Raw genomic sequence first — 72,089 nt, forward strand, 5'->3', positions numbered from 1 at the left:
TTGACACAATGTCAGTCGAGAAAGTTCCAGAGGGGAAGTGTATCCCAAATCCAAAGATAACCGCCGCATCAGTCATGGTAGCGTATGAAATGCTGAAGAATGGTTTTGTACCAGGAAAGAGTTTGGGGTCAGATCTGCAAGGCATCATACAGCCCGTGTCTCTTCCTGAAAACTTGGGAATATTTGGTATGGGATTCAAGCCCACAGCTGCAGACATAAAAAGAGCCAGGAAATTGAAACAGAGGACATGGGTTCTTCCAAAGCCGGTCCCACATTTTTCCAGATCATTTGTCAAGTCCGGTACAAGGAGTCACCCAGTGACAGCAATTCCTAGTTCTGTGATTGATCTAGACAAGGAGTTAATGGAAAGATTTGAGAAGTTGTTCGACAGTGTGAACATGGTGGAAATTGGAGAAGGTTCTAGCAACACGGAAGTGCAATTTGTCGGGCCAACAACAAAGCTTAATAATTGGAAGGCTACTCCTCTCCCTACTCGGAAGGAGTCTTGGTAGTTTGCTTTGATTTTCCTTTAAGTTTGTACGCATTATTCCAGGGTTGTAATCCGGATTTCATTTAGTCTGTTTGAGTGTGCAAACCTTGTTATCTTTTATCATTCAATAAAATACAATTTCCCTTTCTTCATCATTCCTGATGGTTTTCCTTTTTGCTTTCTTTTCTATACAGTTCTTTTTACGCTGGTTCTAATAACGTGGTATGCATAAGGAATCCTCAGCACAGTTTTAAAAATCAATCTGATTCCGAAATGTTAGTTGAAGAAGTAGATTGTGATTACGAATTAGAATACGATGATGAGGATGAAGCCTTCGAAGAAATTAGTAAGGAGTTAATTCACTTCGAAGAAAAACCCAGACCCAACCTGAATGACACAGAAGCCGTCAATTTAGGGGACACAGACAATGTCCGAGAAACTAAAATAAGTGTCTACCTCGAGCCAAAAATCCGGTAGGAGTTAATCAAAACACTCATCGAGTACAAAGATGTTTTTGCGTGGTCATATGACGACATGCCGGGTTTAAGCACTGATTTAGTGGTCCACAAATTGCCCACTGATCCAGCATTCCCTTCCGTCAAACAAAAGTTGAGGAAATTCAAAACTGATATGAGTGTGAAGATTAAAGAAGAAATTACCAAGCAGTTGGATGCAAAGGTTATTCGGGTCACTCGATATCCTGTTTGGTTGGCTAATGTCGTGTCTGTACCGAAGAAGGATGGCAAGATCAGAGTATGCGTCGATTACCGCAATCTCAACAAAGCAAGTCCGAAGGATAACTTCTCACTACCCAATATCCATATTTTGATTGATAATTGTGCCAAGCGTGAGATTGGATCTTTTGTGGATTGTTATGCCAGGTATCATCATATTCTAATGGATGAAGAAGATGCGGAAAAGACAACCTTCATCACGCCATGAGGAACTTATTGCTACCGGGTAATGGCATTTGGGTTGAAGAATGCTGGGGAAACTTATATGAGAGCAATGAATACTGTGTTTCATGATATGATACATCAGGAGATTGAGGTATATGTAGATGATGTGATCATAAAATCAAAACATCAGGCCGACCACATCAAGGATTTGAGGAAATTCTTCCAGAGGCTTCGCAGGTACAACCTCAAGCTTAACCCTGCCAAGTGTGCATTTGGTGTTTCGTCCGGAAAACTGTTGGGATTCATAGTCAGTTGGCGAGGCATCGAGTTGGACCCATCAAAGATCAAAGCGATACAAGATTTGCCCCCTCCGAGGAACAAGACTGAAGTGACGAGTCTGTTAGGAAGGTTGAACTATATCAGCAGATTTATTGCTCAGCTCATGACAACTTGTGAGCCTATTTTCAAGTTGCTGAAGAAGGACGCTGCGATCAAGTGGACTGATGAGTGTCAAGAAGCATTCAATGAGATAAAGGGATACTTGTCTAACCCGCCTGTGCTGGTACCGCCAGAACCAGGGAGACCTTTGATTCTTTACTTGACTGTCCTGGAAAATTCATTTGGCTGTGTACTGGGGCAGCATGACGTCACCGGCAGGAAAGAACATGCCATCTACTATCTTATCAAGAAGTTCATGACTTATGAGGTTAAGTACACTCACCTGGAAAGGACATGTTGCGCCCTAACTTGGGTGGCACAGAAATTGAAACATTATTTGTCATCCTACACTACTTACCTCATTTCACGCTTGGATCCATTGAAGTATATCTTTCAAAAGCCTATGCCGACAGGAAGACTTGCGAAGTGGCAGATTTTGCTCACAGAGTTTGACATCATCTATATGACTCGGACCGCGATGAAAACCCAAGCATTGGCTGACCATTTAGCCGAAAACCCGATCGATGAAGATTACGAGCCATTGAGAACTTATTTTCCCGATGAAGAAGTGATGCATGTCGATGAACTAGAACAGGCCAAAAAACTAGGTTGAAAACTTTTCTTTGATGGGGCTGCTAACATGAAAAGAGTGGGGATAGGAGCCGTGCTTATTTCTGAAGCAGGGCATCACTACCTGTTACAGCTCAACTTCGTTTCCATTGTACCAACAATATGGATGAGTACGAAGCATGCATTTTGGGTTTAAGGCTAGCTGCAGACATGGATGTCCAGGAAGTCTTGGTCTTGGGAGACTCGGATCTTCTGGTACACCAAATTCAAGGAGAATGGGAAACCCGAGATTTGAAGCTCATACCGTACCGACAATGTTTACATGATCTTTGTCAACTATTTCGATCAGTGGAGTTCAGGCATATTCCGAGGGTCCATAACGAGATCGCCGATGCTTTGGCTACCCTGGCGTCAATGTTGCACCATCCGTACAAAGCTTATGTCGATCCTCTGCATATTCAAGTACAAGATCAGCATGCTTACTACAACATGATTGAAGAAGAACTTGATGGAGAACTGTGGTTTCATGATATCCAGGAGTACATCAGAATGGGGATATATCCAATGCAAGCCACGGGGGATCAGAAGAGATCAATTCGACGGCTGGCAAGTGGATTCTTCTTAAGTGGAGGAGTTTTGTATAAAAGAACACCAGACCTTGGATTGTTAAGATGCATAGATGCTAGACAAGCTACGGCTGTCATGTCCGAAGTACATTTAGGAGTTTGCGGACCACATATGAGCGGGTATGTGTTGGCAAAGAAAATTCTCCGAGCAGGTTATTATTGGCTCACCATGGAGCGAGATTGTATTAGTTTTGTGCGCAAATGTCATCAATGCCAGATACACGGAGATTTGATTCATTCTCCACCATCGGAATTGCACACGATGTCGGCACCATGGCCCTTCATTGCTTGGGGCATGGATATCATTGGAACAATTGAGCCAACATCATCCAACGGGCAGATATTCATTCTGGTAGCCATTGATTATTTTACCAAGTGGGTTGAGGCCAAAACTTTCAAATCAGTGACCAAGAAAGCAGTGGTCGATTTTGTCCACTCAAATATCATCTGTCGATTCGGCATCCCAAAGGTGATCATCACGGATAATGGTGCAAATCTTAACAGTAAATTGATGGAAGAGGTATGCCAATAGTTTAAGATTACACATCGCAATTCTACCCCATATCGTCCCAAGGCGAATGGAGCAGTTGAGGCCGCCAACAAAAACATAAAGAAGATACTTCGGAAAATGGTAGAAAGTTCCAGGCAATGGCATGAAAAATTACCATTTACGTTGTTGGGCTATCGCACTACTATTCGTACTTCAGTAGGTGTGACTCCTTATTTGTTGGTATATGGAACTGAAGTAGTAATACCTGCGGAAGTTGAAATCCCGTCCCTTCGGATTGTCGCTGAGGCTAAAATCGATTATAATGAGTGGGTCAAAACCCCTTTGGAGCATTTGAATTTGACTGATGAAAAAAGATTAGCAGCAGTGTGTCATGGCTAGTTGTATCAAAAGAGAATGGCAACAACATACAACAAAAAGGTATGTCCTAAGAAGTTTGAAGTGGGCCAGCAGGTGCTAAAACGTATCCTTCCACACCAGGTTGAAGCGAAAGGCAAGTTCGCCCCAAATTGGCAAGGGCCATTCATTGTGACCAGAGTATTGTCCAATGGTGCTTTATGTTTAATGGATATCGAAGGAAAATGCATAGACATGGCTATCAATTCTGATGCAGTAAAAAGATATTATGTATGATTTATTTTGTTATAACTATTGATTGTTTGTATTTGGCATTATTTCAAAGATTGGAATGACGAAGGCAATTTGTTCTGCTATCTAAACACTTTATCATTCATTCCCCCTTTTTGAGCCTTATTTGTTTCTTTTATACCCCTCTTTTGGAATCAATAAAAAAAAAGAAAAGAAAAGAAGTGAAAAGAGAAAGTATAACAACAAGGAAATTCATGTGTGAACTACGTTTGACCTAATTCTTGTTAAAGGATACGTAGGCAGCCTCACGGCTCGGTCATAGTAAAATAAAATATCCAAAGATCCCCAAGCAAGAAACTGGGGCAGAAGTTGTACTTGTAATAAGAAATGTGATTCCAAGAGTTGTAATTTTAAACCCGTGTCGAAATTGCTTTGAGCCTTTGATACCCTTTCTTTCTAACCCCATCCAAAAGCCCACGTGACGGTCCAAAGAAAGACCTTCCGATCAGTATCTGAGAGATGCCAAGTCGAGCAATGTATAGAGAATTCATATCAGGGGCAACGCTCCAGTTGAAGTAAGAAAAATCAAAAAATGAGAGAGTCTTATTGGTGAAAACCCTCATGGGCACCATGAGGCGACGAAAGCTGAGAGAAAATAAAAATGAGAGAGTCTTATTGGTGAAAACCTTCACGGGCACCATCAGGTGACAAGTAATTGAGGAATCAACAAATGAGAGAGGTTTGTCGGTGAAAACCCTTCAGGGCACTGCAAGTCGAACGAGGTCCGTAAGTTGGCGGAAAGTAAAATTGGGTTGTGGAAATCTTGGATAACAAAGTAAAACAATTGGAAAGGAGATTGGTTAAATAGACTGAGCTGATTAATTTAAATGCATACCATGATCATTGGTGCCGGTGATTCCGCTCAGATAAGTTCCTTTTCCTGTCTCCAATAGTCATCCAAATTTGGATTCTTTTCTTTATTCTTAAAATCCTTGCATTTCATTGCTGTTAACTTTTCTTCTCTAAAGCTCTACCAAGTTTAGCCTTGTAAGAAGGAATTTCAAAGCTTACTACCAGTTTTGGAATTGCACAGAGCAAAGTGCAGCTAGAACATGCCAAAGATGATATGATGAAAAATGGGACCTATGGCGTAAGCAAAGGTTAAAGCTGTGGAATGGTTCAGTAATGTCGTAGGAGATATACGGTTTCAGGCAGAAAGGTCAGAAGGGGAGAATAGCAGTTGGGGATCTTGCAGTTAAGGATCAGTCAGAAGGTCAAAATAATCTTTTCGATCAATTCAAGGCAGTTGGACGAAGCAAAGAATGGCAAAGAGAAAACCACCTCCAGCAAGAATGCCACGATGAACCACCACGTTTTAAACTGACGAAATTTTCTTTGATTTGAAACGGGGGCAAAAATGGCATTTGTTTTGGGAAATCATCCATAGGAAGAGTAAGTACCAGGCAGAATTGATCGCGGAAATTCTCAGGACCCTCCTGGAAAATAGGACTTAGTTTAAAATTCAAAATAATCATGAGTAGCGGAATTTGGCATGAGTGCACCCTTGAAGATTATAAGTGGAACTTTGAAGTTTGTATGTTTGAGATACACTTTGGACATTACCCCATGAGAACAAAGATTCTGACTTCTCTTCTTTCCCAGATTAATGATTATGATTTTCTGTTTCCTCAACATTTTCCCCAATCAGAAACGCCATCTTTTTCCGCCTTTTCCAAATTTAGTCGGAAATTTTCAGGAGCCTCCTGTAAAATGGGACCTAGTTTAAAAAAAAATCAAAACAATCATAAGTAGCATGAATATACCCCAGGGAATATAAGTTGGTTTCAAAGTTTGCATGTCTAAGATAGGATGTAATTAGGAGTTTTCAGGACCTTCCTGGATAATGGGATAGCGTTAAGACCCTCTTAGATAACAAGATTTAGCGGAAGTCACACCTTTAGAAGATATAACTTAGATTTAAAATTATCATTTAGGTAAGAATTGTCAGGACCCCCCTGGATAATGGGACCTAGGTTTCGAATTCTTAGTAATATTTGGTAATATGATTCAGTTTAACACTCACATATGTGCCCAACCTCCAAACGGGGGCAGAAAGTTTTCTTTGTTTTATCTGTTTCATTGAAGTCAGGAGCCCGCCTGGAGAGCAGGGAATACTTTCAAGCGCAGCAGTCAGGAGCCCGCCTGGAGAGTAGGGAATACATTTCAAGTTAGCAGTCAGGAGCCCGCCTGGAGAGCAGGGAATACATTCAAGTTCAACAGTCAGGAGCCCGCCTGGAGAACAAGGGAGTACAATTCAAGTTTTAGTTTTCAAGTTCTTATTGATATTTGGTAATGTGATTCGTTTTACACTTACATATGTTCCAGATAACCAAACTGGGGCAGAAAAATTTCCTTTGTTTTCGTCTATTTTGGTTGAATTCAGGAGCCCGCCTGAAGAGCAGGGAATACATTTCAAGTTAGCAGTCAGGAGCCCGCCTGGAGAGCAAGGAATACATTTCAAGTCTAGCAATCAGGTACCCGCTTGGAGAACAGGGAGAAGCAGTTCAAGTTTAGCAGTTAGGAGCCCGCTTGGAGAGCAGGGAATACATTTCAGTCTTTACATTTTTCAAGTTTTGAAGTTGGGAGCCCGCCCATATAATAGAGGAATACATTGAAGTTTGAAGTCAGTAAAGCGGAGGGTTACAACAAAAATCCCCAGCAGAAATCAGAAGGAAGACCACAAGTCGAGCCAGAAGTAAAGAAACAGCGGAGGAAGCACAAAGCAACAAGGAAAAATCAGTCACAAGATCAAATTTGGAAATAAATCTTTGTAAATCATAGATTATAGCTTAGTCTAGCTTCTTCATTTTGTCATGGTGTAATAATTAGGTCAGTAGGCAGTATCAGCAGCAGCAACAACAGTAACAGTAAAACAACAGCTTCATGGTAGTCCGAGCTACCGAAACTTTCTGAACTACATGTGACCTGATTCCTTTATAGCCAAGGATATGTAGGCAGCTCAGATACCAGGGCTCGGTCACATTCTCCTTCCTCTTAGCTTTTTTGTCTCCTCAATAAAAGGGTCGGGTCAAAAAACATGTCTAGTCATTCTTTGTCTGAAAATACTTCGTATTTTCAGTCAAAGAGGGGCAGCTGTAGACATGTGAATTTTGACCTCACCCAAGATTTTTATATTTTAGCATGTAAATATTTAATGTAGGCCTAATATAGCTATTTCAACTATTTTTTACTTCTTTACTTATTTTCGTCATAAAAATGAAAGATTACAAAAAATATTTTAGCTTACGTATCTTTCATAAATTTAAATAAAAATATACAAAAATAGTACCTTATTTTTTATCTTTACATAATCTTGAAAATACAAAAAATATGTTGCATTCACATCTAGGATTTAATTTTTGCATTTTTAAATCAGTTAGTAATTTATCTACTTTACAAAATTGAAAAAATCACAAAACAAAAATGTATTTTGCATTTTTATTATTTAATTTCGAATTTTTGTAATTTTATTTTAATTTGGTATTTAATTAGGTGTGGTAATTATTATTCAGAGATAATTAAGTTAATTTGGTAGAATAATTTGGTTTAGGGGTTGTTCAATAAGGGTAATGTTTACCTAACTTTAGGAAGCTTCTACAATGGTAGGGTCTAGGAAATGCACTACTAAATTAAATAAAAGCACTAAGCTAGTGTAGATAATTGAAAAATGGGAATGGGTAATGGAAATGGCACTAACTTAATGCCCATTTAAGGGCTGAAAATCATGGTCAGAGGGGGAGAACATTCAAAGAGGGTAGAAGGCTAGGAAATTCGGAGAGGAAAAAAAAAAGAAGGGGGCGGAGAGAGCGGTATACACTCGATATACACTCTGGATACAATGGATATACAGGGTCAGAGAGCTAAGAAAACTTGGAAGGGATTCTAAGAGAGATATAGGAAGAGAGATACACAGAAATAGATACAGAAAAAAATCAAAAACGATTGCAGAATTTCAGAAAAATACACTGTTTCATTGAGTCATTTGGTATTTTCTGAAGTTTTCTTCTAGTATGGAAGCAATTCCTGGTTAGCTGATAATAAAAAGGGTTTAAGTCGAGTCTGGTTTGGGGTCTGCTGATTCACTAAGACTGATATTAGGGTCTGACTATCGTATCACATCCCTTGGTTTCAAAATTAGTCTGTTGGTTCATTTTCTGGTGTTGAATACTACTGCTGCTGTTGGTTACTGCTGATACCTCATTTTTCTGCTTCCTTCTTTCATTTCCAGGTGCACACTTGAACTCAAATTGATGTAGCTTTGAGATGAACATGAAATGAAAGTACTCAGACATTTGTTTACTGGATGATGCATGTTTGGACGACTATACATCTGTAGTTAAGTAGATATTAATGATATGTAACTGTGTAGTGTAGTCTAATTGGATTTATATTCACATGAAACTCGGACTGCATAATTTGTACCTAATTGGACTGTTTGGGACTGTTAATTTGTGGTTATCCAGTTGTAGCCTTAGTATAACTTAGAACTTGCTTTAGTTTAACGGTTTTGTTTTAAAAAAAAAATCAGAAATAGTTTGGGTGTTGTAATTGATTTTGAGATCAGCGTATGATATCCACATTAATTTTAATTTCAAGCTGAAGAGATGTCTCAAACAACTTTGTATTGCAGTAGCTAAGATCAGTAGATTAGTTACTCATATCAACATCTGCGTTTCATTAAGTAGTTTAGTTTAGTTGTATGATGATTAGATGTGAATAAAGTGTGAAGTTAGGCTATTAACCTGTTCGTGTTAGTGTAAGTAAAATCTCGTAATTAAGTTGCTTAGCCTGCTCATCTGAGGTTTATATTCATGTCTATTTTTTTTTAAATTCAATTCACGTTTCCTAGTTTGTTTTGCCTTTAGTAATATCCAGAAGTTCACTAGTAGGTAAATAGATAAGAAAAATCTGAATTTTAGAATATAAATCCAATCCAGTCGGTTTAGACGTCTAGCTGTTTTGAATTTTATTGAGATGAGCATATGAGTATGTCAAGTGTTGATTTGAATAAATGTGAAATAGCTCCATCATTTGCAAGTTAATAAGCCTGAATGTCAAGGTTGGGCCTGAATGAAGTCTGTCCGAAGCCCAACTTGAGTTTTGACTGTGTCTTGTTCTTACTAGGCTGAGCTTGAAGCCCAAGGGAATTACTAAAATTTTGAATAAAAGTCAAGGACGTAAGTATATTAGTTCTTGAACAATACTAATTAATTAGGGTTTTTTATTTTATTATTAGAGGCAAACTAAGTAGAAAATTGTAGTTTGCTTTAGGTTGGCATTTAAATAATAAATGAGGCGAGCCCTGCTAAACAAAATGCATAAATTGCGGGGTCCTCTTAAATGTCTATAATAAAATACTTAGAATTCGAGATGAGCCGTTTAGCGAATTTCACATCCCTCCCCAAAGATAATAACGCATTAGTCACTTTAAGTGCGCTTTTAATAATTTACCTTCTTAAACTCGGGTGTGCATTTCATGTGACCCAAATCAAATCCCAAATATGTTGAATAAAATTGTTCAGGATTGCGGGTGCATTTCATCTGACGTGATCCAAAGACACGTTTTAAACGACGTTCAACTTTCTCTAAAAATAATTGAATAAAAACGGTTGAAAGGTAAATTTGGCACATAGGTTCAACATGTATTAAAATCAGATAAATAAGCTGAATATGACAGTTGAGCGACCGTGTTAGAACCACGGAATCCGGGAATTTCTAACACCTTCTCCCGGGTTAACAGAATTCCTTACTCGGATTTCTGGTTCGCGGACTGTTAAACAGAGTCATATTTTCCTCGATTCGGGATTCAATCGGTGACTTGGGACACCATAAATCTCCCAAGTGGCGACTCTGAATTTCTTAAAATAAATTCCGTTTCGATTGTCCTTTAATTAGAAAAGCTCCCTTTACATATACCCTTTCCGGGGTGTAGGTGAAAAGGGAGGTGTGACAGCGATCGCATAGGTAAGTTCGCGATCGCATAGAGTAGTGTCAAAGGGGTCCTGTTTTGTGTACTGTGCGAACGCAGCCTTATGTGTGCGATCGCGAAGGCTCCTGTAGGCTGTACTATGCGAACGCATAACTCCCCCATACGAACGCATAGTGTAAAAATTGGCCTGGGAGAGGGGATCCCAGTACACTATGTGAACGCGTACCCTGCTCCGCGATCGCAATGCCCAGCCCCCTTATCCTATGTGAACACATCCAATTGTGTGCGAACGCATAAGTTCCCTGTCCAGTGATATAAATACTCTTTTAAAAACGGACAGACCTTCTTCTTCACCATATTTTCGAGGTTTACAGCCCTAAGAACGATTTTCTTCAACAATTATCATCCCCAAGTCATAGGTAATCAATTCTAAACTTTGTTCTTTCAATTCCTTACTGTTTTTCATCACTTTTAAAGCAAAAACTAAGAATTTATATTGTAGAAATTAGGAATTTGTGTAGGTTAGGGCTTTTTGAATAATTGAAATTTAGACCTCGTTTTGGGGTCGGATTTCGAAACTAATTGCATATTCGAGCTCGTGGGTGAATGAGAGATTGGGTTTTGGTTCGAACCTCGAGTTTCGACCAAGCGGGCCCGAGTTTTGAATTTTTGGAAAAAATGATAGAAAACCTATAATTAAGCATTGGGTATGAATTCTTTAGCATTTATTGATGTTGTTAAATCAATTTGGACTAGATACGAGTAATTTGAAGGAGAGTTCTAAAGGAAAAGCGGTGTTTGAGTCTTGAGTTGGCCGTGAAAGTTCGAGGTAAGTGTTTGGGCTAACCTTAGCTTGAGAGATTAGGAGTTGTGTCTTATTTGCTATGTATTAATTGTGGAGTGCGACGTATAGTCATGGTGACGAGTATCTATACGTCGGTGTCAAACATGCCCGTGAGTCTTGTATTATAATTGTTGTGACTCCGCTGTGGTTTATTTGTGCTTCATATGAGGATTATCATTATTGTACCTTTATCGGAATGTTGTTGTGATATTATTGTTCCCTTGCCGGGATGTTGTTGTCATATTATTGATCCCTTGCCGGGATGTTGTTGTTATATTATTGTTCCCTTGTCGGGATATTGTTGTTATATTATTGTTCCCTTGCCGGGATGTTGTTGTTATATTATTATTCCCTTGCCGGGATTCTTTTATAATTGGTGTTGATAAATGAAATGGGAGTGGGTTGCACACCTGCAACGGTACTATATGAAATGGGAGCGGGTTGCACGCCTGCAACAGTACTATATGAAATGGGAGCGGGTTGCATGCCTACAACGGTACTATATGAAATGGGAGCGGGTTGCAAGGCAGCACCAGTACTATATGAAATGGGAGCGGGTTGCATGCCTGCAATGGTACTATATGAAATGGGAGCGGGTTGCACGCCTGCAATGGTATTATATGAAATGGGATCGGGTTGCACGCCTGCAACGGTATTACATGTGTACTTGGTTCTTATTTTCTTATCTTTTGCTGGTATTTGATTTATGGCGTTCCTTACATTTCTCTACTATTATTCTGTTGTTACTAGTTACTCCCCGCAACATGTTTTCCCCCACCCAACTTTAGTTGTAATTATCTTCTTTTAGTTCCGCTGTATATGTTTTAACTGCACAGGTTTATTTGGTAGTCTGGTCCTAGCCTCGTTACTACTTCGCCGAAGTTAGGCTAGGCACTTACCAACACATGGGGTCAGTTGTGCTGATACTACACTCTGAACTATGTGCAGATATTGATACCGGAGCGTTTGGACCGCAGTAAGGGTGTTGTCTTCAGTCCATTCAGGCGGCCCGAGGTAGTCCTGCAGACGTCCGCGGGCCTTGGCGTCTCCTCCTATCTTTTCTCTTTCTGTTTTTACTTATTCAGAGACAGATTTGTGTATTTCTATTCAGACATTATTTGTAGTATTCTTAGATAGTTCATGACTTGTGACACCAAATTCTGGGTAGTATTATATTTCAGATTATGTAGCAAATGTTCGGTTAATGATCAAGTTTTTCGTCTTCCGTATTTCTGGTTATTTAGTTTATTCCGCTGCTTAAATCACTTTTTACTTTGAATTATTGAACATGCTTAAAAAAAAGGGTAATGAATTTATAATACTCGGCTTGACAAGCTTTCACAAGTAGGCGCCATCACGACTCTCGAGGGTGGAAAATCCGGGTCGTGACATAATCGACCGATTTCGATCATTTTTTAATATTAATTTTAATTTATCTTAAATGAAAAATCGACCAAAGTTGGTCGATTTCTTGAAAAATAAATTTCGCGGGACTCAAAAATAGTTTCCTGCATTTTTGCGCCAAAGAAAACCGATCAAAGTTGGTCGGTTTCGGAAAAAAATTAAAAATAAAATATTTTGAAAAACTCAATCGTGGTTGATTTTTTTTGAATTTCTAGTAGTGATAATTCTATCTAAAATGAGTTTTAGTAATTTTTTTGAGTGAGTGTACGATAAGAATGTGCCACTAAAATTTAAAGGTAAGTTCTATAGAGCAGTGGTCAGACCGATTATGTTATATGGGACGAAGCATTGGCCGGTCAAGACATGCCATTTCTAGAAGATGAAGGTGGCGGAGATGAGGATGTTGAGGTGGATGTGCGGGCATACCAGGTTAGATAAAATTAGCAATGAAGTTATTAGGGACAAGGTGGATGTGACCCCTGTGGAGGATAAGATGCAGGAGGCGAGACTTAGATGGTTCGGGCATGTGAAGAGGAGAGGCACTAATGCTCCGGTGAGGAGGTGTGAGAGGCTGGCATGAGAAGGTCAACGGAGAGGTAGAGGCAGGCCGAAGAAGATTGGGGAGAGGTGATTAGACAAGATATGGCGTTGCTCCAGCTCACTGAGGACATGACCATGGATATGAAGGTGTGTAGGTTGAGAATTAAGCTAAAGGGTTAGGTGGTCGAGTGTTTTCCTTATTTATAGTAGTAGCTTTGATACACCACTTGGTGCCTTTCGTGTCTTTTTTTTGTACCCCTAATCTTCTGTTACTACTTGTTGTTATCTTGTGTTTTAATTTTCTGATTGCATTACCTTTTGCTATGTTTGTCTTTTTTGCTTTGGTTGTCAGATCAGCTTGCTTGTTATTGCCCCTCCCCTCTACCCTTCCTAAGCCTAGGGTCTTTTGAAAATAACCTCTCTGTCTTTTAAAGGCAGAGGTAAGGTTTGCGTACACTCTACCCTCCCCAAACCCCACTTGTGGGAATACATTGGGTATGTTGTTATTGTTGTTGGGTGAAGTCGAATCATTTCAACACCTAGACAAGATTATATGCAAATTTTGAGGAAGATTGAGGTGATTTAGAATGTCTTTGTCAAAATTCAAAGATGAAATCAGCCTGGAAAACATTATGGCAACAATGTATATCACATAATGTATATCATGTATATATCACACACATACTTTCATAGTATACACAAACATATGACATACAAGAGATACAAGGGAATACATGGATATACAATGGATATATACGGATATGCAGTGAAAATGAAGTCATCTTTTATAACCTAAAATTTAGATCTAGGTTTTTATACAATTAGATTTATAGAGAAGAGGGTTAATCCGAGTCAATATTAATATCCAAGTAGCAGCTCTAGTATTTTTATGAAGGACATTAGACGTGTGCTGTAAGATAAGAATGTCTTATAGCAATAATGGAGCAATAATGGCTTAAGAACGTGAGAGATAACAATAAATAACAATAAATGACATTTAAGTAATAAATGGAACAAGGTTCATCCGACAAGGGTGGGATTTTCCACTGAGCTTTCTGACAATGATGGATGATGATAAGTAATTGAACATTTTGATTCTTTTTAGATCATAAGAGAAAGATGGGGAAAATGAGTATAAAGGTAAACTTTTTATGTACTCAATAAAGAGAGAATCTTCACAGAGAAATAGCCAGTCAAAACTGCCATAAACTTGGGTGAATGCGTCTACTTCTACCCATTTAGAGAGACAGCCAGTCAAAACTAAAAGGAATTTAACATTACATTGTCCTAGAGGAAGCAGTCCCACGGTGTCCATTCCCCACTTAATGAAATGGCCATGGAGAGGTGACATAATGGAGATGTTCTCCTGCATGGTGGATTATCGGGGCATACTGCTGGCACTGCTCTCATTTCTTTACAATTTCTTGGGTGTCTTTCTTCAAGGTGGGCTAATAATATCCCGCCAGTATGAGGCACCTGACCAGTGCTCGGTCATTGGAATCACAGTCGTAGTGGACTTGCTCGAGAACGTGTTGGGTTTGATTCGGGCCCAAACATTTTGCTGAGGGGCCGCCGTACGTTTTCACATACAAGTTATTGTGAAGGAGATTGTACCTAGCGGCCTGCATTCTTAACTTCCGAGCTTCCTTTTTGTCATTTAGGAGGGCACCATCCTGTAAATACTTTATAATACAATTACGCCAGTCCCAGGTTAGGCTTACAAATTTTACCTCGATGTGGTCTAGTGCCGAGCTAAGGAGATGCACCATGCTCCTATCCCTGAAGTTATGTTTTTGGTTGTGGTGACCAATTTGGCGAGGTTGTCTGCCTCGGCGTTCTGAGCTTGTGGAATCAGGTCGAGCTTGCATTCGTCGAATTTGGCAAATAGTTTGCATATCTCAGTCTAATAGTTTTTCAACCATTGCTCTTTGATCCAAAAAGTCCCGATAATTTGGTTGACGATGAGCTGAAAGTCGCAGCGTAGATTAAGACGTCTCGCCTCATATTTGATTGTTGGTCTCAATCATGTAATTGCAGCCTTATACTCACTCTCATTGTTAGTCATATATAGGAACCTTATAGATTGCCAAACGTCTTCGCCAGTGGGGACTATGAGCATGAGTCCTAGTCTGGATCTGCGTACATTGGATGCACAGTCGGTATACAAGAGTAAGGAGCTCGAGAGACTTTGATAAAAGAGAAAAAGTACATATTTTGAGTATATTTGTATATTAATTCTTGTGTGAGTCGCGAAATATTGCATGGTTTTTGAAGTGAAATATACTCATTATGTGTGTCTTATGTTTAAGAACGAATTTGGATGATAAATGATCAAAAGATGACAATTCGACACAAAAAGAAGAAATTAAAGGATTGGGAGCTTGTCTATTCTCGTGCGTGGCGCGAAGTCGGTAGAGAAAAAGGAGAAAAGTTAAGGCATAAAACAACGAAGCGAAGCAAAGTCACGAAGCGCTTCGTGAAATGGAAGAATTTCAAAAACTGGATCCACGTCAAAGTCCGCGTCTTGCGTGAAAACAGACGTTGATTCTAGCTTTCCCTAGCCGAAGTAGGATTGGAGAATTTCGCCCTTTAGCAACCCTAAGTGATATAAATACATCAAAAAATGACTTTTGGGGGGACAAAATATTTTGAGAGGCAAGAACACACAAGGAACAAGATGGAGAATCCTCTACGAGTTTTTCATCTTCTTCTTCTTAATTCCATTGTTTGTTATGACTTTTTGCATTGTAATCTTATTTAGTAGTATGAGTAGCTAAACCCGTCATCTAGGGTTGATGGAACCAATTGTTGATGAAGTATTGATTACGTTTTGATATAATTGAGCCGTTTTTACTCTGTAATTGTTCAACCATGTGTTTTCCTGTGATTAATTGATAGGGCCCTTGATTAATTGTGTCTAGTTACCTTGTGTTTCTTGAGAAAGAACACTGGGTTAGATTTTTGTCAGTGTTCTGCTGGAGCCTACGGTTTCCATATCCAAATTCAACTGCCGCAATGCCCAAAGTGCTTTATGTTCGAGCTCTACCGGAAGGTGGCATGCCTTTACAAATACCAACTTGTACTGTGACATACCAGTTGGAGTTTTGAATGCTGTGCGGTACGCCCACAATGCATCATCCAGCTTCTTCGCCCAATCAGTCCTTGTTGTATTCACTATTTTTGTAAGGACACTTTTAATTTCCCTATTGGACACTTCAACTTGCCCGCTTGTTTGTGGGTGGTACGGTGAGGCTACTTTGTGGCGAACTCCATACTTTTCCAACAGGCATGTGAACGCTCTATTGCAAAAATGGGTTCCACCATCACTGATTATAGCTCTCGGGGTGCCAAAATTTTTGAAGATGTTTTTCTTTAGGAAACTTGTCACCCATTTTGCATTATTGGTTGGGAGAGCCACTGCTTCAACCCACTTGAATACATAGTCCACTGCCACCAATATATATCTGTTACCATACAAGATGACGAACGGCCCCATAAAGTTTATCCCCCACATGTCAAAAACCTCCACCTCTTGAATTGTGGTCATCGACATCTCATGACGGCGAGATATGTTGCCTCTCCTTTGGCATTAATCGCAACTTTTGACCCAAGCATGGGCATCCTTGAATAGGGTAGGCCAATACAATCCCAATTCCAACACTTTTGCTGCTATCCGGATTCCTCCAAAGTGTCCACCATATGGTGAAGCATGGCAAGCCTGCAAAACAGAAGGTTGATCTTTCTCGGGGATACACCTCCGGATCATGTTATCAACACATATCTTAAAAAGTAGAGGTTCATCCCAACAGTAAGATCGACATTCACGGAAGAACGTTTTCTTTTAAATTGAGGATAGATCATAAGGTACAATACCTCTTGCTAAGTAATTAGCAATATCAACATACTATGGCGCCTCCTCCATTGTCACATCAAGTAACTGTTCATCCGGGAATGTCTCTGTGATATCTTCAACCTCCATTCTTTTTTCTGCTCCTTCCAACCTCTAGAGGTGGTCTGCCACTTGATTGTCCGTCCCATTTCTGTTATAGATTTCTAGATCGAATTCTTGTGGCAAAAAAATCTAATGAATCAAGCGTGGCTTTGACTCCTTCTTTGCTATCTAGTACCTAATTGTTGCATGGTCAGTATAAACAATAACTTTTGAGCCAGTTAAGTACAACCTGAATTTGTCGAAGGCAAACACTACTATGAGCATTTCCTTTTTCGTGACAGTGTAATTAAGTTGTGCACCACTGAGCGTCCTGCTTGCATAGTAAATCGGGTGCATCATCTGGTATTTGCGTTGCCCTAAGACTGTTCCTATAGCATAATCACTGGCGTTGCACATGAGCTCGAATGGCTGCTCCTAGTTGGGTGCAACAATGATGGGTGCAGTCACCAATCTCTTTTTCAGCTCCTCAAAGGCCAACATGCAATCATCATAAAACACAAAGGGTTGATCTTCTTCAAGCAGCTTACATAAGGGGTTAGCAATCTTGGAAAAAACCTTAATGAACTGCTTATATAACCCGGCGTGCCCAAGAAAACTTCTCACTACCTTTATCGAAGTGGGTGGCGGCATCTTCTCAATCACATCAACCTTGGCTTGGCCAACTTCAATTCCTTTTTTGGGTACTCGATGCCCCAATACTATTCCTTCTTGTACCATAAAATGGCACTTCTCCCAATTCAGCACCAGATTTGTCTCCACACATATTTTGAGCACACTTCTTAGGTTGTGAAGACAATCTGCAAATGAATCCCCCACTATGGAGAAATCATCCATAAACACCTCCATAATATCCTCAATCATATCAGTGAAAATGGCTAGCATGTACCGCTGGACTGTAGCTGGTGCATTGCAAAGTCCAAAGGGCATTCTCCGAAAGGCAAAGATGCCATAGGACAAGTGAAAGACATTTTCTCTCTACCTTCCGAGGCTATTGAGATTTGGTTATACCCCGAGTATCCATCCAAGAAACAGAAGTGGGATCGCCCAGCTAACCAGTCCAACATCTGGTCAATAAAAGGTAAGGGGAAATGGTCCTTCCGGGTGGCTGTGTTCTGTTTCCGATAGTCCATGCAAATCTGCCACCCCGTAACTGTACGAGTTGAGATTAGCTCGTTCTTCTCATTCTGTATTATCATCATTCCTCCCTTTTTCGGTACACATTGGATAATACTGACCCAATTGTTGTCAGAGATTGGGAAGATGATACCCGCACCTAACCATTTGATCACTTCCTTCTTCACCACCTCTTTCATATTCGGGTTCAACCTTCGTTGATGTTCTCTGGAAGGTTTGTGCCCTTCCTCCAAGAGAATCTTGTGCATACAAAAAGTTGTGTTGATACCCTTCGTGTCTGCCATGGTCCAACCAATAGTAGTCTTACATTCTTATAACACCTATAGGAGTTGCTCCACCTGCACAACTAGCAAACCGAATAATATAATAATAGGTAAAGTAGAATTAGGCCCTAAGAAAGCATACCTGAGATGCGCTGGAAGCGGTTTTAGGTCCAGCTATGGTGGCTCCTCTATCGATTGTTTCCCAGGTGGTGATGTTCTTTCTTCTAAGTGTAGGGGCTCAAACTCGGGCTCCCTTTTCCAGAACCCTTGACCTTCGAGAGCCATGACACTCTACCAATTCCTCACCATCCATATTTTCCATATTCATTAAGCAAGCTTCTAACCGATCCCTAACATTAATAGTCTCATCCTCCTCTTGTAGTATCACATCTACGGCCTCCACTAGTGAGCAATTTGCAAATTCGCTGGGTCTCCTCATAGATTGATGAACATTGAATATGATTTCTTCATTGTTCAACCTCATTTTCAATTCCCTAGTCTCCACAATCAATGCTCTCCTAGTGGCTAAAAACGACCTGCCCAGAATGATTGGTATCTCTTCATCCACTTGATAGTCAAGAATGACGAAGTCTACAGGGAATGCAAATTTCTCCACTTGAACAAGCACATCATCAAGAATTTCGGTCGGTCTTTTCACTGTGCGATCAGCCAGTTGCAACAACATTGAGGTCGGTCTAGCTCTGCCAATGCCCAATTTTGTATATATTTCCAAGGGCATTAAGTTTATACTAGCTCCCAAGTTACACAATGCTTTAGCAAAAGCATAACTCCCAATGGTGCATGGATAGTGAAACTACCTGGATCAGACACCTTTTGAGCCATAGGTCTTATCACTACCGCACTACAGGTCTGCGTCAGAGTTACAGTGGACAGGTCCTGGAAGTCAAATTTTTACGACATCAGGTCCTTCATCATTTTTGCATACCCTGGCATTTCCCTCAAAGCATCCATTAGTGGAATATTCAATTGAATTTGTCTGAGCATTTTTATGAATTTCCTGTATTGATCATTTTTCTTTTGCTTTGCTAACCTCTGAGGGAATGGTGCAGTAATCAACCTTTGCCCACTGCTTTGTGTCTTTTCTTTGTTGGAATCTTTTTCTACTACCTGTTCTGGGAGTTGTTCACCTTTCTTCTCATTACCCTTGTCAACTTGTGCTTGCTCGATTACAACCTTGGTGAGCTCTGACGACTCATCGATTTCTAATGTAACTGGAGTAGCTGGAGTAGGTGGCGTTGTCTCTCTCCTGGCTTCAGCAACTTCTTGCTCCTTGTCTAAATCTCTCCCATTCCTGAGACTCACTGCCATGAGCTGATTCGGGTTCTGCTCCTTTGGATTAAGGTTTATATCTGCAGGCAATGTTCCTTGTAGGCGATTGTTCAAGGCCATAGATAGCTATCCCAATTGAGTTTTAATGCCTTTGATTGCTGAATCATGTGCAGCTAACCTCTCTTGCATCTTTCTATTTGTCCCAATGAGTTATTACAGCATACCCCTGATTTCGATCATGTTACTATCTTGCTGCTGATGAGGTGGTTGGCAGGTCAACTGTTGCTGGTGCTGGTGATTATAGCCATGTTGCCTTTGATAAGGCATGACTTGGCCTTATGGTCGTGCTCCTCCTAGATTGGGGTTGTGTTGTGACTGGTTCGGTTTGTACTGCTGGTTTGTTGTTGGTCCCCATTGCTGCCCACCTTGCCTTTGACCTCCAAAATTATTGATATAATTCATGTCTTCTCTGAATCCCTGGTTTATGCAAGGAGTGAACAAGCCTCCATGTGTGGTATCCACAATGTGCACCTATTTCGTACCCATCTCATCGATTTTCTTTGTCAACAACCTCATTTGGGTCATAAGAGTGGCTATGTTTTCTGCACGTGTATTGTTTGGGTCAAGAGCAATAGAATGCACTATTGGAGTGAGTGTTGTGTCTCTCGTCATCCAGCCTGAATTTTGAGACATCTTGTCAAGAAGAATCTTGCACTCTGTGAAAGTTTTGCTCAAGAATGCACCCACGGCAGAAACATCTACATTGGCCTTCAGATTGTCAGCCAAACCCATATAGAATCTCTGTCCCAGTATCTGATCTGGAATGCCATGGTGAGGACACTTCACCAACATACCCTTAAATCTCTCCCATGTTTCTTGTAAAGTCTCAGTCGGTTTCTGCCTGAATTCCAATATCTCATCAATCTGCCTCATAGTTTTGTTCGATGGATAAAACTTGTTCAAGAATTGCTTGACTAGTTCCTCCCAAGTAGCAATGGATTTTAGTGGGAGTGAATTCAGCCAAGTTTGATCCTCCACATCCACTGAGAATGGGAACAGTAATAATTTGATTGCCTCAGGGGTCACATTTGGCTGTCTTTGAGTGACACATATTGATAGAATGTTCTTCAGATGTTGTTGTGGGTATTCGATGTATGACCGAAGAACAACCATTTATTCTGAAATAGGTGCAACATATTGTTGGTAACCTGGAATATCTCCGCTTGTATCTGAGGAACCACAATTTATGTGGCCAGGTTATCCGCAATTGGTTGTGCCCAATCATAACGAGCAGCTTTCGGCACAAGAGGTGCTACCACTTTGACGTTTGGGTCATCTAGATCATTCCTATTGTTCTTGTTGATGTTATCTATGTCACCCATTTCAATTTCAATTTGTTCATTTTATTTCAGCTATTTGCTCTTCTTGTTAGCCCGGTTCAATGTCCAGAATGCTTTCTCGAGATCTGAGAGTCCTTCAAAGAGTTCACTAGTTGTCAAAGAGCTTCTAGGCATTCACCTGCGTCACAAAAGAGTTCAAACATGAGAATTTCAATGGAAATATATTTAACACCACAGAAAATTGATCTAAACTAATAGTCCTAGTGCAATAAATAACACCGTCTTGCACTTAAATTGCATTCATTTTAGAAAAAATGTCAACCCGTGGCCAACTTCGGCACGACTAGCGTGCGACGTGTGCGTCAGCCTACCCATTTGATTTTAAATGATGCTAAGTAACCTTAAATCACTATCATTAAGTTGTAGTAGGCACTTGTACCCTGGTTGCACATTTACACTTTCGAGCTAAGTATGGGGTGCGATGTATACCACTATGACTTAATGTTACACATTATACTAATATGTGTTTTGTATCTTTTGCAGGTGATATGGCCGTCTTGAAAATACCAACTAGAAGCCATGGAGCTGGTGGTAGTGGTAAGTCACCCCCAAAGAAATCACCGATTGACAAGAATGTAGCACAGAAGGGTAACATAGAGGCACAAACAAAGGCTAGGCATAATAAGGTAAAGACTGGAACTTCCGAGATGGACCCTGAGGCCACCTATCTAAGCAATGAGGTGCCTGCATAAATACAGCAAAGGGCATGTCAAGTACGACCATCTTTGCCAAGAGAGGTTCCAGTACAAATTAGAGAGGTTCCATAGAGGTTCTAGTACAGATTAGAGAGGTTCCAGCAAAGGCCAAGAAAGGTTCCAATACAAATTAGAGAGGTTCCAGCAAAGGCCAAGAGAGGTTCCACTACAAATTAGAGAGGGGGCTTCAAAACCATCACCGACCAAGAACAAAAAGTAGCTGAGGTAAAGGGAAAAGGCAAGGCGACAAGGGTTGTCGAGTCTGAATCTGAAGATGACTCAGCTAAAGAGGAGGAGGCAGCGATTTAGTGTCCCGACAGTGAAGGGGAGCCGAGTGTTCCAAGTGCTACTAACATATGGGAAACGAAGTTCGTGAGTGAAAGTGCGTGGAACAATGGAAGCATATAAATACTAAGCAAATCAATCCGATACTGTTTGAAAGATCATTGAATTTTGAGGCTACCAAGTCAAGTTCTCCAGATATTTTGCGGTCATAGAGCAGAATGGGTGGACACGCTTTGCTCAAGGACCGAAAGGCGTAGCAAATTTGACTCTTGTGTGTGAATTGTATGCAAACTGGGACCCTGACAAGGGCACTGACATTGTTTGGGTTTGTGGGACTCAAGTTGATATCTCTGCCTCAGCAATAAATAAGTACTACCGCATACCTGCACAGTCCGACTTAGAGTACTGTAGGAGAATAAAGACCGAATGTGAACCACATACTTGAGGTGCTGTTTTGGGGATCTGGACCAGCTCAGTGGCAAGCAACTGATGGGTTGTCAAAGACGTACATGAACAGAGAGGCTCAAATATGGTTGACTTGGGTCTGCAACAGATTCATGCCAGCAACGCACAAGTCTATGGTTATTGGGAGCGAGTATTCTCCGTATATGCCCTAATGACAGATATTTCGGTGAATATTGGAGCGATCATACGAATTCAAATGGCAAAGACCAGAAAGAACATGTAATTGACACTATACTTTGTGCACACTTTGACCGCGTTGCTTTTCCAAACACAAATTGACTGAGAATGATGATGAGATTCGTGGAAGCACTGAGTCGAAAGTCCGTGATATTTGCTCTGTTTAGGTCCCATCAGAAACAACTATAAAGAAAAAGGTCAATGGTGAGCGCATCACTAATATGGAGGGCGCACTTCAGTAGTTGCGAACAGAGTTAGAGACACGAGACCGTGCTTTGCTAGCCGCACACGAGACTAGAGATCAGTGTATGCGAGAGCAGTTCAATCTGTTGCTTTAGGTTGTTCGTGGACAGAGAAAGGTATGATGCATTGGAATCCAGACAAATTTGAGGAGTCGGTGGATGCAAAATTGTCTGCTTTGAGTGCTACTGATGGCACAACTACTGAGGTTCGAGAGGTGGCTATTGGGGAGGTTGTCCCAACTAGGGAGGGTGAGATGATAGTAGTTGTTGACACATCTGGTGTCACATTGGAGGATCCATCAACATTGCGGACCGAGGGTGTTACCGGTCCCCACCTGCAGCCTGAGATATGATGAGGGAGTTTCTGACACCCACTCTACTATTGATTATTTATTGTTTCCTTTTGTGATACTGTGCACTGGGGACAGCGCACCCTCTTAAGTGTGGGGTAAGGGTGTCAGAATTTGATGTGGCATGTGTTTAATTGCTAGTGCTACATTTTGTCATGATCATACTGAAGGCCATTGTAATTGTATAATTGTAGTCACCTTTTTGTTGGCGTAATCCCGGGTTTTTTTAAAACCACGATTCTTTTCCGAGGATGCCATTATCTTGAATAGGGTAGTCGTAGGTAGTTTTTCTTTATCAAACCATGTAAAATAATTTGTGGACTTTGCCCGATGATGGTATCACCTAGACAGTTTTCTTGAGGGTTTAAAGTCTAAAGAAAAATGCAAAAAGACTTTTTTTATTTATTTTTGTTTTTTTATTTTTTTACTGATAATGGAATGGGAAGAACTTGAGTATCTATGCTTTTTGATATATTTTATGTTGGGGCTTAGAGCTGGAGCATTTGCACTGAGTACTTTCTTCTTTATTCTTGTGACTATATGCCTTGAGAGTATATGTGTTTCTTTTGATGCCTAGGCTCTTCTATTGACTCCTTTTGTTACTTCCTAGTGTTTGGATTATATTATAACTGTGCTAGTTGCTTTAACTTGAGAGTCGGGTCTGAGCCGTCCTGAGTAAGTCATGTGCATTATGGGAGGTGAGATTTTGGTTGTACTCTATGCCATTCATTGTTAGTCTAGAACTTGCCCCGTGTGTGTGTCGAAGCAAATAATTAAGTCTTGTGTATTTAGGAAATGATATAGGCGTTTCTTTGGTTGATCCTTTAGTCTATCTGCCTACCAGTGATAAAATTTATCCTTTGTTAGCCCATTTGAGCATGTAAGCCTTTTTTTTTGGTACCCACAGTACAAGATGAATCCCATTGTTCTTAATTAAATCTTGTTGAACCTTTACCTCCGAAAGCACTTAAGTCGCCAGAAGTTAAGGAAAAGAGATTGGGTAGTTTTTTTAGTGGAACCATGGAACGTCCAAAAGGTGCATGTGTATATTGAGAAAGCCACTAGCTGGAAATACTAATTTATGGAGGTTGTTGAAAAGATTGATTTAAAAAAAAACTCCAACTCACTTTGATATGTGCTAGTGCTTATGTAGATGTGCTTAAAGTCAATGGTCTATGTTATTTACAGTTTCGTAGCAATATGTTGAGTGATCATATAGGGGATGTGCTTAAAGGTTAATGTGTATTGTATTAAAAGTGCTTAGGAGGGTTAGTCACTACTAACCATATCTATCCTACCCGTCCCATAGCCTACATTACAACCCATGAAGACCTAATTGATCCTAGATTTTGCGAGGTTAAATTAGTAGAGACTTACATTACGGGCAAGCCTATGGTACGAGCTGGGGACATATGAGTTTTTTATGAGAGTGAGTGAATTCTTTCATTCTGTGAGTCCTTAAATTATGCTTGAATTCATATTTGAGTGTGCGGACTGATTACTCTCATTGTTTTGATGGCGAGGGCACATGCTTTACAGCAGATTGGTAAGGAACTCGTATCTTTAGTTTACACAAGAAGCGAGTCACAAAGACAAATGTAGTGGAGTCAATTTTTGAGGCTAGGATATTAGAAGAGTCACCCAAATATTTTAAATACTCTTAGGATGAGTTTAGAACTTGAGAAATGTATGAAGAGTGCATATCCTGGGTTCTAAGCATTGATATAAACCGTTGTCATTGGTGTGATACTTGAGTATATTTTGAAAGGTATTTCTTGCCTATGCGCTTAATTTTAAGTTGCTCGAGGACGAGCAAGAGTCTAAGTGTGGGGTGGTGATAAATGAGGAAAAGTACATATTTTTGAGTATATTTGCATATAAATTCTTGTGTGAGTCGCGAAATATTACATGGTTTTTGAAGTGAAATATAATCATTATGTGTGTATTATGTATAGGAACAAGTTTGGATGATAGATGATCAAAAGATGACAATTCGACACAAAAAGAAGAAATTAAAGGATTGGGAGCTCGTCTATTCTCGTGCGTGGCACGAAGTCGGACGCGAAAAAGGAGAAAAGTTAAGGCAAAAAACAGCGAAGCAAAGAAAAGGCATGGAGCACTTCATGAAATGGAAGAATTTCAAAAGCTGGATCCGCGTCAAAGTTCGCGTCTAGCACGAAGGCAGACGCGGATCCGCATCAAAGTCCGCGTCTAGCACGAAGGCAGACGCGGATCCGCTTTCCCTAGCCGAAGTGGGATTGGAGAATTTCGCCGTTTAGCAACCCTAAGTGATATAATTACATCAAAAAAATAAATTTTGGAGGGACACAATATTTTGAGAGGCAAGAACACACAAGGAACAAGACGGAGAATCTTCTATGAGTTTTTCATCTTCTTCTTCTTCTTAATTTCATTGTTGGTTATGACTTTTTACATTGTAATATTGTTTAGTAGTATGAGTAGCTAAACCCGTCATATAGGGTTGATGGAACCAATTGTTGGATGAAGTCTTCATTATGTTTTGATATAATTGAGCTGTTTTTACTCTATAATTGTTCATCCATGTGTTTTCCTATGATTAATTGAAAGGGCCATTGATTAATCGTGTCTAGTTACCTTGTGTTGCTTGAGAAAGAACACTGGGTTAGATTGTTGTTGAACAAAATCACTTTCGGGTAAGTTAAGAGATTAATTACTTGAATTTAAAAGTGGGGTTAGAGATAACGAAGCTTTGGTGGGATATTTCTGAGTTGTATAAATTGTTAACTAGAGTAGTTCGAGAGAATGCTTCTAGTAAATTATCGTAATTGATCGAGAGATAATTATGGTAGCCCAGAACTTATTATCCTTATATTGTGTTACGGCGAAATTATAACTAACGTGTCAGGAATTAATCCGGCAATTGGGAAAATCAATAGGCCTAGATACTTTTACCATTGAATTCAACTTTATTCTTGATTATTGCTAGTTTTATTGTCATTTTTCCTTAGTTAAATAAATTCTACTCATTATCCATTAAAAATCTTGCATCTGAAAATTATCTGAGCTTATCATTAGCATTGTTGAAAGTTGTAGTAAATAGGTTTGTTCCCTGTGGGATTCGACTCAGGACTTGAATCGGATTATATTTGCAGCGACCGCTTAATCCTTTTTATAAGGCATAGTTGGGCGTGACCAGACTTCCTCCTCAGCCTCGGGTATTACCTTGGCACTGAAGTTCACTTTAAAGTCGGCGAACACTTGTGATTTTATCATTTTGCAAGGTTGATAAGTGATGTCGTGCTCACTTAATCCGATCGCCCACTTGGACAACCTCCCTGACAACTCGGGTTTGTGCAATATGCTTCTTTATGGAAACATGGTGACGACCAATATTGGGTTGCACTAGAAGTATGACCTAAGGTTTCTTGAAGCTATGACAAGGTCTAAGGCTAGCTTTTTAGGGTGAGGATACCTAGTCTCAGCATCGTTAAGTGTTTTACTAATGTAATTAATTGGATATTGTGTACCTTTCTCTTCTCGAACTAGGAATGCACTTATCACTACTTCTGAAATAGCAAGGTAGACAAGAAGACATTCCTCGGGTTTGAACTTTAAGAGTAAGGGTGGTGATGATAGGTATTCCTTGAGTTCCTTCAGTGCTTGTACACATTCAGGCTTCCATTTGAGGTCGTTATCCTTTTTGAGTACGTTGAAAACCCGTGGCACCTGTTGGATGACCTCGAGATAAATTTGGACAGGGCGGCGATTCGACCTGTTAGTCTTTGGACTTGCTTCTTAATGGTTAGATGTTTCGATATCCCATTGATAGCCTTAATTTTGTTTGGATTGACTTCGATTCCATGCTGTGATACCAGGAAGCCTAAAAACTTACCTGAAGTTACACTAAATACTCATTTCTCGAGGTTCAGTTTCATCCCATGCGTCCATAATATTTCAAATGCTTCCTTTTAATTATTGATGTGATCCTCGACCCTCGCGGATTTTACCAACATATCGTCAATGTATACTTGCATAGTTTTGCCAATCTGGTTTTGAACATCCTTGTGACCAGCCTTTGATAGGAGGCTAACGCTTTCTTCAACCTGAATGGCATGACTGCGTAGCAGTATGTTCCCCTTTGAGTGATGAATGTGGTTTTATCTTGGTCTTATTTTTCCATGAGTATCTGATTGTAGCATGAGTAAGCGTCCAAAAAATATAGCATTGTGCCTGTTGTCGCATCAATGAGCTGGTCGATGCGTGGTAATGGGAATGAATTCTTTAGGCAGGCTTTGTTCAGATCGGTGAAATCTACACACATCCTCCACTTCCTGTTCTTCTTTTTGACCATTACCATATTGGCAAACTACTTAGGGCCCTTCGACTCCCTATAGAGCCATTGGCCAACAGTTTCTCTACTTTCTCGTGGACGGCCTCATTGATGGTAGGGTTGAACTTTAATCAGACATGCCTTACTAGGGTGTAGTAGGGGTCGACATTTAGCTTGTGAGTGGCTATCCTTTTGGGGATGCCGAGCATATATGTATGGCTAAAGGCAAACAAATCTGCGTTAGCTATTAAGAATTGACTAAATTTACCTAGGTCTTGGAGTTTGCAGCCGATGTAGGCCTTTTTGTTGTGGTCGTTGTGATCTAGATGGAGGGGATCGAGGTTCTATATGGTCGATCCTGCAGTTTCGACCATTTCTTCGTCCTTAATGATGTCCCTGGCTTCGATCTGCATGGACCTCGACCATGCTGATTGATATGCTTCTTTTTATTTTTCATTCCTTTGTTGGGTTGTCGTACTGTCCAAGGTAATCCGATAACATTATTGGGGTGTGCGTTGCTTCCCTCGTACGCTGAATATTCCTCAATGGGTTGGGAATTTGATTACTTGGTATAAGCTAGAGAGGATTGCCTTCATAGGGTGTATCCATGATCGACCTACGATGGTGTTGTATGTTGTGTCCTGATACATGGTGTGGAATATGGTCTCTAGCGCCACCCCACCGGCGAGGACGGGGAGTGTGATCTCTCTCGAAGTTCGTTCAACTACATTGTTAAAGTCGGTTAGTGTGATGCAGCACGACACTATCTTATCCTCAAGTCGCATCTGTACGAGGACTTGAGGATGGATGATGCATTCTATACTTCCATCATCCACCATAATTCTCCTAACATAAGTATCAAGAATTTGTGAAGTAATGACAAGTGCATCATTTTGAGAGAAAGTCAAACCGTCGGCATCTGACTCATCGAAGATGATGCTTTCTTTGAGGCCGTCATACTGTTCGTGGGTGATTGATCTCTTGAGTTTGTGAATGGCGGTGAAGTTGATGTTGTTGATAGATGCATCGTCAGTGCCACCAATAATCATGTTGATGGTGCGAGCAGGAGAAGATGGCTTTGGTAGGCCTAGGCGTTCTCGACCTCTTGTTAATATGTTCCTATCTTTGTCCCGGAGTAACTCTTTGAGGTGTCCCTGTTGCAGCAGGTTATCCACCTCTAATATTAGAGCGTGGCAGTTTTGCGTTTTGTGTCCACGGTTTTGGTGGAACTCATAGAAGGTGTCAGACTTCTTGGTGCTTGAGTCGGACCTCATCTTTGGTGGCTACTTCACCTTTGTTTCGAGCTTCTCAAGTGCGTAAACCACCTCTGTAGGTGACACAAAAAAGTTATGAGTATATATTAGGGGGCATACCGCGATCGTTTCTGTGGATATCTGATCTCGACCTAGAGGGCCTATCTTCGCGGTGGAAGTTGGGGATGGGTGCCCTGATATAAGGCTAAGGCCGGTCTCTGTTTGGTCACTGTACTGGAGGGTCTCTCCTTGCATTGTCCCTGCGTTCCCTCCCGTGTTTGGATTAACTAAGGTGAGTCGTCGGGTTAGCGCAATGAGGTCTTCATCATCTACCCCGACCTCAACACAATCGACGTTGTGGATCTCATCCCAGGTGGTGATCCACTCTGAATCCACACTCAACAATGTGTGGAATAGGTCGTTGGAAGTACAGTACCGAACTATGAGCCAGGGTCGATTTACTCAGGGAGCTAAATGTGAGTGTTAGAGTGTACACTTGATGAGTGTAGAAGAAATAGCTTAAATACGCTTCCAAACAAGATAGTATTGCAAATTACTTCTACAATCTACTAACAGTGATTAACTAGAGAAATGAAACTACAGATTGATTCATTATTTTTGGTTGTTTTCAAATAGGTAAAAGGCCTAGGGATTCAACCTTCGCCTAAGTGTTATCCTAATGGGTTAATTATGTTAACACTTATTTTAGTGAGCAGGGTGTATTATAGCTCTCAACTCTAAGTTACCCACTCAATACCTCTCCTTCATAGAGTGATTTTATCTAATTTGGCTTTCTCAAGCCCAAATAGGTATCAATCCAAATAGTTGATATGAACTCAAGTCGGGTTTTTCCTATTTCTAATTCAAACCCTTTAATTAGGCTAGTCAAAACCTTAACTAGCCCAATTTCTTGTTAGCCAAGTTTTTCTAGACTAGGTCCCTCTTTCTCAAGTAAAGATCAAGTAAAAAAGGCATGAATCAATGTTTGCAACCATTTATTCTAAAACTAAAGCATGAACAAAGCTAAATAACAAATACCCAATCAAAAATAAGTATTAAATTAATTACCCATAAGGTTTACACTCTAGGGTTGGGTCACAATCCTAGAAAACATCTAGCTACTCATAATAGATATAGAAGAAAATAAAGAAGAAACACTAATTAAAACCATAATAGCAAATTAAAATAATAAACTAATGAGTTTTTAACCCAAAAATGTCACAAATTACCAAAAGTGGTAAACTACAATGGCAACAGCTAAAAAAACTACCAAACATGACCTAAAAAGTAATTCTCATCTATTTATAGTGGCCCAAAATTCACTGAAAAAATGCCCTTCGGGAGGATAGGCGGCCGCACAATTCCATGTGCGGTCCACACTTCACTTGGATTTGCAGGTTGAAGACTTTGGCGTCCGCACAATTTGGTCGATGGCCGCACTTCAGTATTTGCGGCTACACTTTTCCTTGTGTGGCTGAACTCTTGGCAAGGATTCATACTTGGTCATTTTGCAAACTCTCTGAACTTTTTGAATTCTTGTCAGTGCGACCTTGTTTTGCGGCCGCACAAATTGTATGTGGTCCACACTTCACATCAATTATCATCTGAGCATCAACATCAGTTCTGCGACCGCATAGAGAATTCTGTGGTCTGTGCTTTGTTATGCGGACCGCACTTTTGGCCTGTTGCGGCCTTTCTTGTCTTATGAACCGTAATACTCCTTTTTGAGTTAGATTTCTTCACTCAAGTTCAATTCTCCAACATTCCTACAATTTTCACAATTTTATTAGTTTTTGGGAACAAAAATCAACATATTCGGACTAAAATTAAAGCGAGAAGGTACTAATAAGTAGTTAAAATTAACACTTACCAGGTAGCCGGTGGGTACTTCATCAATCAGCTCAGCTTATTTCTAGTCACCTTTGAGCCTTCTCTGTTCAGCCCATTTTGGAAGGCTGCCACGGCCATTCCTTTGGAGACATTTGGTAAGGTCATCCTCACCCTGTTGAATCGGGCTAAGAAATCCCTCAGTCCTTCCTCTGGGATTGTTTGATGGCGAAGATATCATTCACCCTTGTTTAAGCTTTCTTGGACCCAACATCCGTTGTCACGAACTTGTCCGCCATATCTTTGAATGTTTCTATGGAATAGGCTATCAGCTGCGAATACCATGTCAACGCCCCTCTTGTGAGGGTTTCACCGAATATTTCAATAAGATGGAGGACACATGCTCTTTGGTGAGGTTGTTGCCTTTTATGGCGGTGACATAGTCCTCAGGATCAGTCATTCCATCAAATATTCGGAGGTACGAGGGCATCTTGAAAGTTTTTGGTATGGCATGAGGGGCTATTTTTTCCCTGTATGGTTGTTCTACGAGCCTACCGACATCTCTCTTTGGTAACAATTTGGGGGCACCTGGTATCTTGTTTACTCGTTCTTGGTCCTCCTTCATCTGTTCCTTGAGTGCCTTTTGCTCATTTTTCATTTCTTCCATTCTCTTTAACACAATGGTGAGGACATCGTCTCCTGCACTATCAACAACTGTATGAGTGTTACCTAAAATAGAAGGGTTCGGTTAGTCGTCTCGTTCGTTCCTATGTGGTGTTGAGTGGATGCTTGCTGTTTACATGATTGTGCATGGCTTGCTTGCTCATTATGCTGACCAAAGTGTCGGTTAGCCAAACTTCGAGGAGCCTTTTCATAGTGGGTAGTGCTTCCTCTTCTGCGGACGTGGAAGCCTCTTTCCCATTTGGTTTGGTTGTGCTACAGAAGGGTGTTGGTGACTTCCCTACCTTGGGGGATGTCATGGGGGATACCTGCTCATCTTGAGTTTCGTTCCCTTCGTCGATGGCACCCATAAGGTTGAGCGGTACTATAACAACCTGAACGGTCGTTTTGAGATTTTGCACCTTGTTCGTCAGTTCTCGGGCATGACTTGTCCCGTGTGAGGGATTATGACTTATGTAAATCGTTGGTTTTGGTTTTCAGGGTAATCAGAATGAATTTGGAAGAACAGTTCTCAGTTCGAAGCTTGAAATTTGAAAGGTTTGATCAAGATTTGACTTCTTGGTATATGATCTCGGATCAGGATTTTTATGATTTGGTTAGCTCCGTTAGGTGATTTGGGACTTAGGAGCGTGATCGAAATGAATTTTGGAGGTCCATGGAAGGTTTAGTCTTGAATTGGCGAAATTGAGATTTCGGCATTTTCCGGTTGATAGGAGAGATTTTGATATAGAGGTCAGAATGAAATTCCGAAAGTTGCAATAGTTCCGTTGTATCATTTGGGATGTGTGTGCAAATTTTCAGGTCATTCGGACATGGTTTGGTTGGGTTTGTGATCAAAAACGGAATTCGAAAGATTTTAGAAAGTTTGGCTTGAATCTGATGTGTTTTGGTTGATTTGATATTGTTTGAGGTGTTTTGAAGAGTGGTACAAGTTTGAATAAGGTTTTAGGATATGTTTGTGCCTTTGGTTGAGGTCCCGGAGGCCTCGGGTGAGTTTTGGATGGTCAATCGGATCATTTCATGCCTTGAAGGTGTTGCTAATTTGCAGGTTCAGCTGTTGCAGAGTTTTACCCTTCGGGATCACGTAGGGGCTCTCGCAATCGTGTAGGGCTTTCTGAGGGGCAGTCTATTTTGTTCAATGCGTTCGCGAAAGATTAGTTGTGATCGCATAGAGGTAAGGAGATTGTTGATCGTGAACGCGTAAGGAAGGTCGCGTTCGAGTAGAGTTATTTGGACCTGGGGTCTTGGCTTGATTTTTTATTCATTGCGAATGCGACAGTGGGTCCGCGATCGCGTAGTGTAAAAAGGCTGAGCATCGCGTTCTCAGGGTGTTTTATGCATTCACATAGAGTAAATTTTGGGAGCTGAGTAATTGTGCTTCGCGATCGCGATGAAGGAAAAATAAGAGCTGGGCAGAATTTTTTAAAAACACATTTCCGCAAATTTGAGGCTAAGTTCCTCCATTGTTGGTCAATTTCAAAGCTTTTTGAAGAAGATTGAAAAGGGATTCAAGGGGAATCACTTAGAGGTAAGATTTTTGAACTCAATACTCGATTCTTGTGTGAATTCTATTTAATTAATCATGGAATTAAGCCTAGTATTGAAGAATTAGGGCTTGAATTTGGAGAGTGTAAATTGGGGATTTGAGGGGCCATTTGAGGTCCGATTTTGATGTTCTTGGTATATATAGACTAGTGAGCGGATGAGGATTCTATTGATATAATTTTTATCGGATTGCGAGACGTGGGCCCGGGGGTCGGGTTTGAGCAATTTAGGGATTTTTTATGTAAATTGGATATTTTCTAGTGGGTTTCGTTCCCTTAGCATATCTTAATGATTATGTACTGATTGTGGCTTGATTTGGAGCATCCGGAGGTCGATTCATGCGGGCAAGCATCATAGGCTAGAGTTTGGACCAGATCGAGGTGAGTAATGATTGTAAATGATGTTTTGAGGGTTTGAAACCCCGGATCGCACATCGTAGTGCTATATTGAGGTGAGACGCACGCTTGATGATGAGAGTGGGGTCGTGCACTATTAGGGATTGTGACTTGGTCCATTTCGATTGATGATTTTACTGCATATTTGACTGAAATCTATTTGCTCCATCATTATTTGGGCTGAATGCCATATTTGAGCTTCGTGCCAACTATATGAACCCTTCGGGGATTTTGATTGATATTTCCTCACTGTTTTGACTTTATACTTGAACTCAGTCATGTTATTTTCCATTGTTTTCAAAACTCAGCCATGTTTACTCAGTTTGATACTTAAATGATATTTTAAATAATATTTTTGGGCTGAGCATAATGTTTTACTGATGCCCGAGAGGCTTATGTGATTTTTGACTGAGTAAGGCCGAGAGCCTGCGATATTTACGCCACGAGGTAGCTTGTTGATATTGATATGAAGCCGAGGGCTTGTTTATGATGCCACGAGGTGGCTTGATATTGCGCTTGGGCCGTAAGGGGCCCCTCCAGGAGTCTGCACACCCCAGTGAGTGCGGGTACCCATTGAGATGTGAGATATAGCCCGAGGGGATGGTATTGTTCTATGTGATTGCCCAAGGGGCTGATATTGTTCTATGTGATTGCCCGAGGGGCTGGTATTGTTCTGAGATATTGCCCGAGGGGCAAAGTTGTTGATATTGTGCCCCAGGGGCGAACCTTATATGCTTATCCTTTTTATTTGCCTGTCATTTACCTGTTTAATTGTGTATTTATGCTTGAGGGGCGGATTTCTGTGCTTATCTTCACTAATTGTTTTGCATTCATTTGTGTAACTGTTGGAAAAGTCATTTTCAAAGAAGTTTAAACTGAGCTAAGATGTTTTAAGAGATTTTACGGCTTCATTGCTTTCTTACTGGTTTTTGAACTGCTTCTATACAACATGTTGATGCACTTTTCGTGATTTCTTACCATTCAGATTTTAGTTATGATTATTACTCACTGAGTTGGAGTACTCACTTTACTCCCTGCACCTTGTGTGTAGATTCAGGTATTTTCGAACCCGGTAGCGGGTATTGGCTGATCGGAGGCCGAGGCATCGGAGTTTAGCAAGGTAGCCGCTGGCGTTCGCAGCACTGCTTTTCTCCCTCTTCATTTCATTAGTCTATATTTTGTACATTTCAGACTTTTCAGTTGTATTTAGACCCTAGTAGATGCTCGTGACTTGTGACACCCCGATGTCGGGCTGTATTCATTTTCGCACTTGTTTTATTTTGCTAAGTCTATACTTGTTGGGGATTTATTCTTATAAATGACTTAAATTGATTTATTTAACTGTTAAAACTGAATTTGGGAATTGTGTCGGCTGGCCTTGTCTTCACGAGAGGCGCCATCACGACCGAGTCCGGTTTGGGGTCGTGACATGGACGTTGTTTGTTGCCCTTGTCCCCTTTCCTTGGTTACCTGCCATGGAATCCTTGTATGCACAGAGAAAAAGGATATTCTGCAGCGCGTTAGGTTAGTAAGTCACAAAATTTTGTGGATCTGAATGAAAACTAATAGTGTGACTAAGAAATTCCCACAGACGGCGCCGAACTGTATAACCCTAAATTTAAATCTAGATTTTTTTATACAATTAGATTTATAGAGAAGAGGGTTAATCCAAGTCAATATTAATATCTGTCACACCCCTTTTTACCCCTCCAAGAGATAAGTATAAAATGTTATGGATTGTGGGTTAAAGAGCTTTTCCAATTAAAGCGACAAATTTGAAGTAGGGATTATTTTATTTACAGAGTCGCCACTTGGAATTGATTTCTACTGGTGTTCCAAGTCACCTTTTATTTGAATCCCTATTCAAAGGAAGGTTTGACTCTATTATTATTGGTCTGCGAAAACAAAGTCTGGGTAAGGAATTCTGTTGACCGGGGAGAAGGTGTAAGGCATTCCCTGAGTCCCGTGGTTCTAGCATGGTCGCTTTATTGACTACATTTGGCTTGAATTAAACTTGGATAAACTGTGGTTTATTTGATTTTTTATGCTTTCCTTATGTCCGTTTTTATTTATTTAAAAAAAATAATAAAGAAAAGATTTGAATAATAATCTACAACTTAACTAATGAGAGAAAATTATTGTTATGAGTACTAATTTAAAAGATGAGAGTAATGAGAGAAAATTATCAATTGACATTGCTTAAAACTAGTAAGATGTGGGCTTGTCTTGACATTGAATGAGGCAGCCCACTATTGGGTTGATGGAGTCAAATGGGCTCATGTCCAAGACAAAATCCAAAAGCCCATATGCTTTTGGACTTTAAATCTGCAGATATGGCCTTTTAAAGCTATGTTACAGATTTGGCCATATCTTGCTATTTGCAATCCGTAGCCAACTATTTATAAAAATAAGTTTACAGATTGTCTTTCTAATCTACAACTTAACTACCTTACTAAATAAGTATTTTTTAAAAGATAAAAAAAGATTATTGGGACTCTAAAATATAATAATAATAATAATAATAATAATAATAATAATAATAATAATAATAATAATAATAATAATAATAATAATAATAATAATAACTTAGCTTGGTGATAACAAAGGGACAAACATGGCTACAAGGGTTCAAATTTTAATATATATGCTCCTTTCAGACAACCAAATGCCAGTGGAATTATATCTAATGCTTTGCAAAAATAAAAATAATTAAAGATGCTTAACACAATTTAATTAACTAACATATCGTTATAACATTATCAAACATTCAAGAGCATATAAAAATGAATTACAATAGAAGGATAAAGCTACTAATATTTCCCAACGTCATTATCTTTCATTCCAACTCGATTTTATGAGTTTACATGGTCCGAAAATTACCTGGACAGCAGAAAGAAGAACAAATACAGCAGAGTCAGCTCTTTCCAAAATCAACAGCAAAACAATTAAACGAGCAACAACAATAGCAAAAGACAGCAACAATCGGCAGATTCAAACCCAAGAAACTAGAAATACCCCAGCAAAATAGTACAATTATGTAACTCCAGAAAAATCTTTCAAAACTACTCTATTTTCCTTAAACAAGTTTTTCACTTAAGAATCAACTCACAAAAGCTGCTAAGGGATATTATAGCTATTGATTTTTTTTCTCTTTTTGTGTGCCTCCAGCTCCCTCGTAAGATGGAGTGTCCACCTTTTATATCAAAACAATCAACTATTTCAAAAAAATTAAAAATCAATCTTTTTGACAGAGTTTTCTACAAAATCTGCTCTTAAATTCAAAATGCCAGACTTTCTGGTTCAAATCTTGCCAAATATTTCAAACAAAATCTGCTCTCCACTATTCAAAGACATACTTTTATTCAAATACTGTCCAAAGGTCTACATTTTCTTACCAAATAATTTGACTTTTGAGTGTTGTACTCAAAGAGTCTTGAAGTAGAAAATAAACAATCAAACAAGTACCATATACTCTTAAATATTTTTCACTACCTCACTTTTATCAACACAAAACTATTTTACTACTTCAACAAGTGCAAAAACAGAAAATTTGACATTTCAAACTTCAAAAACTAATGCTAAAATAATTAATAATAGACAAAAATAAGATCTGAAAAAATAAAAATAAAATAAAAAATCAGCCACGAAAAATAATAGGATTTTTACCATTTTATAATTCAAGTGGCCGAAAAAATGGTGGTATGCCAAAAGAGGGTGTTCGGGGAGGTCGCCGGAATTTGGCCGGATTTTGATCGCCGGATTTTCATGGTGAAATTGGCATCAATAGCTAGGTCTTGAGGAGCTTTATCCATTGATGTAAGTATTGTGGGGTGGTAGTGGTTGGAGCTTCAAGAATTTGGGCAAAAAAGTGACGGGAAAGTTTCCTAGATCTAAGTTTCAAGGAGTTTGAGGGATTTTTGAAGGATTTGGTTTGGAGATATGGAAGGAGGAAGTTTCATGGTGTGAATTTGGAGGTGTATGGAGGTGGTCCGCCAGCGGCGGCGATTTCTGACCGGCGGCAGTGGGCGGAGCTGGAGCGGCGTAGAGAGAGTGAAGAGAGAGAGAAGAGAGAAGAAGGAGAAAAGAATTATGGGTGAAAATGAGGACAATTTTCAGATTTTTGAGGCTTTAAATACCTAAGCCAAGAGTGAATGAGATCCATTGGATCAAGATGGAATGGATGGGTATGATTTGATCTTGTTTCATTTAGTGAAACGACGTAGTTTTGAGGCAAAACTACGTAGTTTCAGACCCTTTCAATGGCAGCCCTTTATCTTGCACTCTTGGACACTTTTTCTTTCAAATTTGGCCAAATTTCTTCCTTAATCCTACTTATTAAACTAATTTTACACAAATAAATTAATTAAATAACTTATTCTAATGATCAATTAACTAGATTAATTCACCAACTGAACAACTAGTTAATTCTTAAAATGCACAAATGAAGAAAGAACTATATTTTTTTTGTATTTTATGATAGGAAATATGCAATTAAAATCACAAAAATTGAGAAAAATAATTAAAATAACAAAACACTAATAACTTTAGGAGGTGTTAAATAGTGCAAAAATTAGGTGTTCACAATATCCAAGTAGCAGATATAGTATTGTTATGAAAGGATATTAGACGTGTGTTGTAAGATAAGAATTCTTAGATGAATAATGACTTAAGAACGTGAGAAATAACAATAAATGACAATAAATGATATTTAAATAACAAATAGAACAAGGTTCATCAAACAAGGGTGAGATTTTCCACTGAGCCTCTTGATAATGATGGATGATAAAAATCAATTGAATATTCCAGTTCTTCTTGGATCGGGAGAGAAAGATGGAGGAAAAAGAAGTATAAAGATAAACTTTGTATGTATTCAATAAAGAAAGAATTTTCAGAGAGAATGTCCATGTTGTTCTTTACCAAAATGTTCGATCCCTCCTCTAGAACTATATCTCTTCCTATTTTTAAGGATACATGGGTCAAAAATCCTGAATGGTACAACAGAAGGGGATATTCGTTAGAATATCCTCTAGGAAATCTATATTCTTAAACTAACTGTTACTGCATGTGTTCGTCCTCGTCCTTGTTTTTATTAAGCCACCTAGACCTAGACGATAAATTTGCCTTCTTCATATGACCTCGATCTCTTGAGGTCAGGTTGATACATCACAGGCTTCAAAGGCTTTATCTATGTTGATTGGGTCAAATATATGACATGATGATTTCCGCCTATACAGTTTTCAACCTCGAATTTTCAATATGAAAATCAGTTCGAAAACGCTTTGTCTCCGAACACTTCCAAGTTAATGTTCAAGCTCCTTAAGTATTACGATTTCCAATAAAATCTGATATCACTTAATCGAAACAAATCATAATGTAGATAAAAAAAGAATTGAGCCAAGCTTTAATGGTGTTTTTAGGTCCTACTACAAGTTTCTGCTTCCCAAAGAGGAAGAGGAAAGTGGTCTATTTTGTGTCATTTATGGCCCACTTGACATAAGATGCCAATTTCCCCCCTTTTTTCTCTTCATTATAAAATGTGGCTGGCACTTGGTACCGACAATCAAAGACTAGGGGTCATCTAATCTAGTCTAATTGTAGGAGTAGTATAGAACTTTTCATTTAGAAAAAAAATAAAGAGAAGCAACCTTAAGTTTAATCACTTAAATATCATCTATATAGTTGAAGTTTATAGAGTCCGGAATCAAAATGTGGTTATGTTGGACTTATAGAATCAAAATGTATGGAAAAAAAAAAGATTGGTGACCAAAATATATATAACGCCCTTTTAAAGGGCGCTATACCTTAACGGTTATTTGCCCGTTAAGGTATACGACCCTTTTAAAAAGTGTTATATGTATAGAGCCTTTTTGAAAGGCGCTCTCTATATATATATGGGCCCACCGTTAACATCCTTTGTCCTTGAGGTCTAAGGTTCCATTCCTTCTGCCAGCATTATTATTTTTCCTCTTTCTTTTTTATTTTTCTTTCTTTTTTTCATTATTTGGTTTAAGTATTTAAATATAAATACTTTAATATTTATAATTACTTTAAATTTTATTAAAATAATTTAATATTTATTAGAAAATTATGATTTTTGAATTCATTTAAAGTAAGAAAAGAAAAGAAGCCTTTTACTATTTCGTTGAAAAATCTACCGACATTTTTAATTGTTATTTTGAATTATACGTAAAATAAAATTATTTTTTTCTCCTTTTATTTTCAAATTAGAATTGTGATTTTTATTTTATAGTTAAAATTTTCATAAGAGAATAATATATATAGTTTAATCTATTACTTGAATTTTTTATATTTTTTGATATCTTTCTTTTTAAATTTAGTTATTAATCAAAATTCTAACTATATTTTTCCTGGGCCGTGTGGATTCCAAGAACAAAGAAAGAGGGACGATAACACTGTGCCTTCATAATATATATAGAGCCTTTCAAAAAGGCTTTATACATATAGCGCGTTTCAAAAAGGCGTAATACATATTACGCCTTTTAAAAGGGCGTTATACCTTAACGGGCAAACGGTTGTTAAGGTATAGTGCCCCTTAAAAAGGCATTATATATATTTTGGTCACCAAATTTTTTTTCCCATACATTTTGATTCTTTGAGTCCAAAACAACCACATTTTGGTTCCGGCCTCAAAATTTTAAAAGTAAGTTCAAGATAGCACGCCAAGTTGCCCCCACAAAAAAAAAATTACTCGCATTGGATGTTTATTCAAAATTAATCGATATAGGTTGATATGTAACATTAATATAAATTTTTATCAGTTAACTGATATATATTCACTTTAGTTTGTGACTCTCAAAGCAGGGGCGTATGAAGGAATATTTGTACCCGGTGTCGAAATTTATAGAAGAACTGGAATGTTACTTTGATTATCATACTTTTAGACAAAAAATAACCTTAGTTTATTGGCTTTGTTGAGTCTTAAGTTGAAAAAGATTTTGAGTTCAATTCTATTTCATCACAATTTTTAACTACAAAGGCTCTCTCAAATATTTACAAAAGAAAAATGTGCTAGTTGAGGTTTGAACATTTGACTTCTTAGAGCAAAATCAAGCATAAAACCTACACACAAGGCGCAATTTATGTCAAGCGGTGTCATTTTTCTTACTTATCCGTTTCCGTACAGTATTAATACATATATTTAGTAAAATTTTCCAACAAAGCGGTGTCGCATGACACCACTTTAGGAAGCGTGCATCCGCCCCTGTCTCAAAGGTTAAATTTTTTTGTTAATCACAATATGTGAATCAAATAGTTCACGTTCACGTTTAAACAGAGGTGGATCCAGGATTTAAATCTTGTGGGTTCAATTTTTAAAGTTTATAACATTGAACCCATTATATTTTTAAATATGGGTTCATATATACTGTCACACCTCCTTTTTGCGCGCCCGCCCCGAAGGATAAAATGCGTGAGGGAGTTTTTCCAATTTAAGTGACAATATTCGAAATGAGATTATTTATTTAATTCAGAGTCGCCACTTGGGAAAGGTTTGGCTTTTGGTGTCCCAAGTCACCGGTTTATCTTGAATCCCAATTCGAGGAAAATATTCGACTTTCCAAATGAAGTCTGCGAACCAGAAACTCTAAGTAAGGAATTCTGTTGACCCGAGGGAAGGTGTTAGGCACCCCCGAATCTCGTGGTTCTAGCACGGTCGCTTAAATTGTTATAATGGCTAAATATCTGATTTTAATACATGTTATAACTTGTGTGCTTTTATTAGGTTTAAAACCGCTTTTATTATTATTATTATTTATTTTTTATGGAATTGCAACGTCGTGAAAATGCATTTCGAACCACGTCACAATCAATGCGCCCGTGGTTGTTAATACATTCTGATTCTGTTGAGATTTGGATTTGGGTCACATAAATGCGCACCCGAATTGAAGAATGTAATTTTTTTTAAAAATTGTGCCTAAAAAGTCTAACGCGTTATTATTTTTGGGGAGGGCAGTGGAATTCACTAAACAACCCATCCCAAATTCTAAATAGTTTATTATGACCAATTATTGAGGGCCCTGCAATTTGCATTTTTATTTGGCGAGGCTCGTCTCATTTTTTGAAAGGATAAACCTACAACGACTACATTTCTATTATGTTTGTCTCTAAAATGAAGGAAAATACACGTCAATTAAATTAACACGCTTGGCCAGCTCCGGCCTCTTATTAATTATCAGATTAATTATTTATGAGGCGGGGAATTGTTTCATGCCTTATTCCATGAGCGAACATGCTTTTAACTTAATAAAGGAAATTGCATACAAGATTAATAAAATGATAAAACTCATGCTAAACATTCTTCGAGTTGAATTTAAACTAACTTATTTAAACTAGGTTAATGGAATTAACTATTAGAGGCTGCTACTAATGGAGTTCGAACATGGTCCTATAAACTGCCTAACAAAATCCGATTTTGACAGAGTTAACTCAAATGATTAAAAGCTATATTGCGTTTAGCAAGGTTAGTAGCAGTCTACCCTGTACATGCAGAACAACAACAACAACAACAACAACAACAACAACAACAACAACAACAACAACAACAACAACCCAGTGTAATCCCACAGGTGGGGTCTGGGGAGGGTAATATGTACGCAGACCTTACCTCTACCCCGAGGGGCAGAGAGGCTGTTTCCAGGAGACCCTCGGCTCAAGAAGGCACCCTATACATGCAGAATATAACTAAAAATGAAGTCTAGTTATCGATATACTAACTACTCGTGCATTCCACAAATTACATAATTATATCATACGTACAACCAAACAACTGTAAATCACATTACTTAAACAGACTAAGTTTCAATTGAGTACAAAACTACCTACTGTATTTTCCTATTGAGTTACAACCTAAAGAATTACGCAAATCTACTAACACTCTATAAGGCTATAGGCACAGCACCAAATGATTGAAAATTCTTCGCGGCTTTCATTTCATACTCATTGTTACTGTTACATCAGTGTGAGATTTGAATGTGTACCTGGATGTTGAAACACAACAGGAAGGAGAAGAAAGTAGAAAAATCAGCAGCAGCAAAAGAAATGGCAGCAGCAACAGCGGCAGTAACGAACAGTAGCAATAGCCAAGAATCCAGTTGCAATTTGAGAATAAATCAAGAAGCAAATAACAACAAACAACCAACAGCAAATGACCAAAGCCTAGGAAATCGAAATATGGCCCAGAAACAACAGATTGCAGAGGAGAAAAACTACTAATGTTCGAATGAGTCCAAAAAGCTTCAAAACTTCAAACACTGGACAGGATTGCCTATTTCAAACTATGCTTCTGTTCTTTTATTAGGTGCCGGAGTTGAAATTCAGTTTTGAAACTGAATTTGAACACTGACCCCTGACTTTAAAATCAAGAAACTGAATTTAAAAGCCTCTCTAGACTGATTCTCAACCCAACTAGTTCTCTTTTATGTTCTGCCCACTTCCTTTTTTTTCTGATTTCCTTCTCTTTTTTATCCGAATGTTATCAAACTCTCTGCCCAAAACCCCCTCTATTTTCTGATTGTTCTGCCTCCCTTTCAACTCTTTTTCCTCCTCTTCAACCAATGGAAACTTTCTGTTTTTTTATAGGCAGGAATCCCCCCATTCCCCAGCTTGTTAGTGTCCCATTTAAACTGAACTCCCCCCATGTTCTCTTTTCTGTTTTTCCACTCACAAACTAAAGAAAGGTACCCCTCCCATGAGATTCCCCTGACATCCCCCTTTTTTATTGCTAAAGTGGCATGTCCCTTATTAAATTAGCAAGTATGGGCAGCATGAATATGCCCTGACAGTAAATGCTGTCCATTCTACTCTAATTCATTAACAACTGACAAAGCACATGATGCCCAAGGTCAAAAGTGAGTAAACATGCCATCAATTTAAACTAGATTCTGAAATCTATACTAAAACTAACAGCTATAACCAATCCTTAAGTGATTTTGATTCAACTAACAGGCTAACACATAATGTAATCAATTCTCAACTAATTCGAGTAAAATTAAACCAACATGAGTCAAATTACTACCATTCCAAACCGAAACTAATTGACGACATGTATCGAATCGACTGTGTGAATTACAACGCACACAAATTAATAGCAGATAACCAAAAAAAGCACAGAATATGATTTTATGTTGACAGGCACGGGGATTTGTGGAAAACTTAACTGATTGACGGGACTTATTCGACTCGATTACACAAACTGTAATTATACGTAATAAACACACAGAAACAAATTCGATCAAATAAAGATCTGGGTGAGATGGACAGAATAGTTGACACAATTGGAAACAGATCAAACTGACATTCAAACATACGAACAAACATTAACTAAAACAAACAACATGAAAAGAAATACCTTAAAGAATTGAAAATCAGACTGCCCTGTCTCGGATTTTGAATCGAACCTCTTTTGGGGGTTGAACGGACTTTAATCGAAGTGTTTTCAACTGAGAACACTTAGATTAAAGTCTATTAGACCCCAACCTTCTTGTTTAATTGGACAAAAACTCAGATTCTGGATTTCTAGGGTTCTTAGGACGGATTTGGGACTCGGGGTTTTCTGGTTAGATTCGGACCAAACCAAGCTTGGTTTGGTCACGAGGGAGGTCGGGGGGGTACCTGGTATGGATTTGAGGGGGGTTTGGCATGGGTTGGGGTCCGGCTCGAATCTTCAAACGAAGATTCGAGACGGTGGGGGAAGATTCGAGACCCATGGCTTGTGGATCCGTGTTCAGGGGGTCAAGGTGTACTAGGGGTGTTGGCCTGGTGGTTACCGGCATCGTTGCCGCCGGGTTTACGGTGAGGGGAAAGGGGGCGGCGCTAGGGTTCTAAGGGTTTGGGTTCAGTGAGGGAGACGACGCGAGGGAGGGGGGTGCTTGGTTTGGGGGGCTGGGGTAGGCTTTAGATTTATATATGGGGTGGGTGGTTTGATCCTGACCGTCGGATGAAGTGTGGTCGACAGACAGGATCTTTCGTTTAGGGGGAACGACGACGTTTTGTCTCAGAGGGGACTGAGTCGGTTTTTGACGGGACTGGGTCGGGCTAATGAGGCATGTTGGGGACCGTAGGATTGAACAAGATGGACGGCTTCGATTGAACATCCTTATACGGCGTCTTTTGGTTTTAAGATGGGAGTTGAATTGGACCGTTAGATGTGTTTGATCAACGGTCCAGATCCGATAGGCCTTAAACGACATCGTTTGGTGAGGCCATAGAGGTCAGGGAACCGGACTGGGTCATGAAATGAATTGGGCCTGGTCCTTGGTCTCAAATTTGAGCCCAAATCCGGTTTTCTTCAATTTAAACTCCTTTCTTTTCCTTCTTTTAATTTCTAATTTAAACAAAATTTCCAACTAATTTGTAAAATCAAAAATAAAACTATACAAATATTAATTAATACTTAAACAACAATTATCACACACATTAAATATTTAATTAAAATAAAATCACTCGATGACAACAACTAGAATAAAAGATGCATATTTTTTTGTGATTTTTCCTTTTAAAACCAAATTATGGTTTGATTAATTCCTAATAGTAGAACGATATCCTAAACTTACACGCGACATATATTTTTTGTATTTTTATTTGACAAAACTAAACAATCACAGACAAAACTACAAATAACTACCAAAAATGCCACGTAAATTCCAAAAATTTGTACAACAAAACCATTTGTTTTATTTTTCGATTTTCTTTTGGAGTAATTGTCGTGTAAACAAAAATCACGTGCTCACAGCTGCCCCTCTTTGCCCGAAAACATGCGAGGTTTTCGTGCAAAGATAAAGTGAGCGGATATGAGCGATTTTTGCCCGTTGGACTACTCCGTGTGAAGCGCATTTTTGAAAGATTTGACCGAATCTTTGCTTCAAAGATTTCCTACATATCCTGGGCTAAATAGGAATCAGGTCAATGTAGTTCAGTAAATTTTGGTAGCTGGGACTACCATGGGATTGCAATGCTTGCTGTTACTGCTGTTGCTGTTGCCACTACTGCTTTACTGACCTCCTTATTACAACCAAAGGAAATTGAAACTGAACTAACTACTTATGCCTATCAACCGCTAGTTACAAGATTCCTATTTATAATTATTTTGCAACTTGATCTTGGGTCTTAGCTGATTCTGCTTGTAGACTTCGATCCGAATCTTGATGCTCGCAAGTTGTAGGCGCTTGTTTATTTCTGCAGTATTGAGTGAAACGGGATTGGCGGAGCTCGGGAATTTGATCAAATTTTGAGCGACCTGCCCTTTGTTTGTTCCAATATTCGGGAACATCTTCTTTTTGTTCTTTTCTTCTTTTCTTTATTCTAGATTGAGACTCATACCGTAGGTCATCTCGATCTATGCGCCTCGAGGTCAAACCTGCTGAGACAACAAAACAAACGAACGAAATTTTCTGCCCCAGTTTCACTAGGAAAATTTCGTGAGTTAATTGCCATGAAAATTTACAGAATTGATGAGGGGATTGGAAACCTCAAGTCTAAAAGCGCAACTCGGGGATTGGAGCCCTAATGTCGCAAAAGGTAAAAATGCGCAACTCAGGGATTGGAGCCCTAATGCTGGCTAAAGGAAAGTTGCTCAACTCAGGGATTGGAGCCCTAATGTCGGCTAAAGGGAAATTGCTCAACTCAGGGATTGGAGCCCTAATGTTGGCTAAAGAAAACTTGCTCAACTCAGGGATTGGAGCCCTAATGATGGCTAAAGAAAACTTGCTCAACTCAGGGATTGGAGCCCTAATGTCGGCTAAACGAAAATTGCTCAACTCAGGGATTGGAGCCCTAATGCTGGCTAAAGAAAAACACTCAACTCAGGGATTGGAGCCCTAATGCTGGCTAAAGTAAAAACGCTTAACTCAGGGATTGGAGCCCTAATGTTAGCCACAGGGAAAAACGCTCAACTCAGGGATTGGAGCCCTATTGCTGGCTAAGTGGAAATTGCTCAACTCAGGGATTGGAGCCCTAATGCTAGCTAAAGAAAACTTGCTCAACTCAGGGATTGGAGCCCTAATGCTGGCTAAATGGAAATTGTTCAACTCAGGGATTGGAGCCCTAATGTCGGTTAAAAGCAAATCGCTCAACTCGGGGATTGGAGCCCTAATGTTGGCTAAAGGAAAAACGCTCGACTCGGGGATTGGAGCCCTAATGTCGGCTAAAAGCAAATCGCTCAACTAAGGGATTGGAGCCTTAATGCTGGCTAAAGTAAAAATGCTTAACTCAGGGATTGGAGCCCTAATGTCGGCTAAAAGCAAATCGTTCAACTCAGGGATTGGAACCCTAATGTTGGCTAAAGGAAAAACGCTCAACTCGGGGATTGGAGCCCTAATGTTGGCTAAAAGCAAATCGCTCAACTCAGGGATTGGAGCCGTAATGCTGGCTAAAGGAAAAATGCTCAACTCAGGGATTGGAGCCCTAATGTTGGCTAAAAGCAAATCGCTCAACTCAGTGATTGGAGCCCTAATGTTGGCTAAAGGAAAAACTCTCAACTCAGGGATTGGAGCCCTAATGTTGGCTAAAAGCAAATCGCTCAACTCAGGGATTGGAGTCCTAATGCTGGCTAAAGGAAAAATGCTCAACTCAGGGATTGGAGCCCTAATGTTGGCTAAAAGAAAATCGCTCAACTCAGGGATTGGAGCCCTAATGTCGGCTAAAGGAAATTGCTCAACGCAGGGATTGAAGCCCTAATGTCGGCTAAAAGCAAATCGCTCAACTCAGGGATTGGAGCCCTAATGTTGGCTAAAGAAAAAACGCTCGACTCGGGGATTGGAGCCCTAATGTCAGCTAAACGCAAATCGCTCAACTCAGAGATTGGAGCCCTAATGCTGGCTAAAGTAAAAACGCTCAACTCAGGGATTGGAGCCCTAATGTCGGCTAAAAGCAAATCGCTCAACTCAGGGATTGGAACCCTAATGTTGGCTAAAGGAAAAACGCTCAACTCAGGGATTGGAGCCCTAATGTTGGCTAAAAGCAAATCGCTCAACTCAGGGATTGGAGCCCTAATGCTGGCTAAAGGAAAAATGCTCAACTCAGGGATTTGAGCCCTAATGTTGGCTAAAAGCAAATCGCTCAACTCAGGGATTGGAGCCCTAATGTTGGCTAAAGGAAAAACTCTCAACTCAGGGATTGGAACCCTAATGTTGGCTAAAAGTAAATCGCTCAACTCAGGGATTGGAGTCCTAATGCTGGCTAAAGGAAAAATGCTCAACTCAGGGATTGGAGCCCTAATGTTGGCTAAAAGAAAATCGCTCAACTCAGGGATTGGAGCCCTAATGTCGGCTAAAGGAAAAACGCTCAACTCTGGGATTGGAGCCCTAATGTCGGCTAAAGGAAATTGCTCAACGCAGGGATTGAAGCCCTAATGTTGGCTAAAGGAAAAACGCTCAACTCAGGGATTGGATCCCTAACGTCGGCTAAAAGCAAATCGCTCAACTCAGGGATTGGAGCCTTAATGTTGGCTAAAGGAAAAACGCTCAACTCAGGGATTGGAGCCCTAATGTTGGCTAAAAGCAAATCGCTCAACTCAGGGATTGGAGCCCTAATGTTGGCTAAAATAAAATCGCTCAACTCAGGGATTGGAGCCCTAATGCTGGCTAAATGAAAAATGCTCAACTCAGGGATTGGAGCCCTAATGTTGGCTAAAAGAAAATCGCTCAACTCAGGGATTGGAGCCCTAATGCTGGCTAAAGGAAAAACGCTCAACTCAGGTATTGGAGCCCTAATGTCGGCTAAAGGAAATTGCTCAACTCAGGGATTGGAGCCCTAATGTTGGCTAAACGAAAAACGCTCAACTCAGGGATTGGAGCCCTAATGCTGGCTAAAAGGAAATATTGGGGATTCTAACTAAACCTCTTTTTTTGAATTTTCTTCTCACTTCCTTTTCGTTTTTTTATTTTTTATTTTTTTATTTTTTTATTTTTTTTATTTTTATTCATTTTTTAGTAAAATGCAGGAGAGAATTTGGGGAAACTTCCCTTTTGGGTTGATTCCTTATTGCAAAGCTGTTTCCTGCATTCACGTATTTCTTTTCCTTTTGGGCGGCACCTGCTCTTTGCATGGTTGCTTTGGATCGCACCTGTTTCAATTTTCCAAACAAAGAACAATTGTCAGTTTGAAAACGGTGGTTGGTTCGATGGCCTTGATTGTTCCGATTGCTTGGTCCCGTCCTTATTCCTATTGAGAAACTCTGCCGTTGATTGGTTTCACAAGCGATCCCCTTTAAGACTGATCAGGCTCGCATTCCCGGATTTTGCGATGATTTGCCCGTGTAAGGCTTTGGTTCTTCCATCGCATTCTGCTTGGGGATTTTTACCGAGGCAGACTCAGTGGGGATTTTTATTGGGGCAGACTCAGTGGGGATATTTACAAGGCAGACTCATTGGGGATTTGCCGGGGCAGACTCTTTGGGGATTTTTACAAGGGGAGACTCTGTGGGGATTTTTACAAAGGGAGACCCTGTGGGAATTTGCCGGTTCTCTTTTTTTTTTTGAAAGCAATCAACATCATGATCAGTCGGGGTCGAACTGATGTATCGCCGAAGCGGGATTTTTTTTCTTCATTTCCTACTAAATGGAGCTCCGCGAAACCGGTCCTGCCATCTATTCTTTCCAGCACATTTGGAATTTGGGGTTAAAATGAAAGGGATTCAAAGAAAGGTAAAACAAAGAGCGGAGAAAACGAATTTAAAAAAGAGAAGTGTCCCTTTCGGGACAAGAAAGACTTATCTGAGGAAACATGCTGACTTTAAATTGACATGACATGCTTTTTGGACTGGATGCCCGACCTTTAAGAACTTGCATTTCCTCATGAACCAAAACGGATCTATGTTTCCAAACCATTGGAACCTTGCCAAAACTTTCTGAGGTGGAATCATCTTTTCGGCCAACAGCGCCCTTTGCAGGTTTTCGCTAGTCGACCTCTCTCATTTCTCTCCTTGTTGTCGCTTGATAGCACTCTTTGCGAGTTTTTACTAAACAAGCTCTCTCATTTTCGATTTCTCTACTCTCGTCGCCTCACGGTGCCCGAAGGTTTTCACCGACAAGACTCTCTCATTTTATTTCTCTCAATTTTGAATGTACCGGCCTCCAATCATGATATCTCTTGGCTTCCCCTGCCCTTGGCAATTGATCCGAAGGACTTGTACTTGGTAAAAGAATTGTAGATGAAATTACAACTTCTGAACCATTTGGTATGCCCCGGTTTCAATTTCAGGGTAAATTGGATTTTATTTTTGGTGTGACTGAACCCCAGAGAAAGGCTGCCTACGTATCCTTTTGGAATCAAGTCAGACATAGTTTAGGCTCGCTCAATTGTTGGTTTTTTTTTTGTTTTTTTTTTTGTGTAAGGTAGCCAAAGAAATGTAACCGGCTCAAAGGGCTTGTGGAGAGAATTGATAGTGTTTGGGTAGTGGGAATAAAACCTTCATAATCTCAAATGGGCCAAAATATCACCGAAGTAAGCTCAAACATAGTACCTTTTGACGGCATCCGCATTCACTGCTGTTTCAGGATCATTTCCTTCAATATCACCCAGATACAATGCTCCTCTCGGCAATATCTTCCTGATGATGTATGGGCCTTTCCAATTAGGAGCAAATTTTCCTTTCGCTTCCTGGTGATGTGGTAGAATGCGCCTTAATACCAGTTTCCCTACTTCAAAATTCGTGGGTTGTACTTTCTTGTTGTAAGCACAGGCCATTCTTTGTTGGTACAACTGCCCGTGACAAACCGCGACCATTCGTTTCTCGTCAATCAAAGTCAACTGCTCCAATCGAGTCTTAACCCACTCGCTATCTTCAATTTCTGCTTCGGCAATGGTTCGGAGCGAAGGAATTTCTACCTCTGCTGGTATCACAGCCTCGGTCCCATAAACCAACAAGTAGGGGGTTGCCCCTACTGATGTGCATACTGTAATGCGATATCCCAGCAATGTAAAGGGTAACTGTTCATGCCATTGTTGGGAATTCTGGATCGTCTTCCTCAAAATCTTCTTGATGTTCTTGTTTGCTGCTTCAATAGCGCCATTGGCCTTGGGCCGATAAGGGGTGGAGTTCCTATGCGTTATTTTGAACTGTTCGCATACATCCCCCATCAAGTGACTATTCAGGTTTGCCGCATTATCTGTGATGATAGTTGCAGGAATACCGAAACGACAGATAAGATTTGAATGTACAAAATCACCACAGCCTTCTTAGTGACTGATTTAAGAGTGACAGCTTCTACCCATTTTGTGAAGTAGTCGATAGCGACCAATATGAATCTGTGCCCATTTGAAGCTTTTGGCTCAATCGGACCAATGACGTCCATGCCCCAAGCAACAAATGACCAAGGTGCAGACATGGGATGCAGTTCTGTGGGAGGCGCATGAATCAGATCATTGTGCACCTGACACTGATGACACTTTCGAACGAGACTAAAACAGTCCTTTTCCATGGTCATCCAGTAATATCCCGCTCGAAGGATTTTCTTTGCTAAAACATACCCATTCATGTGGGGCCCGCATACTCCCGCGTGTACCTCATGCATGATTCTTCCTGCCTCTTCGGCGTCAACACATCTTAACAAGTTGAGGTCCAGGGTTCTTTTATACAATACATCGCCGCTCAAAAAGAAACCACCCGCATGCCGCCTAATAGTCCTCTTTTGATCTCCCGTAGCATGTTCGGGGTATTCTTGTGTCTTCAAGAACCTCTTGATATCATGGTACCATGGCTGGGTACTTGATCCTGCCTCGACTACATTACAGTAACTGTGTCTTTCCCTGATTTGGATTTCCAAGGGATCGACGTGGGCGTTGCCTGGGTAAGGTAACATTGAAGCTAAGGTGGCAAGTGCATCCGCTAGTTCGTTGTGACACCGCGGGATATACCTGAACTCTATTGATTTGAATCACTTGCCAAGATCCTCCACGTGCTGTCGATAAGGAATAAGCTTGACATCTCGAGTTTCCCATTCACCTTGGGCTTGCCGGATAATCAGGTCAGAATCCCTCATGATCAATAAATCTCCAACATCCTGATCGATCGCCATATGCATGCCTATGATGCATGCTTCATATTCAGCTGTGTTGTTCGTGCAAAAGAAATGAAGCCTAGTTGTAGCAGGATAGTGCTGACCAGTGGGTGAGATCAAGATTTCCCCAATTCATACACATTTGGCGTTTACGGCCCCATCAAAGAACATCTTCCAAACATGAGCGTTTTCCGAGACCACTTCTATGGTGTTTATGTCTTCATCTGGAAAATAAGTACTCAATGGTTGGTATTCCTCATCAATCGGGTTTTCGGCCAAATGATCCGCTAACGCTTGGGCTTTCATTGCCGTGCGATTGACATAGACTATGTCAAATTCAGTAAGCAAGATTTGCCACTTGGCCAATCTGCCAGTAGGCATTGGTTTCTGAAATATGTACTTCAACGGATCCAACCTGCTTATGGGGTAATTAGTATGAGCTTGGAGATAATGTCTCAACTTTTGAGCGACCCACATCAAAGCACAACACGTTCTTTCCAACAAAGTGTACTTGGCCTCATAGCTGGTGAATTTCTTGCTCAAGTAATAGATCGCCTGCTCTTTCTTTCCGGTTATGTCATGTTTCCAGAGGACACAACCGAAGGAATTTTCCAATACTGTCAGATACAAGAACAAGGGTCTCTCTTGCTCTGGCGGGACCAAACCTGGGGGATTTGAAAAATATTCTATGATCTTGTCAAAAGCTTCTTGACACTCAACCGTCCATTTGATTGCTGCATCCTTACTCAATAGCTTGAATATGGGCTCACACGTGCTAGTTAGCTGGGCAATGAATCGACTGATATAGTTTAACCTGCCCAATAGACTCATCACGTCTTTCTTCGTTCTTGGAGGAGGTAGATCTCGGATAGATTTTATCTTTGTTGGATCTAACTCGATACCTCTCCTGCTTACTATGAAACCCAAAAGCTTGCCCGATGGGACTCCGAAGGCGCATTTAGCCGGATTTAGCTTCAAGTCGTACTTTCTCAGTCTCTCGAAGAATTTCCTCAAGTTTTGGACATGATCGTCCTGAGTCCTGGACTTGATTATCACATCGTCCACATATACCTCTATCTCTTGATGCATCATGTCATGAAAAATGGCAGTCATGGCCCTCATGTAAGTTGCCCCAGCATTCTTCAAACCGAATGGCATAACCCGATAACAGTAAGTACCCCAAGGTGTAGTGAAGGCAGTTTTCTCGGCGTCTTCTTCATCCATCAACACCTGATGATATCCAGCATAACAATCTACAAAAGACTGTATCTTATGTTTAGCACAATTATCAACAAGGATGTGGATGTTGGACAATGGGAAATTGTCTTTGGGACTCGCCCTATTCAAATATCGATAATCCACACATACCCGAGTCTTCCCATCTTTTTTCGGTACTGGAACTACATTCGCCAACCACGTGGTGTACTGGACTACCCGAATTACTCCTGTTTTCAACTGCTTGGTGATTTCTTCTTTAATCTTATCACTGACATCAATTTTGAACTTTCTCTGCTTTTGTTGAACTGGAGGACAATCAGGGTGAATTGGCAATTTATGCACTACTAGATCAACACCTAATCCTGGCATGTCATCGTATGACCAAGCAAACATATCTTTAAATTCAAAAAGGAGTTGAATTATCGCATCTCGCGTTTTCTCGTCCGTGTGAATGCTTATTTTGGTCTCTCGGATTTCTTCAGGAGTTCCCAAATTAACCGGTTCAGTGTCATTCAGATTCGGCTTAGGTTTATTCTCAAAGTATTCCAATTCTCGATTTATTTCCCTAAAAGCCTCTTCTTCGTCATATTCCGGTTCTTGGTTCATTATTTCACAATTAAAGAGCTTGTTGGGATCTAGGCGTGAAGTCCGCAAGCATGTCATATTATTTAAAGCCGCATTATTATAACTGAAAGGAAAAGATAAAGGAAAAATAGCAAAAATCAGAATAAAGGAAAAAATGAGGAAATACTGATTTTTTATTCCTTGGAATTTGGAAGATAACAAGGTTTATAATTCAAGAATTTAAAACAAGAAACTAAAGAAAAACATCCGAGTTACATCCTGGGGATAACTCGTGATGCAGGAAATGTGGCAGGATAGGTCTACCCGGACTCCTGCCTAGTTGGGAACGGCGTGGCCTCCCAATTCCGAAGCTTAGCATTTGGCCCCACATATAGCATTTCAGCGGTGCTTGTTCCCTCTCCCGGTTGAACCATGTGAGTTTCGTAGAGCATTCCTCTCATTGCCCCACATATTTCCTCGATCTCTTCGGCCGTAAAAGCCTCATCGTCTTCTTCTTCGATATATTTCGGTCCGACGAAAGTCTCGTATAAATTTGGCAATGGTCGAGGCAGCTTCCAACCCTCATTTTTCCTCTTCCTTGCCCACTCTTCATCTTTTGGAGTGGGTTGAAAACCTATCCCAAAAAGTTTCTTAGTGGAAGGCAAGGTGATGGGTTCCGTTATTCCTTGCAGCGTTCGTCCAAGCCCTTTCCCTGGTCTGAATCCATGTCGGATCATTTCTTTAGCCACCATGATTGAGGCGTTGGACAGGAAAGGTTGGGGGCAAGGTCTTCCTTCTTCATATTGCTCCGCTAGCACAACTTCGAAAGCCTGATAAACCGTGTGCTCACTCCCTTCCCCTGCTTCAAGATATGGGATGGATGGGTCCCGATAAATAGACTGTTCGTCTTCTCCGTAGACCACAATTTCTCGATCTTCATATTCAAACTTCACCATTTGGTGAAGAGTGGAAGGTACAGCCCCTGCCGCATGGATCCAAGGTCTGCCGAGGAGAAAATTGTAAGACGTATCCATATCAAGCACCTGGAAAGTTATTTCGTACTCCACCGGTCCTATAGTCAACACCAAGTCTATTTCCCCGAGGGTGTCCCTCTTGACGCCATCAAAAGCCCTTACGCAGACATTATTGGGGCGAATTCTTCCAGTCCCAATTTCCATTCTCTACAGCGTGGAGAGCGGACAAATGTCAACACCTGAACCTCCATCCAACATTACCCGTTTGACGTAGTAGTCTTCGCACTTAACTGTCAGATGTAAAGCTTTGTTGTGATCCGCTCCCTCCGGAGGTAAGTCGTTCTTGCTGAAAGAAAACTGATTAACTGCGAAGAACCTTTCCGTCATTCGTTCCAGTTGTTCAACTGAAGTTTCAGCCGGTATATACGCTTCGTTCAGGGTTTTGAGCAAGATCTTTTGATGTTCGGCCGACCTCATCAGCAGAGATAGCATAGACACTTGCTCGGGGCACTTGCGTAACTGATCCACCACTTCGTAGTCGGGCATTTTCATCTTTTGGAAGAAAACTTCCGCTTCTTCAACGCTTACAGGCTTCTTGGGTGGGAAGCGTTTCCGTGTGGCGTTGTTTAACTCTTGAGTGTTTGAATATCTTCCAATGAAAGTATTCTCCGGAAGTTCCCCCGTAACTTCTCTGCCTTTGTACGTAACCAATGATCTTTGATAGTTCCACTGTACTGTGGATGGGTCTGTCATTGGCTTCTTTGGTACGCGTCCGATAACCACTGGCTCATTCAGCCGAGGTGGTTGAATCGTCCCCCGACCACATAGGCCCCTTTCGGTACGTACATTGGTTTTGCCCTTTTGACTTCGAATCTCTGCGGCTTCTCTGTTCGACCTCGTGGAACGTAAAGAATTTCATTCCTCGCAGGCACCATCGTCACTGTCTTTGTCTCGACCTTCTCTTTGAGCTCAACCTTGACAGTACTAGTCTTCTTTTCCCCTTTCTCTAGCTTCGGGGCGACTTTAGGCTTTTTCCCTGCATCGACGATGGCGATTATAGCTTTTAAGGCAGGATCAAACTCTTTGTCCTCACAAATCATTCCAATCAACGGCCCGTTATTGTGAGCGGGCAACGGATTGTTGGTCACATTTGGGACCTCCTCGTCCCTCACTACTATCTTTCCCTGCTCTATTAAGTTCTCAACCACCCTTCTCAAAGTCCAACAATCATTTGTATCATGCCCTTCTGCTCCCGAATGATAAGCACCCCTAACACCGGCTTTGTAAGCAGGTGATGCTGGATTGTGCCTTGTCTGAGGGACTGGTTGCAGGAAACCCATCTGGACTAGCTTTGGGAATAAGGTAGAATATGGTTCACCAATGGGTGTGAAAGTCCGTCTTCTGGGTGGTTCTTGAGGGCGGAAGTTATTTTGAGGTGGTTGCGGACTATAGTGGTTTCGGTAGGGAGGCTGATTTTTGGGAGGTGGAGCTTGGCCTCGATTGGCTTGTTGTGGCGGCTGGACATAAGGCTGGGTATTCATGACCATGTAGGGTTGAGGAGCATAGGTCACATTTTGGTAGGGGTAGTAATGTTGTGGGGTTCTTTCTGGAAAACGGGGTCTGGGATTACGATATTCCCTCGCTTATGATGCTGCCATGGACGTTTCTTCCTTTTTCTTCCCTCTTGCCATTCCTCCGGACCCGCTTTGGACGGCTTGGGAGGTTGCCCTTATGGCTGCCTGACTTAAGATCCTACCCGTTTTCAAACCATTCTCTACCATCTCCCCGATCTTGATTGCTTCCGCGAAAGGCTTTCCCATGGCTGACATCATGTTCTGGAAGTAGTCTGATTCTTGATCCTGGAGGAAAGTAGTGACCATTTCTATCTCGTCCATGGGAGGTTTCACCCTTGATGCTTGCTCGCGCCATTTAATAGCATATTCTATGAAACTTTCCGAGGGTTTCTTCTTCAAGTTTGACAGAGAATTTCTGTCTGGTGCGATGTCAATATTATACTGAAATTGTCTTACAAAATCTCTGGCGAGATCATCCCATATATGCCATCGAGATATGTCTTGGTCCATATACCACTCTGAGGCTATTCCCACCAGACTTTCTCCGAAGTATGCCATCAACAATTCTTTTTTACCGCCGGCTCCCCGCAATTGGTTGCAATACTTCTTGAGGTGAGCAATGGGATCTCCATGCCCATCATACTTCTCAAACTTTGGTGTTTTTAAACCCACGGGTAGGTGCACGTGAGGGAACATGCACAGATCAGTATAGGAAACACTCTTCTGCCCGCTTAAACCTTGCATGTTTTTCAAACTCTGCTCGAGGCTCCTCATTCTTTTTGCCATCTCATCTTGCTCAAAAGCTTTGGGATTTTGGTCTTGCCCAGGCGTAAACTCGTGTTGAGGTTGTTGAGGATGAGTGCTGGTGGTGAACCGAGTTGGTTCCAGTGAGAAGGATGGTGCTTGAAATATGAATGAGGACGAGTCAAAATTCGGCCTGTGTGTAGCGGGTTATGCCACGATTGGACAGGGTGGTGCAGTGAATATGTTCGTAGCTACATCTGTTGTTGACATCCGGGGATAAGAATCAGAGGGTGATCCAGCAGAGTGGGCTGAAATGGTCAGGTACCCGAATGGGGTAGTTGGATAGCTTATGGGGATGTTGGAAGTCCCACTTGTCCTGGAGAACAACTCAGGGAACCCAGAGATTACACTCGGTGGCTCTTTTCTGTTATTCCAGTCATCAAACATCTCCAACATGCGGAGCCGCAGGATTCTGTTTTCCTTAGCAGTTGCTGACTCGGGAGTTGGGACGGCCGAGATTGAACTCTCCTCAGAGACAGGAATTGTCGGCTAAGGAATTTCTGAAGACATCTCTATACTTCCCTTTGATCTCATGAAGTAAGTGTGAATACTCCCTCTCGACTTAGCGACGGGCAACTGAACACTTCCTTTCGACCTCGTGAAGTATGAATGTGAGGCCAGACCTCCACCAAACCAAACCACCTTTTCTAAAAACCTGGAACTTAGCAGCAAGCAAACGGTTAGTTTGAAACAAATAACAGATAGGTAATCTCACGTTGGGGCGTGATGCACCTATACAGTTAAGTGAATTTCTACATGTTTGCAACGAAGACATGCGTCATTTCGGCTTCTCTTTAGGCTTCCCTTTATTTATCATATATTATTATTATTATTATTATTATTATTATTATTATTATTTTATTTATTATTTTCTATTATTATTATTATTTTCATTATTTGCAGTTAAAAATGTGACCGGATCCGATGAGGATTGCCTACGTATTACGATGCCGCGTGAATCAGATCATTACGTAGTTCAAAACAAACGAGTGTAAAAGAAGCACACATTTTTTATTACTGAAACAATCTATTACAAACTAACATTTTTTCTTTTTTGAAAAAGGGGAAAATAACAAGGCTTGAAAAAGTACAAACGCAATAACTTGATACCCCTGATGCGAAAAAGACGAACAGAAAATGCTAAGATACAGACTCAACCTATAAATACATTAAGGTTTCAAGAATTGGCGCCCGCGAGGCATCGTTCGGCCTCGCCGCGGTCTTAGGTGTGAGGTCCCTTTCAAGTTGTTCCAGCTCATACATGGTCTGCTTGACATAAATCATCACTACCGAGAGAACGGTAATGCTGGTCATGTTTTCACATCGTAGACACCTTCTGATGATGGCATGGGTAATGGTCTTAATCTTATCCCTGGTTTGCCTCTTTTCTTTGAGTAGGTGCTCTATTTGATCATTACGGGCTGTCATAATCCGAGAATCCTGGAGATATTGATTTTTCCACTGCTGAATTTCCACTTCCATTTGGGCTAAAAGCTTGTGGCAATGTCTATTTTCAGCTCCAAGGGTTCGGGTTTGCTCAACCGCTCTGTCCACTTTTTCCTTCAGATTGGCAATGGTTTGCTCGTGATCCCTTTTCAACTGCTGCAGGTAACGGTTACGCTTTTCTGTCCTTCTTGCCCAGTGTGCTTCGAGTCCTGCTATGGTATTTTCAAGATTTTCTGACTTACTCTGGCACTCCCCAATTTCCATACTTAAACCTTTTATCAATCGTTCATCCGACCGGCTCCTTTGTTGTCTATCAACGACTATTCTCATTTGTTCGATCTGGGTCCTGAGCATTTCGTTTTCCTGGGTCAACCTGTTCTTTTCTCCCGGATCAGTAGCAACTTGCACGTTGTGCTCATATTTTAGACCTTCAACTTATTGCTTCAATTTGTTGATTTCGGCACGATAGCCTCTTTCTTTTGCTAACCAATCCCACTGCTTTTGTGACGACTTGGTAAAATTCAGGATGTGGGGTCTTTTAGCTGGCCTTTCGTGTTCAAGTTCTCTTTTGTACCATGCAAGGTAACCTGACGCCATTTCACTTTTGGCCCGATCCTGCACACAAGTATCCGCTTTCAAATATTGACATTCATTCCAGATCTGGCGAACTTTTGCTTCAAGAAATTGTCCGTCAGGGCTAATCTCAATTGTTTGAGCACTAAGATCTTCCTCGTGTGGCACTATCTGGCATCTCCCGAGTTGTCTCAAGACTTGGCAGGGCGCGTAAGGTTGAATGCTCTTAAGTCCCATCAGTAGGAAATGAGTTCTAGTTGCTGGCATATACATGACCTCATCAACAGGTAACCATCCCAGTGTCCACTGTATTTGGCTGGCAGTGAGAGTCTGAAAGAATGAAGTCCATGCCATAACTCCTTTGGGCAGACTGACCTCATTGGTTCTCGTGTAAAACTCTTCTATGCAAGTTTTCTTCGAGGAACCATGGCTCAAAAACTCGGAACGATGGCAGAGATGTTCAGTCATCCATATTTGTAGCAGCAAGTTACACCCTTCGAAGAAATTCCCCCCTGGCTTTGCAGGCTGTGAGAGCTCGACAGATATCAGATACCACCATAGGCGCGAGAGTACTGTCATTCTGAGTGAGCAAAGTACTGACGACCCCGGATATTTTCAGATCAATATTTCTGTCTTTCCTCAGAAATACCAGAAGGCCCAAAAATGTTATCATGAAAGCCACCCGTATGTGTTCATCCCACTTCTGACGACTACCTTTGCTGCCTAGCTTGTTAACCGGATTATTGAATCCTCCTACATGACCATACCTGTCGTATATGAAGCATGGATTACAAAAACCGGCGGCCAAATCTGGGTTATGGACCGTCCTGGGTATTTTTAATGAATCTAGAAATCGATGCACCGTGACAGCTCTTGGGGCGACCAGGTATTTTTGCCTTAATGGAAGTTCCGCATTTCCGATGTACCCAGCTATTTCCTCGAGAGTCGGGGTCAGTTCAAAATCGGAGAAGTGGAAAACATTGTGTGCTGGGTCCCAGTAGGTGACCAAAGCTCTTATGATATCTCCCCGAGGCTGGATTTCCAATAAACCCGTGAGACCTTTCAGATATTTCTTCACCTCATCTTGCCCTTCAGCACGTGGATCATTCCACCATAGCCGCAACTTGACAGAGATTTTAGTCATTATCGAAAAGCGTTCATTTTGCATTGTGCTCATCTTGCACATTTATTAAGGTGACTTAAAAAATGATTTGACTCAAAAATGTTTTGACTATATTTTACAAAAGGAAAGATCCGATTTTCGAACACGGCCTTTTAGCACTTCGGGGATGAAGATTTTAAGGCTGTTAGGGTCAATCGATCAAAAACTCTAAAAGATGACCGAAAGTGGCCGTTTATGCAAAATCAGCCTTCCGCCGTCCCTTTCGGGAACATTTGGCTATTTTTGACAAAAACAATCACTTGATTTATTTATGACTCTTTTTTTAGTAATGACCCAACATAGGGAACACGGCCTCACAGAGCCTCGGGGACGAGGATCCTAAGGCTGTTGGGCAATTTGGTCAGAAAAATAAAAATGACCAATAATGGCCGTTTGTGCAAAGTCAGCCTTCCGGCGTCCCTTTCGGGAACATTCGGCTATCCTTGACAAAACGACATCACCCGACTCATTCATGACGAAATTAAAATTCTAACATTTTGGCTATTTTTGAAAAGGGGAGGTTGGACCCGATGAGGGTTGCCTACGTATCTCGCACCTTGTGAGAATCAAACCGGCGTAGTTCGGGCCGATCAGGAATAAGGAAATAAACTAAACCCCTTCTGAATACAATCTTTTAAAGAAAAGGAGAAAATATTTTTTCTGGATTTTTATATTTTGTTTTATTTTTTTTTTGAAAAGAGATGAAGACTAAAGAAATATTTTTCTCTTTTTTTTTACCCTTTTTTTTTGAAATTTCGAAAAATCTTTTAAGGAAGTATTTGGACTATTAGTCTGAATTTATAAAAGAGATACTACAAAAGAAACAATATTTTTTTTGAATTTTGATTTTTCCCTTTTTTTTTACTTTTAAATAAATACCTTTTTTTTGGATTTTGAAAGTGATTAAAAGGAAATTTTTTTTATATGTTTTTTTTGATAAATCAAACTAAAAGACAAATTTTGTTTTCATTTTTTCTTTTTTTTTAAAGAAAATTCCGGTAAGGTTTTGATACTACTTGGACATTGGTTCTATTTTTCCAAAAATAAGTAATTATCTCCCTACGCTGCTATTTTCTTCTTTTTTTTTAAAGTTTTTTTTTAGAAACCGGTCAGTATGCAGAACTGAAGCAAATAAATGCGCAAAACAAACGGGATGCAGCAGGATGGTCTTTTCATTTCAGGTTGCCTGTCCTAGACGGACCCAACCCCTGTGTTGAGTCCCCTATGTCAAATGCAACATGATGCAAATAAGCGTTCCTACTAGGGATCCGGCATGAGGTTTTGTTATACTAGGTTTATAACCTGGGTATATGTTCTAGACTGTGTACCCGAGCGGACAACTCGAGTCGAGGAGGGGGCTACGTACCGGGGACCCGCGAGATCGTCCGGCTTTGTAACTTGTCCGGCCTCTTTCTTATTTCAGGTATTGACACTAACAGAATAGGGAGTCTCGACCAGCGAGCTTCTCCCCGGAGGTAAGAAGAGAAGGGTTTCGGCACAGTTTATATACAGTTCAGATAATATCAAAGCGGTAAAAGACAACATTTAGCACGTTATGCAAAAACATGTAATAAAGATCAGATAATAAAGCCAAATATAACAATTATTCTAAGCTCGAATTCTTGAACCCTGAACCAGTGGTTCTGGGTTTCATCCCCAGCAGAGTCTCCAGAGCTGTCACACCTCCTTTTTGCGCGCCCGCCCCGAAGGGTAAAATGCGCGAGGGAGTTTTTCCAATTTAAGTGACAATATTCGAAATGAGATTATTTATTTAATTCAGAATCGCCACTTGGGAAAGGTTTGGCTTTTGGTGTCCCAAGTCACCGGTTTATCTTGAATCCCAATTCGAGGAAAATACTCGACTTTCCAAATGAAGTCTGCGAACCAGAAATTCTAAGTAAGGAATTCTGTTGACCCGAGGGAAGGTGTTAGGCACCCCCGAATCCCGTGGTTCTAGCACAGTCGCTTAAATTGTTATAATGGCTAAGTATCTGATTTTAATACATGTTATAACTTGTGTGCTTTTATTAAGTTTAAAACCGCTTTTATTATTATTATTTATTTTTTATGGAATTGCAACGTCGTGAAAATGCATTTCGAACCACGTCACAATCAATGCGCCCGTGGTTGTTAATACATTCCGACTCCGTTGAGATTTGGATTTGGGTCACATAAATGCGCACCCGAATTGAAGAATGTAATTTTTTTTAAAAATCGCGCCTAAAAAGTCTAACGCGTTATTATCTTTGGGGAGGGCAGTGGAATTCACTAAACAGCCCATCCAAAATTCTAAATAGTTTATTATGACCAATTATTGAGGGCCCCGCAATTTACATTTTTATTTGGCGAGGCTCGTCTCATTTTTTGAAAGGATAAACCTACAGCGACTACATTTCTATTATGTTTGTCTCTAAAATGAAGGAAAATACACGCCAATTAAATTAACACGCTTGGCCAGCTCCGGCCTCTTATTAATAATCAGATTAATTATTTATGAGGCGGGGAATTGTTTCATGCCTTATTCCATGAGCGAACATGCTTTTAACTTAATAAAGGAAATTGCATACAAGATTAATAAAATGATAAAACTCATGCTAAACATTCTTCGAGTTGAATTTAAACTAACTTATTTAAACTAGGTTAATGGAATTAACTATTAGAGGCTGCTACTAATGGGGTTCGAACATGGTCCTATAAACTGCCTAACGAAATCCGATTTTGACAGATTTAACTCAAATGATTAAAAGCTATATTGCGTTTAGCAAGGTTAGTAGCAGTCTACCCTATACATGCAGAATATAACTAAAAATGAAGTCTAGTTATCGATATACTAACTACTCGTGCATTCCACAAATTACATAATTATATCATACGTACAACCAAACAACTGTAAATCACAATACTTAAACAGACTAAGTTTCAATTGAGTACAAAACTACCTACTGTATTTTCCTATTGAGTTACAACCTAAAGAATTACGCAAATTTACTAACACTTTATAAGGCTATAGGCACACCACCAAATGATTGAAAATTCTTCGCGTCTTTCATTTCATACTCATTGTTACTGTTACATCAGTGTGAGATTTGAATGTGTACCTGGATGTTGAAACACAACAGGAAGGAGAAGAAAGTAGAAAAATTAGCAGCAGCAAAAGAAATGGCAGCAGCAACAGCGGCAGTAACGAACAGTAGCAATAGCCAAGAATCCAGTTGCAATTTCAGAATAAATCAAGAAGCAAATAACAACAAACAACCAACAGCAAACGACCAAAGCCCAGGAAATCGAAATATGGCCCAGAAACAACAAATTGCAGAGGAGAAAATCTACTAATGTTCGAATGAGTCCAAAAAGCTTCAAAACTTCAAACACTGGACAAGATTGCCTATTTCAAACTATGCTTCTGTTTTTTTATTAGGTGCTGGAGTTAAAATTCAGTTTTGAAACTGAATTTGAACACTGACCCCTGACTTTAAAATCAAGAAACTGAATTTAAAAGCCTCTCTAGACTGATTCTCAACCCAACTAGTTCTCTTTTATGTTCTGCCCACTTCCTTTTTTTCTGATTTCCTTCTCTTTTTTATCCGAATGTTATCAAAACTCTCTGCCCAAAACCCCCTCTATTTTCTGATTGTTCTACCTCCCTTTCAACTCTTTTTCCTCCTCTTCAACCAATGGAAACTTTCTGTTTTTTTATAGCCAGGAATCCCCCCATTCCCCAGCTTGTTAGTGTCCCATTTAAACTGAACTCCCCCCATGTTCTCTTTTCTATTTTTCCACTCACAAACTAAAGAAAGGTACCCCTCCCATGATATTCCCCTGACAACCCCCTTTTTTATTGCTAAAGTGGCCTGTCCCTTATTAAATTAGCAAGTATGGGCAGCATGAATATGCCCTGACAACAAATACTGTCCATTCTACTCTAATTCATTAACAACTGACAAAGCACATGTTGCCCAAGGTCAAAAGTGAGTAAACATGCCATCAATTTAAACTAGATTCTGAAATCTATACTAAAACAAACAGCTATAACCAATCCTTAAGTGATTTTGATTCAACTAACAGGCTAACACACAATGTAATCAATTCTCAACTGATTCTAGTAAAATTAAACCAACATGAGTCAAATTACTACCATTCCAAACCAAAACTAATTGACGACATGTATCGAATCGACTGTGTGAATTACAACGCGCACAAATCAATAGCAGATAACCAAAAAAAGCACAGAATATGATTTTATGTTGACAGGCACGGGGATTTGTGGAAAACTTAACTGATTGACGGGACTTATTCGACTCGATTACACAAACTGTAATTATACGTAATAAACACACAGAAACAAATTCGATCAAATAAAGATCTGGGTGAGATGGACAGAATAGTTGACACAATTGGAAACAGATCAAACTGACATTCAAACATACGAACAAACATTAACTAAAACAAACAACATGAAAAGAAATACCTTAAAGAATTGAAAATCAGACTGCCCTGTCTCGGATTTTGAATCGAACCTCTTTTGGGGGTTGAACGGACTTTAATCGAAGTGTTCTTCGATTAAGGTCTATTAGACCCCAACCTTCTTGTTTAATTGGACAAAAACTCAGATTCTGGATTTCTAGGGTTCTTTGGACGGATTTGGGACTCGGGGTTTTCTGGTTAGATTCGGACCAAACCAAGCTTGGTTTGGTCACGAGGGAGGTCAGGGGGGTACCTGGTATGGATTTGGGGGGGGGGGGTTGGCATGGGTTGGGGTCCGGCTCGAATCTTCAAACAAAGATTCAAGACGGTGAGGGAAGATTCGAGACCCATGGCTTGTGGATCCGTGTTCAGGGGGTCGAGGTGTACTAGGGGTGTTGGAATGGTGGTTACCGGCATCGTTGCCGCCGGGTTTACGGTGAGGGGAAAGAGGGGCGGCGCTAGGGTTCTAAGGGTTTGGGTTCAGTGAGGGAGACGACGCGAGGGAGGGGGGTGCTTGGTTTGGGGGCTGGGGTAGGCTTTAGATTTATATATGGGGTGGGTGGTTTGATCCTGACCGTCGGATGAAGTGTGGTCGACGGACAGGATCTTCGTTTAGGGGGAACGACGACGTTTGGTCTCAGAGGAGACTGGGTCGGTTTTTGACGGGAATGGGTCGGGCTAATGAGGCGTGTTGGGGACCGTAGGATTGAACAAGATGGACGGCTTCGATTGAACATCCTTATACGGCGTCGTTTGGTTTTAAGATGGGAGTTGAATTGGACCGTTAGATGTGTTTGATCAACGGTCCAGATTCGATAGGCCTTAAACGACGTCGTTTGGTGAGGCCATAGAGGTCAGGGAACCGGACTGGGTCATGAAATGAATTGGGCCTGGTCCTTGGTCTCAAATTTGAATTGGGACTGGGTCATGACAACAACTAGAATAAAAGATGCATATTTTTTTGTGATTTTTCCTTTTAAAACCAAATTATGGTTTGATTAATTCCTAATAGTAGAACGATATCCTAAACTTACACGCGACATATATTTTTTGTATTTTTATTTGACAAAACTAAACAATCACAGACAAAACTACAAATAACTACCAAAAATGCCACGTAAATTCCAAAAATTTGTACAACAAAACCATTTGTTTTATTTTTCGATTTTCTTTTGGAGTAATTGTCGTGTAAACAAAAATCACGTGCTCACATATACTATTTTGTAATTTTAGTAAAATTTTACGTACAAATTTTTACTCCGCATCGAAAGTTATGGTTTCAATTGAACTTGTTGGTTGAACAATACATCCGGCTCTGCTTTAAAAGAGCATCTATTTTAATAGTACTTGCTAAACTGCGAGAATTTATTCTTTGTCATTTAAAGTAAAGTACACTTGTGTTGGTGTAATTTTGCCGTTAATTTGCATGCACGTCTCTGGGTCTATATAATCTTTTTTTCTAGTTTAATTTGAGATTTATTTACTAGGAATATTTATTTTTAAATTTATGAAATTTTACTATCTTCTCTTTCCTGAAATGTTACCTTAAATTTTGGTTTCCAATAACTAAACCAAAAGCAAATTGAAACTCCAGTAGAGCTGTATGCTTCATTTTTTTAGATTCACTATATTTTTGTGTGAGGTTGGTTTTAATTTTTTGTTTTTATTTTTATTTTTAATATTTTTAAAAGTTTGCCAAGTCTTCGAATCAAAAGAATATTGATTAAAGGGCTGACTTATAACAATTTAAGGAAAATTTTCTTAGTTGTGTATAAAACTTCTTCACATTCCTATCTAAAGAAATTGTAAAAATTCAAAGACACAAAAAAAATAAAATTGAATTGGACAAGATTAAGACTCGTTGTTTAGTCCTAATTGACCCAAAAAGTCTTGATCCAATTTAAAAATGGAACAAATAAATTAGTTATATAATACTTTTATTTTCCTTTTAGTTTGTTAGAACAAGCTTTGGCTCACTAGTTTAATTGAATTTTCATTTTAGACAGGTCAAAAGTTGTATCATGTTCAACCTCTTTCAAACAAAGGAAAATCCAAAATATGTCAAAAAATAGATTTACATCCAATAGACCAGTCACGTTTCATTTCTTTTTTCTATATCCGTTACTGCGTATTATTTATATATATGTTCACTAAAGCGTTTAGTTTCTTTTTTCTATAACGTGCATCTGCTCCTGCCTACTCCCATGTTTAAATGACTGTCCCCATTTATATAAATAATACCCTATTATTAAGCTAGAGAAAGTTCCCATTTATTAAGCTACCCTATTATATAACGCTATGCATCGTAACCTCCATTTAATATATTTGTTTATATTTTGTGAAATTTTTAACACAAATATTTTATATGTGAGATTTGTTTTTACACGTAAGAAATCTGTCTTTAACATATAAGAGATCCGGAAAGGTTATTTTCTTAATTTTAAAATTATAAAGGGATATGATGTACAAATAGCACCAAGGATATGGGTAAGTATAGGGGTGTACAAACTAAACCGAAAAATCGCATCAAACCAAAAAGTCAAACTAAACCGATTAAGAAACCCGATGAGTTTGGTTTGATTTTGTTTGGTATTGAGTAAAAAAACCCGAACGAAACCAATATATATATATATATATATATATATATATATATAATTTTCCTTAAAAATTATCTAGAAATATTTGAGATTCTCTTATGGGATGTAATATTTAATAGAATATGAAGTGCTCCATTTTTTATTAACTTTAAATAATGTGTTGTATGATCACTTTCTTATCAAGTGTTATTGAAATGCGACAATCTCTTTGTTCTACCTTATTCATATGTCACGATCTATTAAATTCTTATGTCTTTTTTGTATTTGAAATGGTATTTCGATAATTGAAAATAGAACATATTATTATTTAGGTTTATATTTAATTATTAAATTATTAAATTCGGTTAACCTTCAAAGTATACATCAACGAAATTATTGTCAAATAATTAAAAAAACAACTATCATGTTACTAAAAAATTTTTCCTATAAGAATATTTTAATAGATCATATGTTTGTCAATTTTTTAAATTTTTATTAAAAATATATTTACTTATAAAAAATTTAACAATGCAAGATTGACATTGTATTCATGTAATAAAAAAATCGAAAAAATCTGACAAATCCGACAAAACCGAACCAATCCAAACCGATATAATTGGTTTGGTGTGATTTTATTAACAAAAACGGAACCAACCCCGTCCCCAAGGTAAGTATGTGCATTATTATTGAACGAATACAATATGTTTTAGATACTAGATAACTAAATCAAAATAAATAAATAAATAAATTCATGTACCTAACTTGCTAGTACAATTTAGAGTCTGAAACCTAAATGCCAATTTTTTGGACTCAAAATACGTTTTTATTGCCTAAAAATAAAGTAACTTTTCTATATATAATGTGGTATTATACCGCGCTATACCTGTTTGTGGGCCCACCAATTAGTCTCCTGCATTTAAAAAAACATAACTGTAATTCAAATATATATATAGCGCGGTATTACACCCCGCTATACTTGTTTGTGGGCCCACCAATAAGTCCATGCGGTTAACTGACATAATAATAATTCAAATGGGTATAGCACGGTGTAATACCACGCTATACATCAAAAAATTTAGCCCCTCAGGCTAGACATTGCCTTATTTAAAGGCGTTAGAATTTTATGAAAATCCATTCAAAAAATATTCTAACTTCCGTCCAAACTTTTTTTCTTGTTATCAAGCATTTTTTATAATGTCCAAAGAGCCAAAAATAAGGGTTTCATTATATTGGGGGGGGGGGAGGGGGAAGTTGTAATGGAGAATAACTCTGTGAGATATAGTTCATCTCCACAGTGTCATATTAAATTGCCGCTTACAATGGAGTACGATAAATTAATATCGTTGTTACATAAAAAAAATGAGTGTGAGGAACGTTTGGTGAACCTTAAAGTAACTGGTAGATTTTCGTATTCTGTGACTCCGCAGAGGTTTACTTGTTATTCTGAGTTTAACATCGAAGATGATGAAACTCTTAGAGATTTTTTGCGGATTCCAGATGAATAAAGGGAATTTATTTTAATAAAATTGTTGGAAATGTACGTCAAGACTGAAGACGTTGGCAATAATGAGATTCTGCAAAGCAGGGATAACCCCCAGTCATCGGGTGGTTATTCTGGAGCAATTTTAGCCTAACAGGTTCCGACTGAAAGAGTTTGGCCGGATCTTAACTTATTTCCGCAGGCGAACGAGGAGCGAGGGAATAATTTCCCTCCTACTTTACATAATCCACAAGACGACTGGTAAACTTCAATTTTTCTTTCTGTTACGATATTTATTTTTTGTTGAATTGAATTTGTATTAACACTCACATTTTTCCATAGGGGGTACCGTCCGGATATGAATTTTACAAGTTATGACCCCACGCCCAGTTGGAATATGCATAGTTCTGGCGTGTTGGATCACGGTAGTCTATTCGGGATTCATCACCAACAGGAAAATATCCATCATGGAATGTCAACACAATACGACTTATAAGTGAAGTGATATAGCTATATGTAAAATATTTATCAATTTGAGTAGCTTATCATTTTTGTTCTTTTTATGCAGTGAAAACGAGCAACTTGATGGTCCTAACCTCAGTCAGTTGCCCGTAGACGACGTATTTACTTGTACTTTGGCAGATGTGCAGAGTCAGGAAGATAATAGTGATTATGACAACAACGCAATGAGTCTGGAGATGACACACCCTTCCCTGATGAGGGTGATGATGAGGAGGAAGTGAATGTCGAACCTGAGCTGACGAGTGTCACACCCCTTTTTTACAAACCTCACTAACCCTCTTAAAATAATAAAAGGAATTTGTAAAGTTCAAAGGATTTTCAAATCTGAAAGTGACAAAAATTCGTGTTCGAAAGGAAATAACTCAGAGTCGCCACCTGACATTGGTTTCGGTGTGCCAGGTCACCATTTTTAAAAAAAATGATTTTTCCTTTAAAACACTTTGGACTCCAAAACTAAGTCCGCACCAGAGATTTGGGTAAGGGGGTTCATTTGACTCGGGGAGAAGGTTTTAGGCACTCCCCAAGTCCCGTAACTAGTACGGTTGCGTACTCTATCTAGATGGCTTTTAAACATTCAAATTGAGGTAAAATCACAAAAAGAAAAATAAACACAAAAGAGGCTCAAGGTCATCCCCACCTAATAAAAAAATAGAAAAAAAGAAGAAGTAGAGTATAATACTAAATATTAATATAAACTATATTATTCCACAGTTTTGTCATGGCCTCTAAATACATATACTACGGGACATTCCCCGGAATAAAATATATACAAATCATTCGGGGCATTTCCCGGATAAATTTAATTGACTAGAGGGACAACCTCGACCTCCAACAAAATAAAATAAAAGAAAAAACAACCTAAAGTTTGCCTACCCGAGTGTGGTCGGCCTAAGCGTGTTCCTAGCGATCAAAGCAGTGAAATAAAATAATGGAGTATCTTAAGGTCTAACTTATTTTTTAACTAACTTCACCTCCCATGTCCAAAGTCAGATAATTCACATGAGCCAAACAATAGGGAACAAATTATTCATAACATATAAATAATAAGAGAACTAACAGATAACTATTCTAATACGAGACTAATAAATAGCTAGTGGAGAAACAGATAACTACTATTCGAGCACAAAATAACATTGCAAACAAAGGATAGAGGGAGAAGATGGAACCTCAACGAGCCAACTTATATTGATTTCCGAAAGTAAATTCAAGCAGACTTGCGACAAACTCTGAAGTAAACAACTACAACGCAACTGCAAAAATCGCAACTCGGACCGAAACCTCAAACATGAACCCGAACAGCAGCCACAGATAGCTTGAGACGAACATCGACTCAACTTCCAACCTCAAATCAACTCCATGTCTCAGAAACTAAAAATTGAAGATAGAGGGAACCAAAATCTTTCGCATCTCTTTTTTTTGATTTTTAGGAAAAGAACAGAAATATTTGTGAGTTTTTTTTCTGGAACTCAACGAAATTAGAGGAATAAGGACTTTCTGTTTTCAGCCTCTATTTCTCTCGTTTTGGGTTGAAAATCGTTGATGGCATTTGAGGTGGAGGAATCATCGGCTGGTGGTCACTGCCGGCGTCTGATGGAATCACGACGGAAAGGGGTGGCTGGCGAGCAGCTGGTGGCTGTGATAGTCACTGCTTCTCTGCGACGGGGCTGATTGGGGTGTTCTTGATTTTTTGTGGAATTCTTTTCCTGAAGGTTTTTTAGGGTTAGTGTTAAGAAAAAGAATAGGGAAGGGGGGTTCTTGTCTGGTTTATGGGTTTAAAGGGGATGTGAATTGAGAGAGATTGGGTTGGGTGGTTTTGGGCGTTGCTGGGCTACTAGAAAACCGAAATTGGACCCTCAAAATTAGGCTGATTATCCTAAAAATGGTTGTTCTTTTGGTCATTTAATAAACTTAAAGGAGATATAAATCCCTCTTAACATAAGATAAAAATGTGACAAAATACTAAATTATCCTAAATAGACTATAGTAAACTATATTATAATATGGTGCTATTTTGGTATTTTTTTAATTTTTTGTTTGCTAAAATAAAGTAAAAGAGTCAAAACTAGTTAAAATTATAATATTAGACCTAAATTAAATATTTAACACTAAAATGTGTAAAATCTTGGGGAGGGTCAAAAATTACATGTCTACAACTGCCCTTCTTTGACGGGAAATACGAAGAGTTTTCAGACAAAGGACGACAAGACAGGTTTTTTGACCCGACCCTTATTTAGAGAGACCAAAATTTAAAAGAAAGGAGAATGTGACCGAGCCCTGATATCTGAGCTGCCTACATATCCTTGGCTATAAAAGAATTAGGCCACATGTAGTTTAGAAGTAGGAATAGTGATGGAGTATACCGAGGTGGAGAGCCGATTGAGGTGTCATTTCGTCGAGGTTCCGGTCCTGTTATTACATCAAAATCAAAAGATTAAAAAGACTAACTAAGCCTGTCAGCTATGAGTTACAAAATTCCTATCTATAAGTCTTCTGAAGCTTGATCTTGAGTCTTGAATGGTTCTTCATCCAGACTTTAGATTTGAACCTTGACGCTTGCTAGTTGCAGGTACTAGTTCATTCTTCTTCAGCTTTTCGGATCAAAACCGGACACACCATGCTTGTGACTTTAGTCATGTCTTGGGCAATCCACCTCTTGTCTCAGCTCCTGTATTTTGGATTCACTTCCCTTTTCTTCTTCTTCTTCTTCTTCTTCTTCTTCTTCTTCTTCTTCTTCTTCTTCTTCTTCTTTTCTCTTTTTTGTTTTGTTTTTCTTCTTCTTCTTCTTTGGATGGAGATTACTTTTGTTGATCATCTCGCACTGTAGACTCGCATTCTTGCCACGAGCTTTTGCTACTTATAACTTGAATTGGATTCTGAAATGACTTCCCTTGTTCTCCAGGTGGGTGCCTGCTACTGACTTGAAACTTGAAATAATTCCGAAACGAATTCCCTCATTCTCCAGGTGGGTGCCCGCTATCAAAATAACAAAACAAACAAAATTTTATGCCCCAGTTTGCACTAGGAACATTTGTGAATTATTAGCAAAACTGTAAATCACTTATTTTATTGATGCAATGATGAGAGCAAAACTAAAGACTCGATTAGGATGTGCGTCTCCTAGGGATGAACTCAAACAACTCAAACTAGGAAGTGCGTCTCCTAGGGATTAAACTTGAATGAATCAAACTAGGAAGTGCGTCTCCTAAGGATAAGACTCGAAAGATTCAAACTAGGAAGTGTGTCTCCCAAGGGTGAAGCTTGAATGAACCAAAACTAGGAAGTGCGTCTCCTAGGGGTAAAACTTGAATAACTCAAACTAGGAAGTGTCTCTCCTAAAACAAAAATATAACTTGAAAGACCCAGACTAGGAAATGCGTCTCCTAGGGGTGAAACTTCAATGACCCGAAACTAGGAAGTGCGTCTCCTAGGGGTAAAATCTCAATTTAGGAAGTGCGTCTCCTAAAACAAGAATATCACTTGAAAGACCCAGACTAGGAAGTGCGTCTCCTAGGGGTAAAACTTTAATGAACCAAAACTAGGAGGTGCATCTCCTAGG

The 72,089-nt window shown here is 39.7% G+C and overlaps 1 protein-coding gene, 1 long non-coding RNA gene and 1 other non-coding gene across 3 annotated transcripts; 1 reads left to right on the plus strand and 2 right to left on the minus strand.

Annotated features, from left to right (window-relative positions):
* Window positions 1-20,358: 20,358 nt before the first annotated feature.
* Window positions 20,359-20,465, plus strand: LOC138886690 (small nucleolar RNA R71). Its single transcript, XR_011405733.1, has one exon. It is a non-coding gene; the product is annotated as a small nucleolar RNA R71 (small nucleolar RNA).
* A 7,538-nt stretch (window positions 20,466-28,003) lies between these two features.
* Window positions 28,004-28,735, minus strand: LOC104224668 (uncharacterized). Its single transcript, XM_009776351.2, has one exon. The coding sequence runs from the start codon at window positions 28,733-28,735 to the stop codon at window positions 28,004-28,006; it is 732 nt and encodes a 243-aa protein (XP_009774653.2).
* Window positions 28,736-35,890: 7,155 nt separating this feature from the next.
* Window positions 35,891-37,266, minus strand: LOC138886450 (uncharacterized). Its single transcript, XR_011405182.1, has 2 exons — window positions 36,829-37,266; window positions 35,891-36,042 (listed from the first exon to the last, which is right to left on the minus strand). It is a non-coding gene; the product is annotated as an uncharacterized lncRNA (long non-coding RNA).
* Between the last annotated feature and the right edge of the window lie 34,823 nt (window positions 37,267-72,089).

This window comes from Nicotiana sylvestris, chromosome 2 (genome assembly GCF_000393655.2).
Source record: "Nicotiana sylvestris chromosome 2, ASM39365v2, whole genome shotgun sequence".
Classification (NCBI taxonomy): domain Eukaryota; kingdom Viridiplantae; phylum Streptophyta; class Magnoliopsida; order Solanales; family Solanaceae; genus Nicotiana; species Nicotiana sylvestris.

Coding starts and splice junctions, on each gene's coding strand:
- LOC104224668 (XM_009776351.2), bottom strand. CDS start 28,735: ATGAGGTCCGACTCAAGCACCAAGAAGTCTGACACCTTCTATGAGTTC.